This window comes from Ochotona princeps, chromosome 3, assembly GCF_030435755.1.
Source record: "Ochotona princeps isolate mOchPri1 chromosome 3, mOchPri1.hap1, whole genome shotgun sequence".
Taxonomy (NCBI): Eukaryota; Metazoa; Chordata; class Mammalia; order Lagomorpha; family Ochotonidae; genus Ochotona; species Ochotona princeps.
Window position 1 is genome coordinate 26,184,713 of NC_080834.1, and position 65,264 is coordinate 26,249,976.

Below are 65,264 nucleotides of genomic sequence, written 5' to 3' on the forward strand. Positions count from 1 at the left end.
GCCCCCAGCCCTTGCCCCGGCCCTGCACTCACATCCTTCACGTAGCTGGACGAGATGGGCTTCCCGCTGCGGTCAATGGCGCCTTCGGCAATGATGATGATGTTTAGCCGGGACCCCCGGCTCCGGGTCTGGGCCAGACATGTGAAGCTCGGTGCTGGCCTGACAGGGCCAGTGTCCCCACAGCTATCCCACCCTCATCCTACGAGAGGCAGTGGGGCTGCAGCCAGGACCCCTGCTCCCTGCTGGCTGCCCACAGTTGGGGCCCAGCGGGCGGTGTGGCTGGGATTAGGGCTCAAGTTTGCAGCTCAGGGGTGAGCTGCTTTCCCACACAGCTTGGGTGTGAACACAGCTGAGTCACACCTGGCAGGGGCCCCTGACGCTCTGACTAGGCAGGTCTCACATCCAGGCTCCATCTCTGCCCTCGGCATTGCTAGAGAAGGTTCTAGAAGCTGACTCCCAGCCCCTCCTGCTCTGCCTCCATGCGGGTCAGGGAAATGCTGCCAGCCTAGGCTGCCCGCTGCCCCCAAGACTGGTCATGCGGATCTCTCGTCAGAACACTGAACCCCAAGGCCCAAGACATTCACAGCATGGAGCCTCTGGGAGGATACTACAGTGTGCGCAGGGAGCCACTCGCTCACCAAGGGCCCAGCTGGCCCAGCCAGGGTCTGGGCACTGCAGGGCAGGCAGCAGCTCTGACCCCATCGGCCATCACCTCCACGGAAGTCAGCCTGCCCACACTGCCCACACTGACACAGAGAGCCCAGCCCAGGACACGGGTCGCGGCCACGTCCGCCAACCAGGGTCAGCCCACGAGGAAGTCAGCCCTGCAGTGCCCCAATGTGTTAACCCTGCCACCAGGGGGCGCCCAAGGTCCCCAGAGAAGCAGCCGCCCAGTGTCCCTTGGGGCCCCCATCCCAGGACGCTGCGGACCCCACACCCACCTCACCCAGACGCTCACACATGAAATTCTCCCAGCCATCCTCGGGGGGCGCCTCCGGGATGAACAGCCAGTCGGCCCCCGAGGCCAGCGCGGACACCAGCGCCAGGTACCTGGGAGGGGACGCCAGGGTCAGGAGCCCAGCCCCTCGGACAACGGAGTACCCCATGCCCTCTGCGTCCCCTCCCCCAGTCACCTCCTGTGCCGCTCACCCGCAGTGCCGCCCCATCACCTCCAGCACGAAGGTCCTCTGGTGGCTGCAGAGACAGAGACGGGCTCTCAGCACCTGTTCTGGGGACCCCAGGGACCCCAGCACAGCAGCTCCAAGGGTTGGGCGGGGGGGTGCAGAGAGACAGTGGACAGGGCATGGGTACAGAATGGCCATCCCTCCACACTCAAGCCGGGCCTGCTGAGGCTGCCCAGGAGCCCAAGGACCCCCAGCACCCATGAGCTGCAGGCTGGGCCGGCACAGGGAAGCCCCACTGACCTCTGGGCCGTGGTGGTGATGGCATCAATCACCTCCATAATGCGGTGCAGGGCCGAGTCGGTGCCAATGGTCATGTCGGTGCCACAGAAGTCGTTGTCGATGGAGCCCACCAGGCCGGCAATGTTCAGGTGCGAGTAGGTCTGGGCCGTGCTCTCCGAGATCTTCCCTGGGCGGGGAGAGGCAGGAGGGACAGGTGAGGCCGCCCCGCCCAGCCCACAGCCCCCACTTGAGGCGACAGACGTACCATCCGCCGTGTGCAGCCTAGGCAGGGACTGGGAGCCGCACACCCAGCCAGTGCGTGGAGGGTGCTGAGAACCGCCGCCCCTCAGCTACCAGTACCCCAACCCGTGGCCCAGGCCACTGCCCGACCCTGGGGCTCTGGGTGGACAGTCCCCAGACCGCAGCTCTCTGCCCAGCATGTCCAAGATCCGGCCGGGCACGCCACCACCACAAGGCCTGGATGCTGAGCCTCCTGCCAGTAGCCCGCCCGTGATAGCGTCCAGTTCCTCCACGGGCAGCGGCCACGCAACACCGGGCCACAGACGCACCTTCCTGTACCAGCTCCTCCAGCAGGCTGCCCCACTCGCTGCGGAAGATGTTGGCACCCGTGAGGCTGCCGTCGCCGCCGATGACACACAGGTTGGTGATGCCACGCTGCACCAGGTTGTAGGCCGCGGCGCGGCGGCCCTCCCGCGTGGTGAAGGCCTTGCAGCGGGCACTGCCAATGATTGTGCCACCCTGCGCAGGACACCCAGGACTTTGACACAGGGCGGCGGGGTCTCCTGGGGCACAGCAGCAAGGGGGCAGCTGGGCCAGCCCAGGCCTTCTCCTGGACCCAGGACAGAACATCCCCACACGGCCACCTCCTCGGGCTCGGGAGGCACGTGCACACACACACAGAACCCGGTCCCTGTGCAATGTGTGTCTGCGTGTCTCCCCGTCTCCGTGTGGCCCCCCGCTGCCCCCGCTGCCCCCGGCCTCACCAGCTGAATGATGTTGGAGACGCTGAGCCAGCTGGCCTGTTGAATGTTCTCGCCACCTTCCACCAGGCCCTCATAGCCCTGGAACCGGAGGGGTCAGTGTGAGACAGCGGCCACCACACCGTCCTCCAGGCCAAGTGACACACACGTGGCCTGGACCTGGCAGCAGAGCCGGGACAGGTGTCCAGAGAGCCTGGGGGCCAAGCCGAGGCGGCCACACAGGGTCAGCCCTGCATGAGCCCCACCCCAAGCCCCAGGGACCAGCCGCTCGCTGACCAGGCTGACAAAGACCAACAGGAAGGTAGTGGCCTTCCCCACAGCCCAGTCCAGCCTGCTCGGACAGGCACCACTGTCCAAATGGCCGCCGACAGCTAAGGCGGAGCAGTGGGGAGGGCGCCTAGAGGGCTTCAGGGCTGGTCAGCACTGACACAGGGCCAGCCTGAGCCTGACGTGCAGGCAGCAGGACGGGATCTGGAACCCAGGGGGATGCCCGGTAAGCAGATCCGCCTGCACACCCGAGATGGACAGACCCACTGCAGGTCTCACTGTGTGGGTGTAGAGGGGCAGCCCCTGCAGGCCTGAGCACTAGCCGGTGACAGGTGACACAGCTCACCCCACCCCACCCCAGCAGGAGCCCCCACGCCTGCAGCTGAGCTCCTGGCGGGAGCCTAGGACACACCTGGCTGCCAGGTGACGGTCCCAGGGCCAGATGGACCTGCACCTGCACCGGCCCTCAGCCAGGACTCGGCTGGGACCCCCCAGGGCAGTGCCAGAGGCGCGGGGGGCCTGTGGGGCTGCTCATCAGCCCCGAGGAGCTGAGGGCTGGCGCGTCTCTGGAATCTGAGGCCAGGAGTGGGAGGCACCTGGAAAGCCTGGTTTATTACAACGGATGAAATGACTAACTAACCAGAAAACCACAGGCAAGGAGAGACCAGGAGGGGCGACACACAGGCAGGGCTGGCCCAGGGTCACAGAAGAGACCAGGACGCAGGCGACCCCAAGGGTGGCAGCTGTCCAGCAGGACAGCCTCCGATGACCCTCCCCCAGGCCTGGGGTGGGGCAGTGACTGTCGCTGGGGATAGCAGTCCCCAAAACCCACAGGCCCCTTTCTGGGGACTCCATCAGCCCGGGACCCCACCAGCCCTAAGCTGTGGACCCCTTCTTCCCCCCAGCCCTGAAGCCAGCATGCAGCGATGGACACACTGGCACACCCTGCCCCCCTTACCTACCTCATAAATGAGGAAGACTTTGGCGCCCACATAGATGCCCATGCGTGTCACAGCCCGCACAGCTGCATTCATGCCTGCCGGTGGTCAGGGCGAGGTGGTCAGGGGGCGCCATGCCAGGGAGCGGAAGGGCTGGCTCTGGCACGTGGGAACGGGGAGCCCCCAGTCCCCTGCATGGCACAGAAATGGGGGGTATGCTCCAGAGCTTCCAGCGCTGCTCATTCCCCTCCTCCCCCACAGCAGGTCCAGTGCTGCCCCTACCTGCCCTGGACAGGGCCCTCTGCCCGCCAGGAACTCAGGCTGGGCACCCGGAGGCCCTGACTGTGACCCCTCCCTACTCCCTGCCTTCCCCGGGCAGCCACTCCAATCCGCCCTACCCACTTCCTGAACCTGACCCTGGTCCCCCTGCCCAGGCAGCCCCCTTGCCCTGCCCTGCAGCCACTCTGAAGACATCCACCCTTTCCAGCCCAGGGGCTGTGCAAGCCAAGCCCCCTCCCCTGGGGACCCCGCTGGGCTGTGCCAGGGCTCTGTCCCCAAGGGGGCAAGGTGCAGCCACCAATAGCATCCAGTGCCTTGCAAGGTGCGTGGGGGTGGGCTCTACCCCCACGTGAGCCTCCTGCCGGCAAGCCCGCTGGGGGCAGCAATGCGGCTCCCACACTGGGCCCCACCCAGGGACTGGTCTGGCTCCCATTCCTCGAGTGGGATGAGGAAGCAATCGGGGACCCCCTGGCCCTCACTCTCCCTGTCCACCTCATGAACAGAATGAAAATAAGTGTTACCCAAGTGTGCGATCTGGGGCACACAGTGACCCTGGCCCTGGTTATACAGGACTCACCCACCACCTTCATGTGGCCTGCAGCTGGGCGGGGAGCAGGCATGTCAAGGCCCCAGCAGACCCCAGCAGACCCAGCCTGGCCCCACGCCCCCTCCCAGGGCCCCACCCTGAGCGACCCCCAGGCTAGGGAGCTGGGCGGGTCCCAGCACAGGAGCCCTCGCCCACACGCGCACCAGAGCAGGCAGCGTACAGGGGCCACAGGGACCTTGAGCTGTCTGCCCTGCAGCTTGCACAAGCGCTTTCAGCGGGCAAGAGCTGGTTGCCCAAGCAACAGCAAATGTCTCACACACCCCAACTCACGAAGCCGGGTTGCTAAACTGGAGCTGGGGGAGCCCAGACAGCACCCTCACGGCCGCCCCAGGGGACGGAGGCTGTGCAGGGAGTGGGGGCTACAGGCTCCCCCTCCACTGAGGGCCGAGCAGAGCCACAGCGGGCTCAGCCTGAGCCCCCCATGCAGCAACGCATGCTGAGCCCTCCCCTCCCAGGACCAGTCATCACTGGGGAAGCAGGCCCAAGGGACGAGAGGGAGGGGTCTGTGGCAACCCTGTGTTCAATGTGGGGCTCCCAGGGGACTCTGTGCCACAGTCACCTCCCCAGCCAGCCTGGGGGTTGTCTGGAGCCCTGGCTTAGGGTCATGGTGGGTGCTGGACCTTGGCCTGCAAATGACCCCAGGACACCGCAAAACAAAACCTCTGATGCCTGGGGTGGCAGACCAAGCCCAGCTGTGCGGCCAGCCGGCCAGGAAGTGCCCATTGACCAAGGCCCCGTGTCCCAGCGAAGGGAAGCTGGGTGACCAAAGCCCCGTGCCTGGTAGAGCCGAGCTTCCACCTGCCCTTCGGTCAGCTCATCTGCCTGCCCATAAACCCCGTGCAAGGGCAGGACAGGGAGGGACCACGGCTCGGCCCCTCCCAGGGCCAAAGGCTCTGGGTTCCAGGAAACAGGCGCCGGGGACAAGCAGCCTGTCATGACACTTGGCCACCAATGACCCTTCATCACGGTTGGCTCAGGAGGCAAGAGCAGGCATCGCGGCCATGCCACAGTCAGGCCCCGATGCGGTCAGGAGCCACAGGGAGCCCGGCTCACGCAGACACACCAGTGCCCACGCCAACCGCGTGGGCACTAAGCACTAGGCCCTCCCTCAGACACAGCCATGGGCAGACCCCAGGGAAGCGGGGAAGAACCTCGGGGTGGTCCATATTACTAACCCTGGCAAAGCCCTTGGGTCACATGGGAGGCCAAGGGCAGCTGAGCAGGACGGAGTCTGGCTGACCCGCCAAGTCTCAAGCATCCCAACCCAGGCACCAGGGAGGAGAGCTCAGCTACGGCCCCACACCATCCTCCACCCCCACCTGCACCCCACAGCTGGGCAGGCATTGGCAGGGCTCCCCCGTGGGATCCTGGCTTCACCAACTACCTGGAGGACTCCATCCATAGGATGATGCCCTAGATAGGAATGGGGGTCTCCTACTGGGCCTTAGCCAAAGGGGGACCAAGCTATCACGCCGTGTCCGCCCAGGCATGCGGAGGGACGCGCAGGTCAGCCAGGGGCCTCCTGTGAGGCCACTTCCTCTTCCAGCTCCTGCGGGCCAGGAGGGAGGCGCGCCCACATTGTTATGCGGCTCCCAGTTCTGTTGAGGGGCAGGCCAGCAGAGGCTGCCCGCCGGGGGGCTGGCTCGTCCCCTCCTCGGGTTAGGGTGGGGCCCAAGGTCAGCAGTCCCCTACCACGCCGAGTGCGCACCTCCCCGCCGCAGGACGGCGGGAGGGAGGACCTACCTCTCCACCCCCACCCAAACTTGACTCCTAAAACTCCTAAAGTCCCGAGACAGCCCCCGCCCCCACGGAGGCCCCGAGAGGCGGGAGGGGAGCGCAGGAGGCCAGGGGCTGAGCCTGGCCCAGCCCGATAGGGGCCCCGAGCAGGGGGCAGCAGGCGGAGGGAAGGGGTGCGGATTGGAGCCGGCCCAGGCAGGGGACCCCAGACGGGGCAGAGCCCGGAAGGCCCGGGCTCCGGGCGCCCGTGGAGACCGGCCCTGCGCTCCCTCGGGGCTCTCCGCTGAGGGAGAAGCTTCGGGTCCTGCGCCCGCAGCGCCAGGGGCCACCGGGGCCACCGGGGCCACCGGGGCCCGCGCAGCCACACCCCCAGGGGCCGGGCTCCCCGCGCGCAGGGCGGGCGCACGGCGGGCGCAGGGAGCCCGTGGCTGGCCGCACGTACGCGGCGACCCGAGCGCGCGGGGCGGGCTCCGGGCTCCCGGAGGGGCGGCGCTCGGGGCGGGGGGATCGGCCCGAGGCCCCGTCCCCGGGGCGGACGGCGATGGTCGCGCCCACAGGGACACCTCGCCGAACCTGCGCGCACGGAACCCGGCGCCCCGGCCCACCTTGCGCATCGCCGCCGCTGGTCAGCACGCCGATGGCCTTGCCGGCCCCCGACATCCGCAGCTTCTCCAGGTCCACGGTGGCCATGGCGGCGGCGAGACCCGGGCCCGCGCTCGCCGTCGCGCCTGCTCTGCGCCGCGATCCCGGTCGCTGTCGCTGTCGCCAGCTCCGCCCCTGGCCCGCCCCGCGCGCCCGGCCCCGCCCCGGTTCCACCCCCGGCGCCACGTTTGACGGACAGGACGCGGGCCGGGCAGCGAGGTCACCCGGTAGCTGCAGGCGGGGTCCCGCAGGGCACGTAGCCGCCCGGAAATCTGGATTCCCCGACGGGGGCGTAGTTGTCGCAGGCGCATTCTCCCAGCCACCCTTCCCTGAGACTGCGCGGGCCCAAGCCGCCGCCGCCCGCGTGTTTCCGGGCCTCACAGCCTCCATGAGGGCCTTGCCCTCCCAGATGGGCAGCGGTGCCCTGGAATGAGGACTTAAAGACAGGGCCCCGGCACAGCCACACTCGGGTCTCAGGGGGTGGCACCTGAGCCTGGAGCACCCGTGCTCCGCTTAAGCAGTTCAGCCAGGGGCCTGTCTTGTGCTGACAAGCCACAGCCTCTGGCATCCCTAAGTCCCAGGTACCCACTTCCATCCAGCTCCCTTCTGATGCTTCTGGGGACGCTGCACCCTCGGGGGAGATCGGCAGGAAGCTCCTGGCTCCTGACTTCAGCTTTGCCCAGCTCTGACTGTTGGGGCTGTTTGGGGGGTGAACCAGCAGGTGGGGTTCCAGAGCCCCCAAGAAGGGCCTGCTTCTGATGGGAGGGGTGGGAGGAGGGTGTCTAGGACTGGGTTTCACTAAGCAGGACTGACTTCCCGGAGCAGACACTGTGCTGTGTCCCCCACCCCCAGGAGCAAGCACCCCAGGCCTGCAGCCGTGGTCAAGTGACTAAGGAGCTGGGCCCTCCCCCAGCCACAGCAAAGAGCCTGATGGGAAACAGAGCGCCCGCGCCCAGTTAACTCTTCAGCCCAGCCCTTCCTCTGCGGGGGTGTGGGCGGGCATTACACTGCCAACTGCCCACATTCAACGGGCCCCGGGCGGGGCAGTGTTTGGAGTGGGCAGGGCCTGAGCAGGGCAGTGGACATACGTGCTGAAGCCCTGTTCAGGGTGGTGGAAATGGACGGTCAAAGCCCAGGCAGGGTGGTGGACGAGGTGGTCAGAACCCAGGCAGGGCAGTGGAAGAGGACGGTCAGAGCCCGGGCGTGGCAGGGGGCCAGTGGACACAGGTGATCAGGCCTGGCTCAGGGTGGTGGACATGGGCGGTCAGAGCCCAGGCAGGGCAGTGGAAGGAGTGGCCAGGGTCCGGGCGGGGCAGTGGACATAGGTGGCCAGGCCCTGTGCAGGGTGGCAGACAGGCGGGGGGTGCCACCCCAGGGTCGCATCTCCAGCTCACCCCCACAATAGGATACTGAATGCCCAGGGGACCCCACGAGCGCCCACACCACTTCGGGGGCACCCTGTCCTCCACCCATGCTCAGCCACACCCTGCATCGTCCCACTTCCCTTTGTGCAGAATCCACATGATGTCCACTGGGCCCCCAGCACCTCGGTGCCCTGCACCCACGGGGCCCCCAGCACCTCGGTGCCCTTCTCGCAAGGGGCCCCCAGCACCTCGGTGCCCTGCACCCACGGGGCCCCCAGCACCTCAGTGCCCTGCACCCATGGGGCCCCCAGCACCTCGGTGCCCTTCTCCCAAGGGGCCCCCAGCGCCTCGGTGCCCTGCGCCCAGGGGCTCCCAGCGCCTCGGTGACCTTCTCCCAAGGGCCCCCCAGCGCCTCGGTGCCCTGCGCCCACGGGGCTCCCAGCGCCTCAGTGCCCTGTGCCAGGTCCTGTTGTGACAAGTCCCTGGGGATTCACTTTGGTGTAGAAACAGTTTTGAAACCCACCTGTGGTTTCTTCTTAATGTGGATTTCTCTACACTCTCCGGAGAACATGTGTAAGTATTCCGCATGTCTGAATGCATATTATTTGTTTAAAAATGTATTTGAAGCTCAGAGTTTACACAGAATCAATCTATTCAGTGGCCCACTCCGCAGATGGCTGTACTGGCCAGGGCTGGACCAGGCTGAAGCCAGGCACTCCGTCTAGGTCCCCCACATGGCTGCAGGGGAACCCGGCTGCTGCTCTCTGCTCCTCTGCTGCTCTCCCCGGCAGTCAGCAGGAGGGAGCTGGGTGGAGAGTGGGGCAGCGGGACTCAACTCCGAGCCCCAACAGGTGTGGTGGCGCCCACGTGGAGACTTCATCCAAGGATGGCGCTTGGATGGAGAGCCTGGGGCAGCCTGGGGTCCCGGGGCAGTCATCTTCACGGGGCTGTGGTGGCAGCCTGCTGCCCTGAGACCCCTCCACACACTCTGCCTCCCACACCACAGGCCAAGGCACAGGGAGCCCAGAATGCGGGCTCCGAGCTGAACGCATGTCCTCTGTGCCACCAGCTGCCCAGGGAGCCCCCGCAACCAGCGGGGCATCAGACCTATGCTGAGGCCCACTGGGGGGCCAGAGCCCACACTGAGGCCCACTGGAACCAGACTGCCCCTGCCAAGGAAGTCCAGCCCTGTGTGGGGAAGGGGCCAGACGGGCTGTGTAGACACTGAGGGGCAGGTTGTGTCGGGGGAGCCTGCCAAGGCACCCCCAGTATTTCGCCTTTCCTCATCTCAGCACCACAGCTCTGTCCGAGAACAGCCCAGGCCCCTACCCAGCTCTCCTCCCTCCCCATAGCTCCATCCTCCTCAGGGGAGGGCCTGGCCCTGACCCCAGGCTCTGTGGGAGGGCACCTGGCACCTCCATGTGCCCAACAAACACACCATTACAGTGAAAACTCCCGTAGTGGATGGACAGCTGACTGAGAGTGAATGATGACGAATGCATGACGAAGCAGTGAATGAGTGAGTGGGTCCGTGAGTGAACGGACACGTGCTGTTTGGGGCACCCAGTGAGACCTCCCTGGCGAGGAGCCCCTGGGGAGACTTTATTTCTTGCGTCCCAAGGATGAGGCTGGTTACAACACTTGGGCCTTCCAGATCCCTGTTCTAACCAGCCGGTGTCGTGTGACATGGCTCCCAGCATCCACCACCGTCCACGCTGTCCACGCCGTCCGCTGCCCCATCAGGAGGGAAAGGTGGACACCTCGGCCAGTGGGCGGGACATGCTCTGGATGGCCCACTGCAGGATGCCATCGAAGGAATGCTGCGGGCAAGACAGGGTGGGGACTGGGAGCCAGGGCGTGAGCCCACCTCCAAGGCCAGGCACCGAGTGCCCATTGGTGCCTGCCCCACCTCCCCTCCCTTAGCCACCAGCACTGTCCTCCATGTGCCATGCTGGATACAGCAAGTGTGACGGGGTCCCTTCGCTGATCCCGACACAGCTGTGGCCATGAGCCAAGGGGCACCCCTGCCCCAGGTGCCACCTACCTCACTCAGCAGTGACTCCAGGTCATCCCTGGGCGCAACAGGCTCAGGGACCCGAGACGCCTCCGTGACCTGGTGCCCAGGAGAGGCCACCTCAGCCACAAGGCCCCTGGGGATGCCAGCACTGGGCAGGGGGATGCAGAGGAAGGGGTTTGGGGGAGTGTACAGCACAGCGCGCAGTGAGGATCCCCCTGGAGAGAGGCTGCCAGAGACAGAGGTGCGTGCCCAGGCCTGACCAGGCCCCCAGGCACCATCAGGACAGGTAGGAGAGGCAGAGAGCCATCGCTTCCAGGGCAAGGGGTGCCACCGTGTGGGCCCCAGGGAGTGGACTCAGCGTGAGCAGCAACCAGGTGGGAGAGGGGGACAGGGCTGGCTTCAGGGAAAGGCAACTCCCTGTGAGGTGGGAGAGGGGCCCCCTGACACCTCAGCCTGCTCACGCTTCAGCTTGCCTGTCTAACGGTCTGAGTGACCTTAAAGGTTTCAGGAAAGTTCCCCCAAAGCAGAACAGACTCCGGCTCCTCCCTGAGCCTCCACCCACCGCACCCCCGGGTTCCACCCGCTCCGCCCCCGCCTCCCGAGAGGCACTGACCTTGGCGGCCACCGTGGTCGGGCAGGCAGAGCTCGGAGCGGGCGCGCCCTCAGTGGGGGCCGGCGGCGCGGGGTCTCGGGTGCAGGACCTGCAGCGCGGGCCAGACCTGCAGAGCGGCACAAGGCGGGGTTGGGCGTGCGCCCCGCGGGGGTGGAGCCCGCCCCGCCCCGCGCCCCCGCACGCACTCACCCCGGCCGCGGTGCGCCCCCCGGGAAGTGGCATCGCCAGTGGAAGGCGGCGGCGCAGTGCGTGCACCGCAGTGCCCCCGCGCCGTCCCCGCACACCCCGCACCGCGCCCCGGAAGTCGGGCCCTGCGGAGGGGGACAACGTAGTGTTGTGACCAGGGTGACCAAACCCTCCCCGCAGCCTCTGCCCTGCGCCCAGCCAGAGGACCAGGGTGTGGAGGAAAGCCCAGATCCTGGGAGGGCAGAGTGAGGCCTGGGGTCCCAGCACACCCTGAGCCATTGTACCCCATGGCCCTGTATGGGCGCAGGGCAGGGATAACCTGCCTGGTCTGGAATGCCGTGGGAATTTGGGGAGCCTCCCCACTCCCAGGACGCCCCACCGCCCTCCCCACCTCAGTGCCAGCCTGCCCACCCCTCACACCCTTCAGCACCAGGACTTGCAGTCCCCCAACTCACCTGCTGCCCTTCAGGGCCCACACTCAGTAGGGGGCGCAGGGCCGAGGGCTCCAGCCCGGAGAGAGGGGGTGCAGAGGGCGGGGCCAGCAGGTGGGTGTAGGTGAGAATAGTGTCAGTGCTGACCCGGGGCTCCCCCGGCAGGCCCCTTCCTTCCTGCACAGCCGGCAGCCCCGGAGGGACCTGGAACTCAAGAACTGAGGTCCAGAGGGGCCCTGCCCTGCACCCCTGGGGGCCCAAGGTGGGAGAGACAGAGCCCAGGCCCCCAGCACCAGGCTAGGAGTGGCCTAAATGCAGTAGCCTCAGAGGGAGCGCAGCTCCACAGGCAGGGCAGGGGCAAGCCTGTCCCCAGGAATGGCCGGTCCACCCCGGGAGAGGTCCACACGTACCAGGGTCTCCGTGCACAGCTCCTGGGGCTGTGGCTCCTCAGTTTGGGGCAGCTGCTGCTGGACTCTGCCCTGCAGGCAACCGGGACACCTCCAAGGGCCACTGCACCAGGAGAGGAGTGGCCCACGGGTCAGACGCGAGCAGGACAGGGCAGAGGGGCCAGGGACTCCACTCCCGCAGAGCACCTCCATCGCACTCCCCTTGCCCGGGAGCCCCAGGCCAGGCCAGAACCCCTGCCCCAAGGCCCCAGCAAGGTGGCCCTTGGTCCCTGTGTCCGCTTGCCCACTCTCAGTGCTCCCGTGGCCATTCTGGTGTCTCAGGGACCAAGCCAGCACCCTGGTTCCCCACCTCAAGGACCTGGGTGCCAGCAGGGGCTCACTACCAACAGGATTTCATGCCCTGGTGGACAACACTTTCCAGCCTTAGGAATGCAGCTCTGGGGTCCTGAGGCCTCCCAGGTGGGGCTGGGGTAGGGCTTATGGGGCTAAGGCAACTGTCCCTGGGGACTCAGACTGAGTCTGGGGCAAGATGGCTGGCGTGGCCAGCAGGGGAGGCAGACATGATGGGAGAAGCCGCCTGCCGCGCGGGCACCATTCCCTGCCAGCTCACCTGGGGACATCCCGCAGCGGCGGGCACAGGCAGCCCAGGTGGAAGGCGCGGGGGCAGCCATCACAGCAAATGAGCTCCCCGCCATCACGGCACACGGCACACTCATCCTCGTTCTGATGCGGGCAAAGGTCACCATGCCAACTCGGGTCACCATGCCCAGCTGCCCACTGCGGGGAGGCACCCCAGGTCCTGCCCCTTCCCCCCTGCCCGGTTCCAGCCACAGTCACACCCTGGCTCACACCCACCCCATGCCCCTGCTAGCCAGGACCATAAGAAGGGAGGGGCACCAAGGGCCCGGAACCACAGTGACCTGGGTGCTGGGCTGTCACCTGATGGAGCTGGGGGTCCCTGGGGAGGGCCCTTCCTTGCTGGCCTGTCCTCAGCTCACTGCCACCCTGCCAGGGGAAGAGGGTTTCTCGGGGCAGGGCCTGGGCATCGGGCTGTTACTGCCACGGGCAATCGCGCAGCCCGCTTTCCCGGACTGCCACAGGGCTCCTGGCCCACAGGGCTCCTGGCCCACAGGGAGGGATGGGGCCAGGTTGATCAGTACTCACGGGGGCCTTGGCACGAGCAGGAGACTTCAAACCACTGCCAGCACGCGTCTTATTCTTCCCGCCACTGCTGCCAGAGTCCTCCAGCTGGCTGGGGGTGTAGAACTCCCCCCCAACCTGGATGCACTTCTTGGCTCCCCCTGGGAGGAGATGCCCACTGACCAGGCCTGGAGGGCTGGGCAGGGCAGTGAGCTGGCCATCCCTGTACCCACCCCAGCCCAGCATGTGGACAGGATTCTCCTAGGCAAGATGGGGGACTAGCAGCAAGAGGTGACCGGGACCCCTGGGGCTTCAGACACTCAGAGGGACCCCCTTCCCCAAGAACAGCCCTTGTGGTCTGCTCCTCTCCTCCAGAGCTGGCCAGCATGAAGCGCCCAGGAGTGCTGGGGCAGCCCCATCTTCTTGGTCACTCCCCAGGGAGCACGGGCTGGGGCCTGGGTGCCCTGGAAGCGACACCTCTCCCCTGGGGGAGGTGTACCTGACTCCAACACCTGCCGGATGAGGATTCCCTCCAGGGCTCCGTGGGCTCCGGGGACGTCTCCCGAAGACACAGCCACTGCTCTCTGGACAGAAGCTGACACGGTCTGCATTCCTGCGAAGGGGCCGCCCGTGCGGGGGTGTGAACATATGTGTATGCGTGTGCACACATGTGCGTGTGTGTGTCTGGTCAACACTGGGGAGGAGTGACCAGGCAGGGTGGGAAGAGGGGGAGAGGGAAAGACAGGGAGGACCCTGGCTGTGACCAACTGAGGGGCCGTTCCCTGGGGGTTGGGGCTGGGAGGAGGGGCAGTGTGGGTGTGGGCTACTGGCCGGCTCCTGTTGGATCTAGGTGGGGTCACACGACTGCCCCAGCACGCCGGCCTTAGCCAGGGACCTCACTCACCGTTCCCCAGCAGGGAGCGCTGTGGCTCCACGTAGCTCTCTGGCTTCTTCGTGGTCTTGGCCCTTGGCTGGGAACCTGCAGGGAGAGCAGGAGGCAGGAGAGGGGACCCTGCACAGCCAGGTTGCGAGCGCTGCAGCCCAGAGGACAAGGAAGGAGGCAGCGGGTGGATACTGTGGCCCCAGCGGCCCTTCCTGCCGGCTACCTGGGCTGCAGGTGGCCCTTGGGGTCAGGGCGGCTGGCAGGGCGGCTGCAGGCTCCTCCAGGGCCCTCCTCTTGGTGGGCGGTCTGGGCGGCAGAGTTGGGAGCTTGGGGGCAGCAGGGGGCTTCCTGCCCTTGCGCGACTGGCTGAAGTCCACATCTGGGACAGGGTAGGAGAGCAGAGCAGGTGCCCGCCTCAGAGCCTTGAGCCACACTGGGCACCACCCTGGGGACTGTCCCCATCAGCCCCACCCACCTTTGGGGAAACTGTCCCTCACGGCCTGCAGCCGGCCGTATCTCTGCAGGTTGTAGTCCTTGAAGAGAACTCTCCAGAAGGCCAGGATGGCCGCAGCGTCCTGGGTGAGCAGCCAGGACAGCAGGGCGTGGAAGGCCTGAGGGCAGCCCTCCTCCTTGCTCAGGCCCAATGTCTCCTACACCGAGGGGGGATTGGACAAGGCAGCTGGAGACCCCAGCTCACCCCTGCACGTAATGGAAGTGGGGTGACTCTCCGGCCAGGGACCCTGCCCTGGTGGGCGGGCGGGGACAGTGGCCCTGGCTCCTGGCATGGGGGAGTCCCACCTGGAACTTGTCCTCAGGAACCACGTCGTGGTCAGCCAGCGCGTGCAGCAGTGGGAAGGCGCTGTCCACGGCCACGGAGATCTCCGTGCGGTGCAGCCTCAGGAGATGGCGCAATGCCGCGTCCCCACCAGCCACGGCCTCGCCGGCCATCGGGTCCCGCACCCTCACCCTGAGCTCGGTAGGGCCCTTCCCGCGGGGATTCTGGAAGGTGTCTGCGAAGAGTCCTGTGCGCACCTGCACCAGCAGTTATACCCGGGGCGAGCGCCAAGCAGTGGGGACGCTTGGCGGCTCCACCCCCACGAGGTGCCAGCCTGACCCTCTTCTCCCCCAGACAGAGCTGCTAGAACCAGGCCTGACGCCTGCCAGGGACCAGCCATGGGGAGACCCCTGTTAACTTCCCCTTGTGGGGTCGGGGCTTGCCTGCCAGGGGTTCGGTCCATGCCTTTTGCCTGGAATCCTTGCAGGTGTCCCAGCTTGGGGTCATGCACTCTGAGGTGGCTCCAGTGCGACTGGAGACTACCGGTGCCCCTGTGGGCCCTGCAGGGCCTCTCGACTCCCAGCTGGTGCACCTGTGTCCTCGGCTGGCAGTGACCGTGTGGGCGCGTCGGTGGCCTCTGGAGCGGCTCCGTGGAGCTCAGGACTTTCCAGCATGCCCAGGGGGTTCCCGCCACAGCCTCTCCCCAGCTGCCTGGGCTGCGTGGGGGAGCCTGGCCAGCCTTCTGCCAAGTAGGTGCTCCGGGTGGGTGCCAGGCAGCGTTTCAGAGCTGTCCCCTCAGGCTCAGCCAGCCCTGCCTGCACAGGGCCCCTACGCTGGGGCCCCGGGGGGACTCTGCAGGCTGGACCAGTGTGGCTGTCACCCACTCCACCAAAAGGCACACAAGGCACTGGAGTGGGGGCTGGGGAGAGGCAGGCAAGGTGAGTTGACAGTTTCCAGATCATGCCATCTGCCTGCAGGACACACAGCCTGGTCATGGCAGGGTTCATAGGCCTGTGAGAGGGGGAGGTGGGGCGGGGGCTGCTCCTGCCCCCCCGAAACTGGGCACCTTGCCCCCACCCTAGATACATACCCCAGGGGGTGGGCTGTGCGGTCCCCAGTGGGGTCTGGAGGGACACAGCGGCAATTGAGCCCAGCCTCTGATGCGGGGTGGGAAGGCCTGGGCCCCTGGTGGCCTGGTCGGCAGTTTGTCAGGGGTCTGCCGCTGCTCGGCCAGCAGCCAGCTGGCGGCCTGTTGGCGTGGGATGTCACCGCAATGGGCACACACTGCCCTGTCCACACGCTGTGGTGGTCCTTGGCACCAACTCCGCATGTGTCCTCTGCATGCCCTGGCCCCCGAGGGCCTAGGTGAGGGCTGGCTCCTCCTGGGGGGCTGACATCCTGCCCAAACCCAGGTGCCTGAGATGGTGGCCACGGTGGGCAAGTCCAGCTGTCCCTGGTCCCCTCAAATCCCTCCTCACCCAAGCCTCCCCTGCTCCCCAGGCGGCTCCCAGGCAGGCATGGAGTCCGCACAGGTCATACCTGCACCAAGAGCCCCTGCCATGCTGCCTCAGGTTGGACCCCTCTCACTGCCCCTCCAGGGTCGGCTGCTAGGTCCCCGGCTGGCCACAGGGCCACTGTGAACTTTGCAAGGTGGGCACACCTGTGCTGGGGCCTGGAGCCCACCCAGAGTTGCAGGGGAAGCTCTGACTCTACTGAGGCTCGGGGGGCGGGGGCTGGGGCGCCCACCCCAGGGCACTGCCCGGAGCTCAGGGCCCGGTGGGGTGAGGCTGCCAACCTGCTACGTGGGGCAGCTCTGCGGCCTCCATTCTTTCTTCATCCTGAAAGCGCAGGCTGGGGCTTACCTGCCCAGCCCGGGGGCCACCGGCCCTTGCGTGCCCCTTCTGGTGGGCGCTGGTAGCAAGGGTTCACAGACAGCGGGGAACTGGAGCCAAGCAGCATGGCCCCCCACCGTGTGCAGAGCCCACCCCACCCCACCAGCCTCCATTTTTCCTATGTGCTCAAACGGAGCGGACACCCGTGTGCAAGAACTAAAGCAGTTCTCAGGAGAAGATGGACGTTAGGACCATGATGTACCCATGACTTCTCTTTCTTAAACATTTATTTTTATTGGAAATTCAGATTTACAGGGCCCGGCGCCATGGCCTAGCAGATAAAGTTCTCGCCTTGAACGCCCTGGGATCCCATATGGACGCCGGTTCTAATCCCGGCAGCTCCACTTCCCATCCAGCTCCCTGCTTGTTGGCCTGGGAAAGCAGTCGAGGACGGCCCAAAGCTTTGGGACCCTGCACCCGCATGGGGGGCCCGAAAGAGGTTCCTGGTTCCTGGCTTCGGATCGGCACAGCACCGGCCGTTGCGGTCACTTGGGGAGTGAATCATCGGACAGAAGATCTTCCTCTCTGTCTCTCCTCCTCTGTATATCTGACTTTGTAATAAAATAAATAAATCTTTAAAAAAAAAAAAGAAATTCAGATTTACAGAGAGAAGGAGAGACAGAGATCTTGCATCCATTGGCTTACTCCTCAAGGGGCCACAATGGCCAGAGCTGAGCTGATCCAAAGCCAGGAGCCGGGAGCCTCTTCCGGGTCTCCCACATGGATGTAGGGTCCCAAGGCGTGGGGCTGTCCTTGACTGCTTTCCCAGGCCACAAGCAGGGGGCTGGATGGGAAGCAGGGTGGCTGGGATACGAACCAATGCCCATATGGGATCCTGGCACATGCAAGGTGAGGACTTTATCTGCTAGGCTACTGTGTCGGGCTCCATGTTCTTTAGTAAGTTGTATTTGCTGATTTGAGAAGCAGAGAGAGAAAGAGCAAGAGAGAGCGCTCTTCCATTTTCCACGTGGCCGGGCCAAGCTCCATCCAGGTCTCCCACACGGAGTCCCACGCACTGGGCCACCCTCTGCTGCTTCCCAGACCAGCGGGGAGCTGGTTCCTAAACTTGTGTCCGTATGGGTGCTGGTGTCTCAGTCGGAGGCTTCACCCGCTGGCCTTGTTCAGTGTCTCTCAGAGCAGCGCCAAAGGCATAAACGGCAAATTAACAAACCAGGCTTTGCAGCGTTGAAGCTGTGCTTTCCAGGCTGGGAGGCACACAGGAACCCAAGGTGTCCTGGCCTGCCCTTTATCAAAAGGAACTCACTGACTTGAGGGCGCAGCCCAGCCGGCCCTACCAGTTCTTATCGCAGGTCCCCAGTCCTTTGGGTCTCCCACAGATAAGCAGCAGGTGTGGTCTGCTGATTTGTCAGGGGAATCCCAGGTCTGGGCAGAGTCACTGCCCCTTCACAGAACCCTTGAAGGAACCCGTGCCCACCAAGCCTGCCATGGCCAGCCCCCAGGCAGGTGACACGCTCCACAAGCAATCTGATCACGCCTTGCTCGGCCGAGTCCAGCGTGTAAGAACCTTCACCCCAACTCCTCTGGGAGCCCAGCAGTGAGGCCACAGCTGCCCGGCTCCTCGCTGTGCACTTGAATAAATACCGGTTTCCTTCTGCCACCCCAGGGCAGTGATTGGCTCCCTGTGCGGGCAGGAGCGGCTGGTTTGGGGGTCCTGCGTGGTGCCCCCAGGTGACTGGGTGTGAGTCAGCAAGTTTGGTGTCTTCTTAGACACGAGGCCGGGGCACGCACAGCAGCAGAGCAAGTAACTACGCTGGGCTTCCTCCTAAACCTTTGCTTTTAGTGTACTGTTGGGGAGCACCTCCTCCCCGCCCCCCGCAGCAGCCTGCTGGGGTACGGGGACTGACAGTTCCTGCCCTGGCCAGCAGAGGGGGCACGTGGCCATGCTGGGCAAGCCGGCTTGGTGGTCGGATTTTTTTTTTTTTAAAGATTTATTTATTTTTATTACAAAGTCAGATATACAGAGGAGGAGAGACAGAGAGGAAGGTCTTCCGTCTGATGATTCACTCCCCAAGTGACCGCAACGGCCGGTGCTGTGCCGATCCGAAGCCAGGAACCAAGAACCTCTTCCGGGCCTCCCCGCGGGTGCAGGGTCCCAAAGCCTTGGGCTGTCTTCGACTGCTTTCCCAGGCCACAAGCAGGGAGCTGGATGGGAAGCAGGGCCGCCGGGATTAGAACCGGCATCCATATAGGATCCCAGGGCGTTCAAGGCGAGGACTTTATCATGGCGCCGGGCCCAAGTGGTCGGATTTCTTTTGTTCATTTCATGATGGTCAACAACCAGAACATAGCTGGACACCACACACCACAAGTCACCACGTTGGCTAAGCCCCTTCCGGCTGGGGGTAGTCTCTGAGAGGCTCCTGGCAAAAGGAAGGAGGGGCAGTGCCCAGGTGTGTGTGGGGAGGGGCAGTGCCCAGGTGTGTGTGTGGGGAGGGGCACTGCCCAGGTGTGTGGGGAGGGACAGTGCCCAGGTGTGTGGAGGGGAGGGGCAGTGCCCAGGTGTGTGGAGGGGAGGGGCAGTGCCCAGGTGTGTGTGGAGGGGAGGGGCAGTGCCCAGGTGTGTGTGGAGGGGAGGGGCAGTGCCCAGGTGTGTGTGGAGGGGAGGGGCAGTGCCCAGGTGTGTGTGGAGGGGAGGGGCACTGCCCAGGTGTGTGGGGAGGGGCAGTGCCCAGGTGTGTGGAGGGGAGGGGCAGTGCCCAGGTGTGTGTGGAGGGGAGGGGCAGTGCCCAGGTGTGTGGGGAGGGGCAGTGCCCAGGTGTGTGTGGAGGGGAGGGGCACTGCCCAGGTGTGTGGGGAGGGGCAGTGCCCAGGTGTGTGTGGAGGGGAGGGGCAGTGCCCAGGTGTGTGTGTGGGGAGGGGCAGTGCCCAGGTGTGTGGGGAGGGGCAGTGCCCAGGTGTGTGTGGAGGGGAGGGGCACTGCCCAGGTGTGTGGGGAGGGGCAGTGCCCAGGTGTGTGTGTGGGGAGGGGCAGTGCCCAGGTGTGTGCCCACAGATCATGCCAGACAAGTCTAGGGTGTGTTAAGGCGTCGACTCAGCAAGTTTGGTGGTAACAGGGCCCCCTGAAAACAGCGAGTCACAGGTCCACACGGCAGTCCGGCATCCCGACGCAGGAGAAACACGTCATTGCGCTGAAGCCCTTGTGTTACGCTGAAGACCTACGTCCCGGCTTCCCCAGCAATGTAAGCCATCCTAAGAGACATGCAACGAATAACCTGGACACACTTCCCAGCTGCGCACTCACCTTTCCCTGGCTTCTCTGCCCACACTCCGCTGCTGCCAGGCCTCCCCTCTGCTGGAACTCCTGACGGCACACATCAGCAATGCCTCTTAGCATTGCTGTCTTCACTGTCCCGCCCAAGCAGGGAACAGAGGGTGAGGAGTAGACACACAGGGCCATGCTCAGGGGACACCTGTCCTCGGAGGTCCTGGGGAGGCCAAGAGTCGGAGTGCCAGAGCAGAGGGAGCAGGACCAAGAGAGCGAGCTGCTCCCTATGGCGGGCCTTTATGGGGGCTGGTGAGGGCAGTGCAATCCCACCCCCTCACGTGCTAAGCGAGCATCACAGGGGGTAGAAGGGAACACCTAGGTGGTCGGGGAGTGACTTCCAAGCTCGCGAACCTGAACCTGCCTACCTCACCACATCCCCACAGGCGCACCCCACCAGGACAGGTCCTGGCCCAGGCGAGCAACCAGGTGATCCCCCTTTTACCAGAACTGCCCAGTGGGTTCTTTGCTCAGTTCAAAATAAAAAGTCAAAACCAGTTGCAGAGAACTTTTATTTACGCAGTGACCAGGTGGCAGGGAAGGAAGGGGGAACAGCACCTCCCAGGAGACAGCGGGGAGGCGGGGGGCCTCTCGAAAGAGGGAGGGGAAGGACGCCATAGGTTCCAGCATTGGTCTTGGGGTTTTAAGCGTTCCCTGGCCCCTCCTTTTTGGGCGGAAACCTACAGGTAAAAGGTTCCTCACTGGTGGCCTCTTAACCAGTTAGGAAAAGGCCGGGCAATGCTTGTGCCGCCCACCACAATGTGTGGCCAGGATTTCAGTGGGCTTGGAAGGTTTTACACCAAGTTCCTCCCACAGGGTCCCACCCACACCCTGACACTCCACGGGATCCTACCCACACCATGGCACCCCATGATGACCCACCCACACCCCAGAATTCCCACGGGGTCCTGCCCATGCCCCAATACCCCACAGAGTCTCATCCACACCCCAGGCCTTCCATGGGATCCCAGCCTCCACCCAAGGCAGCTCCCAGGAGTGACCTCTGCTCAGCCCAGCCTGGTGGCCTTGGGCCAGGAAACCTTGGGTGGCTCCCGCCAGTTTCACAGCCAGCAAACCCTCAGGAGTGGGGTGGGGCCCCTGACTGGAGACTGCTCCAGGCACCTCTCCAGATCCACCCACTTGCCACTAGCTGTTGAGGGCTCCTGCGCACCCTTGGGGGCTGGGGACGGGGAGTAGTGAATAAACCACCAGTCGTGCCGGATTCCATATGGGTGCTGGTTGCAGTCCTGGCTGCTCCACTTCCCTTCCAGCTCCCTGCTTGATGCACTTGGGAAAACAGCAGAGGATGGCCCAAGTACTCGGACCCCTGCACCCACGTGGGAGACCTGGGAGAAGCTCCTGGCTTTGGATTGGCTCAGCTCTGGCCACTGTGGCCATTTGTGGAGTGAACCAGCAGATGCAAGACCTCTGCTCTCTCTCTTTCTCTCTGTAATTCTGCTCTTGAAAAGCAAGCAAACCCTGCCCCTCGCCTTCCCGGCTTGGGCCACTCGGTCCCCTCAGAGGTGCCCTGCCGGACTCCCTGCTGACCACCCTCAAGTCCCGAGTCAGCTCCCTCTCACCCCAGCAAGCACCTCTGCCCCTCCTCTAAAAATGCAGCCTGTGTCCCTCCCAGTTCCTCCCCACCCCATCCCCCATCCCCATCCCAAACGCCCACATTCCTCCCCTCCTACCCCCAGCCACCCCCGCACTCCCTAAGCCCCGCCCAGCACACCTGTCCCCAATCCCATCCCCCTCCCCCCACCCCTACACGCCCCCGCCTGGTGCGTCCCCACCCACCGGGTCCTCTCCCACATTTCTTAAGGATTCCGGTAGCTTGGTCCCCTGCTCCATGGCTCTCCCCTCCCCGGAGACCCTGGACAGCCTGGATCGTGTCCCCGCCAGCCACCCAGACGAGCAGCACTGGACAGTCTGTGACAACTGTGAGTGAGCGCCCTGGTCCCAGGCTGCCCAGGGCTTCCCTTGCTGAGGTCTGGGGGACACTGTGGGAAGTGGGAGTGGGGACCCGAGGGTGCCCTCACTGTGTGCGGAGGGAGGGGACGCTGTGGGGACCCTGCCCTGTTGAGACAGTTGGATCTCACCTGGGGGACAGGGCCCGCCACGGCGCACGGCTGTGAGCTGAGCGTGACGTCTCTTCTCCCCCCAACCCCACACGGCCCCCCCCCCCCGTGACAGCTGACCCCATCCTGGAGGTGGAAGCTGAGGGCAGCATGGATGTGATCCTGGTGGACAACTCTCCAGCCCCCTCAGGCAGAGGTGAGAGCTGGCCTTCCAGAGCTCTGGCCTGCAGAGCAGCTGGCTTCTGGAATGTCCCAGAGTGGGGGGCAGGGATCCCCACGGGCCCTGCTGCTTGGGTCCCCAGGACACAAAAGGTGCTCCTGGGGGCCCACCGTGGGACAGAGAGCAGCCTCTGCTGAGGAAGCCGGGACGGGGTGTGGGCAGAATATGGGGCGGGGGAAGGTACACAGCTGCCTGGTGTAACAGACCACATGTGGCTGGTCAGGTAAGGCAGCGCCGAGCTTACCAGGCCGTGGGGTCCAGGTTGCCACATCCTGGGCAAAGGGTTTGCTGGGTGCGAATCGGTGTCACCAGGCTGGGCGGCCCGCCTGGCACCTGGCGGGGAGCAAGGCTGCCCCTGGGGGGCCTGCCTCTGGGGAGGCATTTCCGGAATGTGGGACCCTGGGAGGCCTGCAGGCGAGTGTCCCCCCGCCCCCTGCTGACTTCCTGCCTCCTCCCCGACACATCTCTTGTTTTCCAGACCGTATTGAGCTCGAGGTCAAAGTGAACCAGCGGAGTATAGAGGGTGGGTGTGCATCCGCTGGCGACCTGGGGGTGGGCCGCAGCCCAGAGCCAGCGCCCCTCCCGAAATCCCTTCCCCTTGCCCCAGGGCCCGGCAGCCTTGTCCCCAGAGAGGCTCCACGACTCTTGTATCAGAACATTAAAAATATGTGTACGTCTTCATGGAGAGATGATCTTCCATCCGCTGGTTCACTCCCTGAGTGATCACAGCAGTCAGGGTTGGGCTGGTCCAAAGCCGGGAGCTTCTTCAGGTCTCCTGTGCGGGTGCAGGGAGCTGGATGGGAAGTGGAGCAGCCGGGACCCGAACCAGGCGCTGCAGGTGGTGGTCTAACCTGTGGCAGCGTGGCGGCCAGCCCCTAGCTTCAGCCATGGTCGCCGCTGACCACTTCCTCTCTCCCTGGTCCCTCCCGCGTGTTTGGAGACTTTGAGGACCTGGCTGGAGGGTGAGCTAGGGCCCCGCGGTGCTCGGCCTGAGCCCCGTCCGCGCAGACTAAAGCTGCATTGTCCCTCGCTGCAGACTTCTGCCTGTGCTGCGGGAGCTCCCAGGTGCACAGGCAGCACCCCCTGTTCCAGGGCGGCCTGTGCGCGCCTTGCAAGGTGAGCTGGGGGCCGCGGGCGGCGGGTGGCCGGCGGCGGGCGGCGGGGCGGGGCGGGGCTTCAGGGCAGCTCTGCGCCCCCAGGACAAGTTCCTGGAAGCACTCTTCCTGTACGATGAGGACGGCTACCAGTCCTACTGCTCCATTTGCGGCCTGGGGGACACCCTGCTCGTTTGCGAGAGCCCGGACTGCACCCGGTGAGGGTCCTCGAGCCGGGCCACGCCCCTCGGCCTGGGATGAGGGGTGGGAGTTCCCCAAGAGGCCTCCAGGGGACACCACGGTGGTGGGTGCGCTGGGGTGCTGGGGCCAGCCGCTGGGCCCCTCCCCTCCCAGCAGGCCACTCCTGCAGGCTGTAAGTCGGGGAGGTTTAGGGGGGTTCTCCTAGGCTCTGAGCCTCCAGGGACGCGCAGGGGTGTCCTGCGGTCACTGTGGCCCTCTGTGTCCCCAGGGGCTATTGTTTCGCCTGTGTGGATGGCCTGGTGGGCGCTGGGAGCTCAGGGCACATGCACACCGTGAGCCCCTGGGTTTGTTTCCTGTGCGTGCCGGGCTCCCGCCATGGGCTGCTGCAGCGCCGGCGGAGGTGGCGGACCCAGCTGAAGGTCTTCCATGAGCAGGAGGCGGTAAGGCTGCGGACCAGACCCCGTCCTCGGGTGGGCTGCTCCAGGCCACAGTTGGCGCTCCGGGGGTGGAGAAAGGGGTCAGGGAAGAGAGTGTCCCAGACGTGTCCAGGACCACAGGCAGGTGCTGGGCAGGAGCTCTGAGCTCACCAGGGGTGTCGTGAGATGAAGTGTGTCGTCCCAAAGACGAGCCTGAGTCCCAGGCCTAGAGCCTGATGGTGACCAGGGTCGAGAGCCAGCAGGTGGGTCCGGTGGCAGGCCCTGGTGTCCGGGTGAGGGTGTGGCCCACAGTCCTGGGTAGGTGCTCTCCCTGCCCAGGGAGGAGGCCCCCGGCTGGTGGGTGGGGGTCAACACCCCTCCCTCTCTCCCTTTCTCTGACAAGCAGGCCCAGCCCCTTGAGATATATGAGACGGTGCCAGCGTGCAGGAGGAAGCCATTAAGGGTGCTGTCCCTTTTTGAGCACATCGAGAAAGGTGACCATGATGTGTCCAGGGGCGTCTGGGGGATGGCATTAGGGAACTGGCCTCGCTCCTACCTGCAGGGCATCTCCTGCCCTGGGCAGTCGGAGCAGAGCGCTTGGAGGAAGCAACCAGAAAAAGGCAGCAAAATGGGTCTTGGAACTGGGCCGGAGACGCACCTCCTGGGAGAGGGGCCTGGGGCTGGGGAGGGAGGGTGGACCCACAGTGCCTGCAGCAGCAAGTGCCAGATGTGGGCAGGACGGGGTGGGCTGGGGGCCCCTGAGGCACCTCCACCTGTCCCAGGCTGCCCTGCCACTTCCCCTGCCCCACTGTGCCTGGAATCCTGTCCGCTGGGCCACACTGACCCCACCCATGGGTGCCTTCAGAAATCTTCCATGCCTCCCACCCCAGTGTTCAGTCCCACGAGGCACTTCTTGGTCTCTGGATGGCTCTGCCCATGGCTAGTCCCACCTAGAGGGAGGAACCTCAGTGGTCAGTGTCAGCCCCGACATGGACAGAGTCGGGGCACTGCTCTACCTCCCAGCCCCGCAGCATGGTGAGTGACAATGGTCCAGGGTGGCTGCTTTGGCGACCCATTGCCTGACTGGCTCACGTGGGCACCAGTGGGGTTAGCCTGTCCAGCTCTCTGTGACACATGCTGGGCCCTCTGAGCTGTCAGCAGGAGAAAGAAGCAGGTTCAGGACCAGGGTCACCTCCCGGTCCCTCGCTGGCCTGGGGCTGCCTGCGGGGCACCCCCATCAGCCGCTGGGCCTGTGTCTGTACCCTGCAGAGCTGGCAAGCCTGGGCTTCCTGGAGACCGGGTCCAGCCCGGGCCAAATAAGGCATCTGGACGATGTGACGGACGTAGTGAGGAGGGACGTGAGTACCGGAGTCGGGGAGGGGAGGGCTGTGCCAGGGGAACTGTGAGCAGTGCAGCCAGGTCCCAGGCTGAGGCAGAGTGCAGGACCAACGTGCCCACCTGCTGGAGCTGGCCAGTGGTCAGTGTGTAGGAAAAACCAGGACACTTTGAGATAAAGGAGGGTCCAGCGGCTGCTCCTTTCTGAGTTCTTAACACTCAGTACTGTGGGTGATGGACACTGGGTGTGTGGGTGATGGACACTCTGTACTGTGGGTGATGGACACTGGGTGTGTGGGTGATGGACACTCTGTACTGTGGGTGATGGACACTCTGTACTGTGGGTGATGGACACTGGGTGTGTGGGTGATGGACACTCTGTACTGTGGGTGAAGCTGAGTAGGGCGTCCTGCCCCTCCTCCTGCCGCCTGGTCCTGCCTGTCCTTTCCAGCCCGGTGTGGCTGTGTGGTGGCCTCAGTGGACACAGGCTGTCCTGCAACACCCACCCCCAGTTCTCTCTTCTCCACTCCACCTACCTCTATCCTCGATGAGCCGGCAGAGCAGGACTCGGTCCCTGGGAGCAGAGCCCACAGGAGGCTCTCACAGGCCACTTTCTGGTGCCCAGTGAGGCCAACGGCTAGGGACAGCCCCCGTGGCTGCCCTGGCTGGGGTCCCACCCTGCCAGGACCCTGTGCTGTCCAGGGGAGGGCAGGTGGTCCCTGGCGCTCAGCCCCATGGTATCCTGCAGGTGGAGCAGTGGGGCCCCTTTGACCTGGTGTATGGCTCAACCCCTCCACTCGGCCACTCCAGTCCACGGTCACCAGGTAAGAGACGCTTGGAGGAAGGGGCTATGGGCAGGACCATGGCCCATTTGCCTTCAGCCCCTCAGGGGAATCGCCTACAGTTTACAAATGGCTGCGTGAGCGAATGGGTACCCCATCCCTAGAACCCAGCCCCCCACCTACTGTGCAGCCCCCTGCTCACTCATGCCATCACTCTTTTCACACTAGGCCAATGCGGCTTGGGGAGCCGGTTCAGAGCACCTTGACCCCCAGGGCTTAGGGGCCAGTAGGGGCAGAACCGTGGTGGGGGCAGGTGTGGGTCCAGACCCAGGAAAACCCCACTCCAGCAACTGCCTGAAGCCTCTGCCATAGTGGCCCTAGAGCCCCAAACTCCTCCCACAGTGGCCCTAGAGCCCCAAGCCCCTCCCACAGTGGCCCTAGCCCCTCCCACAGTGGCCCTAGCCCCTCCCACAGTGGCCCTAGTCCCTCCTACAGTGGCCCTAGAGCCCCTAGCCCCTCCCACAGTGGCCCTAGAGCCCCAAGCCCTCCCACTGTGGCCCTAGAACCCCAAGCCCCTCCCAAGTAGCCCTAGCCCCTCCCACAGTGGCCCTAGCTCCTCCCACAGTGGCCCTAGCCCCTCCCTCAGTGGCCCTAGCCCCTCCACAGTGGCCCTAGCCCCTCCCACAGTGGCCCTAGCCTCTCCACAGTGGCCCTAGCCCCTCCCACAGTGGCCCTAGCCCCTCCCACAGTGGCCCTAGCCTCTCACACAGTGCTCCCCCCAGGCTGGTACCTGTTCCAGTTCCACCGCATGCTGCAGTACACACAGCCCACTGCGAGCACACAGCGGCCCTTCTTCTGGATGTTCGTGGACAATCTGCTGCTGACCAGGGATGACCTGGTCACGGCGACCCGCTTCTTGGAGGTGCGTGCTGAGCCTGGGCCTTGGGGACTCCAGGGGGGTGGCCTTGGAGGGCCATCCCTTCACAGAGAGCCCCCACTCTTAGCCTGTCCTGTCCGTGCCCCCGGATTAGCAGGTGTGTGTGGACACACATTGTCTGTGCTCTTAGGATGCAATCCACAGCACGAAAGTTCTAAACATGGTCTTTGCAGTGTTCAGCAAAGGAACCTCAGGCCCTGTCCTCTCTTTGAGCCTGTGGCCCTGCCTCCTCATCAGAACATGGGAGGGGCAGGGCCCGGAGCAACTGGGCTGGGCCTCAGGGACAGCCCCGGAACCGGGGCAGCACCGGGCAGGCTGCAGATGGCGACACGGTGCCGGGGCCAAACAGGAAACGCCTCAAGTGTCACAGTGCCAGGGACCCACCCCCAGCCAGCGTGGCAAGGCTCCAGGCTGAGCGGCAGCACCAGCGAGTCTCCCACCCACAGGTAGAGCCGGCGACCCTGCAGGACGTTCGTGGCCGTGTCCTCCAGGGCGCCATGCGTGTCTGGAGCAACATCCCGGCCGTGAACAGGTATCCCACAGGTGTCAGGGGGTGGGCGGCCTCCGGGGCAGGAGCCAGGCACCAACATCCCCTCTCGGGCCTTCCTCCTGCGTGTCCCTGCCTCCCTGGTCCTCAGCGCCCACGCCTCTGGGCTCAGGGTCAGCCTGGGCCTCACCGTAGAGCTCCCCACGTGGCCTGCACATGCCCACACACATGGTACGCACACACACACCCAAGTGTCAAACAAATGTTGGCTGCATTTCCTGAGACAACCAAGTCCTGTCTTTTCCTGCCCGAGTGAATTTCCCGAAACTTCTTCCCACTCCACATTCCGGGTTGCAGCCTTCCGCTGGCTCAAGGCCCTGTTTTTTGTTTTTTTTTTTTTTTTAAAGATTTATTCATTTTATTACAGCCAGATATACACAGAGGAGGAGAGACAGAGAGGAAGATCTTCCGTCCGATGAGTCACTCCCCAAGTGAGCCGCAACGGGCCGATGCGCGCCGATCCAAAGCTGGGAACCAGGAACCTCTTCCAGGTCTCCCATGCGGATGCAGTGTCCCAATGCATTGGGCTGTCCTCAACTGCTTTCCCAGGCCACAAGCAGGGAGCTGGATGGGAAGTGGAGCTGCCGGGATTAGAACCGGTGCCCATATGGGATCCTGGGGCTTTCAAGGTGACAGCCTTAGCCGCTAGGCCACGCCGCCGGGCCCAAGGCCCTGTTAAAGTCCCAGGCCTGGAGCCTGTGCTGGGAGCCCCCACCTGGCCACTCCCAGGACCATGCTGAGGCAGCAAGCTGACCAGAGCCGCTGCCTTGACAGGGGCACGTCTGCAAAGCCCCAGTGGTGACTTGAAATCATCTGGCACTCACTTTGGAAGGCAGAGCAACAGAGAACTGCCACCTGCCGGGTCACCGCCTCCTGCCCAAGGGCTGGACCAAGCCGCGACCGGGGGCAGGTCCTCCATGGGAGAGGGGAGACCTAAGCACCATGAGCCCCCTCCCAGGGGCCAGGCGTCCTGGCCTGGGGGGCACTGCTGGTTGCTCTGCGGCAGGCCCATCTCCCCAGGAAGGGGCAGCGTGGGCACCTCTGGCCCCCATGGGGTGGGGAGAGCTCTTGGAGGACCCTCCCAGTGTCCCTGCCTAGCAGGTGCGTCTCCCAACCCTTGTGTCCCCTGCAGCAGGCACACGGAGCTGGCTCCGGAGGCGGAGACGGCCCTGCTGGCGCAGAGCTGTCGGCGAGCAAAGGCCTCGGGCGAGGGGCTGGCCAGGCTGCTGAAGAGCTGCTTCCTCCCGCTCAGAGAATATTTCAAGTATTTTCCCCAGAGCCCACTTCCTCTCCGCAAATGAGTCAGCGCCGCATGAGAAGACCTTTCCTAGACAAAGGACTCGGCCCCCACTCCCCTCCTCGGCCCCCCGTCCTCCCTTCCTCGGCCTCCTGTCCTCCCCTCCTCGGCCCCCACTCCCCTCGGCCCCCCGTCCTCCCTTCCTCGGCCCCCCGTCCTCCCCTCCTCGGCCCCCCGTCCTCCCCTCCTCGGCCCCCACTCCCCTCAGGCCCCCGTCCTCCCCTCCTCGGACCCCCGTCCTCCCCTCCTCGACCCCACTCCCCTCGGCCCCCCGTCCTCCCCTCCTCAGCCCCCACTCCCCTCCTCAGACCCCTGTCCTCCTGCGGCTGCCACAGATCTGTCCCAGTCGGTCCAGGGGCTGGTGGGCATGGGCTGGACCCCCAGAAGTATTGCTGCCTTTCCTTGCAAAGTTAAAAGAACCTGTGATCCAGCAGCTGCGGGTCGTGTCCTTCCTGCATGGGGTGGACGGGAGGGCTGGGCAGGACAGGTGTGTACTGTTGCAGGCACCCCAAGCACAGCCAGCAGGGGGGTGCAGACCAGCACATGGGGTTGGGGAGGACAGGCACATCGGCCCAGGAGGGGGCAGCCCTCTGCTGTCTGGGTTCCTGGAATGCAGGGCACTGACAGTCCATCAGTCACACCTGGAAACAAGAAAGCACAACTGCTGGATGCCTGCCCAGACGGCAGTTCAGGCCCTCCCCCTTGGCACTGGGCAGCGGGCAGGGCAGGATGGGCCTCCGCGTCCCTCAGGCTGGAGGACAGGGTTGGGCTCCTGCAGCACGAGGCTCGTGTCGGGGTGAATGTGCCTACTTCTGTAGTGACACTGGGGTTCTAGAAGCATTGGGACCCTGCCAGCGAGACCACTGACGCCCAGAGGGGCTGTGGCCATCTGACTGCACAATGAACTGTCCATGCCACCGGCGTGCCTGCCCTCAGACCCCCACGTGCCGTCTGTGAAGGTCCCACTCCCCACAGTGAGCAAAGCTGCCCCTGGGGGTGACCTGGGAGCTGAGAATGGCCCCCGAGCCGCCGCCAGGCCCCACTAGAGGGAGGCAGAGCGCTGGCCACGCCAGAGGACGGACCACGTGGTCCCAGCCTGGGCACACGGTGGCTGGGTCGCAAGCCAGAGGACACTGCCAACAGGGGTGCCCAAAGCAAAGTGAAGAGGGCGTCTGCCCCACAATCTGGTAAGCACTGGCCCAGACTACTGAGACGGCAATTCGAGCTACCCAGTGTGGGGTACTGGGTGGCAGCACCCACAGGAGGTGGTGTGGGGTACCGGGTGGCAGCACCCACAGGAGGTGGTGTGGGGTACGTGGTTACAGCACCCACAGGAGGTGGTGTGGGGTACCGGGTGGCAGCACCCACAGGAGGTGGTGTGGGGTACCGGGTGGCAGCACCCACAGGCTGCTGCAGGGTACCCAGATTCAATGCTCACAGGGTGACATTCCCCCTGCAGCATTTGGGTCCAGGCCCCAGGGCAGCAGGACGCCAGTCCCACCCGTGGGGCTCCCCACTTACTGCCCCACTGGGATCTTATTGTGGGCTTGGGGGCGGAGAGCGCGGCACCAGCCAATCAGCGCAGAGCCAGGGGTGGGTGGTCGTGATAACCTCAGAGGCGGGTACTGCCCCTGGGCCTGTCAATCAGAGCGCGCCTTGGGAGCTGCCCTCTGCCCTCCTCTAGCACAGTTCACCTGTTTTGTAGTTTGTGGAGTTTGGTGCTGGGCGTGTAGAAGCCAAGAGGTGGGAGTCGGGGGGATAGCTGTGGGGTCCGGGGCCAGGTATTGAGCTGTACCTGCGCCTTACGGGCTGAGCACCCGATGAGCGCACAGGGGCCTGGCCAGTGCCTGATGCTGACCATTGCTGTGTTAGTGCCACCTGCAGAGGCGCCAGTGCCCAGCTTCCCGGGCCACAGGCCAGTGGGGCGGTGCTGGCAGGGATTGTGAATGCGCTCAGTCTGCAGACTGGGGGGTTCCTCATGAGCTCCAGCCCAGCTCCCACAGGTGCCACCTCTGAGGGTAGAGGCCCTGCCCTTCCCAACCCCTCACCTCGGTGACACCCGCCTGGCAGAAGTGCCAGAGCGGAGGCCAAGGGAGGGGACTGGTGGGGAGGGACTCCGTGGGATGCTGGGTCAGAAATGGAAGAGCGAGGTAAGCCTGCAGGAGCAGGTGGAGCCACTGGACAGGTGACCCTGTCCAGGCTGTCGGCTTTTACAAAGGTGACACACAGCTTAGGCAGCTGGTCCAGTCACCTGGGCAAGCAGAGCATTAGGAGGACCACCCAGTAACTGATCTCCCACCTGCCTGGGACACCCGGATGGCGCCCCTGCTCCCAGCGTCAGCCTGGCCCAGTCCAGCCATTGCCTCCATCTCTGTCTGAGCCTGAATCTTTCCTTCTTGAAGAGGCTTGTGCTGTGGATGGTCCACCCCCAAAGGCCAGGGCAGTAGAGCGGCCTCCCCGCCCCAGGGCCTGGGATCCTGAGCCCACAGCCCCGGCTTGGACCCGTGAATCATCCTCAGGGAGCGGCGGCTGGTCGGGGCGAGGGGCATTCCGAGCGAATGGGGACGTAGACGGGGCTCGCCGCGCCCTCCTTCCCGCGGCGCCCCCCTGCAGCCCACGATGCCCAGCTGGGGCTCCGCGGCTGGGCGCGCGCCGGGGACCCGGCCAGCCTTCGGCAGAGCCCGCCTCCGGCCCGGGACGGTCACGGTCAGGAGAGGGGCGTGACCGGCGTCACGTGGACTGGAGAGGCGGGCACCGACGAGTTCTCCCTGGCTCAGTCGCTGCGCTGCCCGGACGCGTCTCGGCGGCCACGGCTCTGCGCGCTCGCAGGACCCTCGCGCCGAGCTCCCGGAGCCCCGCGGACGGAGGTCTTGGCCGTCACCATGGGTCTGCGAAGGTGAGACGCGCGTGCCTGATGCGGATTCGTGGGCAGGACGCGAGCGCGGCTGGCCGGAGCGGGGTCCGAGGGAGGCACCCGCCTTCCCTCCGCTCACCTGGCGATGAGGCGGCGGCGGGAGGCGCGCGGAGGATCTGGCGCGGTCGCCTGTCGGCCTGGGCGCGCGGGGTCGAGGCTGGAACTTTGGCGCGTGGGCGTGCCTGGGGTGAGGTCGGGCGCAAGCTGGCGGCAGGGGCCGTGGACACCCACGCCCTGGGGCCGGCGCTCTGCGTCCCGTTCTGGGATGGGCTGATACCCAGAGTGTGGGGGGCAGAGACACTTCCAGGGACCCCCCCACACACAGGCACATGCACGGGCACCCGGCCTGGCCGCCCCGGGGCTTGGGGCGATGACAGCCTTATGCCTTCGGGTCTCTCAGTGTCCACACTCCCGCGCTGTCACTGCGTCGCTCGCGGCCCAGTAGAAATGTGTGCGAGGTTAGGCGCTCACCTGGCGCACTCCTTAACGTCCCCACAGTCCCCGTCAGCCGCCTGCCCCAAAGGCCAGGGAGGGGTTGGAGTCGGGTGGGCTGCGTTGGAACGCGGATGGTGGACGACATGAGAAGGCCATCCGGTTGGCACGGGCAGGCAGGCTGGGCTCCTGAGCGCATCTCCCCACCTCTAGGAAAGCCCCCAGGTGTCTCTAAGGGGCCCCACAAACGGAAGGGGTAGGGGAGGTGGGTGTGGGGGAAGCCTGGGCTCGGGTTCACCACACCCTTGTCCCTCATCAGTCCACAGCACCCAGAGGTGCTGCCACCAGAGACGAGTAAGAAGAGGCACGGATTGCCACAGGGGCTGGGGGTCTGGTGGCTCCTGAGGTTGCCCAAGCAGGTGCTGGAAGACAGGAGGGGGGAGCAGTGGCGCCAGGAGCCCTGCGCAGCTGGGGGTGCAGCAGACGCCCCCACTTGAGGGAGCGAGGCCGGGCACCCGGCAGTGGCCAGGCCCGGTGGGCGGTGCTGAGGGTCCCAGACAGAAGGGGCCTGCGCCACGGGGTCACGGAGGGGCCGAGCAGAGGGAGGATCTGAAAGGCCAGGAGCCACCAGACAGTTTCGGGTCGGCGGCGGCCGCCAGGGGGGCCAGCCCCGGCTCAGCGCGCACAGCTGGGCCTCTGATTCACATGCTACCGCCAGTCGCGCCCCAGGCCCTCCACTCCTCCCCTTCCATCTCCCGGCCCCTCAGGGCTTGCCCTGTGTGGGGGACAAGGGGGTGTCCTGGTTTCTCTCCCCGTGGTGGGTGCTGCTGGCTCCTGTCTGGGGAACCAGCCTACCACTTGGAAGAAGCAGCTAAATTACCTGGGCCACCTCACCTGGGCCACCTCATGGTCCAGCTCACCTGGTCTGCCTCACCTGGGCCACCACATGGTCCAGCTCACCTGGTCTGCCTCACCTGGGCCACCACATGGTCCAGCTCACCTGGTCTGCCTCACCTGGGCCACCACATGGTCCAGCTCACCTGGTCTGCCTCACCTGGGCCACCACATGGTCCAGCTCACCTGGTCTGCCTCACCTGGGCCACCACATGGTCCAGCTCACCTGGTCTGCCTCACCTGGGCCCAGCTCACTGGCCTTTCTGGTATTTGCTTTGCAGTACTGGAATGTTCTTGCTGCTGCTCAGCGTCCTGCGGGCTGGTAAGTACGGACACTGGGGAGTGGGTACCACTTACACCTGCACATCCCATCCTGCCATAGGGGCCTGAGGTTTAAAAGCTGCCAGCTTCTGGCAGAGCTGGGTCCAGGCCATGGCCCTCCTACAGCCGTGAAGTGGTCCCAGGCCATTCCCGTGGCCTTTTCTGAGTCCAGACAGCTAAAGGTCCTGTACCACACACTGGTTTTCACTTTCATGTGCATTAGGCCAGCCTCTCCCCGCCAGCCTGGCAGTGCCGCCGGCTCCGCCCTGCCCTCGCTGTGCCCTGAGCGGCTCCCTCAGCCAGAGCGGGAGGACGAGCCGCCTGCACGTGGCCCTTGCAGGTGTCCAGGAAAAGAAAGTGCGCGCCATGGTGGGCAGCAAGGTGGAGCTGGGCTGCCTGGGCCCCGAGGGCAGCAGCTTCAACCTGAGTGACCTCATGGTATACTGGCAAGTCAGCGGCTCCAAGACGGTGGTCGCGTACTACTTCCCGGAGAACAGCTCGGCCGTGCACCAGGACAGCCGCTACCGCAACCGGGCCCACCTCTCGCCCGCCGCCATGAGGCAGGGCGACTTCTCCCTGCACCTGTTCAACGTCACGCCCCAGGACGCACAGACATTCCACTGCCTGGTGTTCTGCAAGGCCACACTGGAGGAGGTTCTGAAGGTGGTGGTGACGTTGCACGTGGCCGGTGAGGTGCCCCGGAGGCCCCCGCCACCCGCTGCCCTCTGTTCTCTGGGGAAGGGTCCTTGCCTGAGCAGTAGGCCTCTATGTGCCCTGGAACCTGAAGGAAGGATTTGGGGCAAAACTGAGATTCAGGGAGGGAGCGGGAGGTGCCAGGGAGCGGAAGGCATGCCTCACGGGGTATCAGCTTATGCCCACCGCTGGGGCCGGCCACGTTGGTTCTCAGTGGGGGACTGGCACTGCCCGGCTGGATCAGCCCCATCCTGTCCCTCCCGCCCGGATACCAACACCAGCGTCAGAGGCTGGACACCCCCCTCCACGGCAGCCAAGTCCCCCAGGCCTTGCTGACCGCCCGCTTCCCTCCACCCAGCCAACTACAGCATGCCCGTGGTCAGCTCGCCCGCGGTCAGCTCGCCCGGCGCCGTGTCCCAGGGCTCAGAGCTCACCTTCACCTGCACGTCCACCAACGGCTACCCCGCACCCAGAGTGTACTGGATCAACAGGACGGACGGCAGCCTGCTGGACAAGGCCCTGCAGAACAGCACTGTGTCCCTGAACGCACGCGGCCTGTATGACGTGGTCAGCGTGCTGACGGTGCCCCACAGCCCGCACGTGGATGTTGGCTGCTGCATCGAGAACACGCTCCTGCATCAGACCCTCACGGTCGGCAGCCAGCCAGGTGGGAGTCCCCCAGGCACCTGCTGGGCCACGGGGCAGGTGCCCACCCCCTGGACATGGGGTCCAGTCTGTGATCAATGTGGCCTCTGCCCTGCTGACTGCATTCCCAGCCTAAAGGTGTTCCCCGGGCCGCCACCTCGGCCCACCATACGGTGGGGTCTCCCAGAGGCCTTCAGTGTCCCACACCCAGGAACCAGGACCGGGAGTGGGCCCAGGAAGCTGTCCTCCAAGGCCCTTGCTGGGTGTGGCCAGCAGCCCCTCCCCGGCATCTGTGGGAAGCCCTGGGATTGCTGTTGCTTGTGTGCGTGAGCCCCGCACCCTGACCGCTCTGGGTGCTGGACACACTGTGACCGTGTCCTCCGCAGGGGATCCCCCAGAAGGGCCCAAAGGCAGGGCCCACATACTTGTGAGAGCCTACATGTGGGAAGCAGACACGGTGGGGCCAGGGTTGGCTGCTGTGGGCGTGGAGAGGAGCTAAGGCCACATGCCTGGGCCACACCATGCTCGGAAACTCAAGGTGGCACCGTGAGGAGGGACCAGCAAGTGCCAAGGGGCATGGCGGTGAGAAATTTCTGGAACAAGACCATGGGTGTGGATATTCATGTCAGGCTGTGGGAGTGCTGGGCCTCTCTGGGGGTGCTCAGGGCTGGGGCACATAGCCAGCTGGTAGCGCAATGGCATCAGGGACCCTGGAGCTGCCCGGGCAGTGCCCAGCCTGGAGTGAGGCAGGGCAGTGTGTGCCTGAGGCCCCCTGAGCCCCAGGCTGTCCTCGCTTCTTACAGAATCTGTCGTGGGAGTTACAGACAGGATCACGGAGCACCCAGCCAGCCCCGCAGAGGAAAGGGGTGCCAGCGTGCTTGTCATCCTTGCCGTGCTGTGCGTGGTTGTGGCCGTGGCCGTGGGCTGGGTGTGCAGGAGCCGGTGTCCCCGCGGCTACACAGGTAGGATGGCCCACGTGGGGCTCATCTGCTGGGACTTCCCCCACTCTGCACCTGTGACTTCTGTGGGAGCCACCACGCTGTGTGGGCATGAGCAGCCCCAGCGCCTCCTGGGTGCCAGGTCTGGGGGCAGCCAGGCCAGCAGAGAGCTGGGAGAAGCCGAGTCCAGCTCCATGGGCATGCCTGGGTCTGAGAGGCCAGGCTGGCTGGCCGGCCAAGATGTCAGCTCTCTGTCCTCTCTGACTGGTCTGCGAGGCCAGATTCATGTTCCTACTGTGTGAGGTGGAGCAGCCCAGTCCACCGCCTGTGTCCCCGTGTGGATGCCTGGGAGGGCGCCCTTTGTGGGCCCCGTGGGAGGGCAGAGGTGGGGCTGGGGCGCCAGAGCCCCGGCTGCAGGAGCCAGTCCCTGTGTCCCAGCACTGCCTGCCCTGCTGGGGCCCTGGGTCCAGGACATGGGATGCTGGGAGGCCTGCAGGCAGTGTGGCTGCCCTGAGCTCAGAACAGCTGGGGTCTTCAGAGCTTCCCAACCCCTTGAACCCACTGGTTTGTCCTGCAGGTGCCCAGGTCATGACAGTTCTGCATCAGCTTCCAGGTGAGTCTAAAGTTACTGCCCCTGCCAACCCAGGACAGCCCCATAGCCTCTCTGACACGCCGGGGGGAGGGGGCCAGTGACCCCAACCTGCCCCTGCCTGGCTGCAGCTCTCCTGAGAAGGGGCTTCCCGCCCTGGCAGCCCCGCCTGCTTGCTGGCAGAGCCCCAGCCCCGAGGTTCCCCAGCGGCTCAGCTCACCGGGCCACACCTTGTTAGGCCTGACACCCCTCCCGCTCCTCTCACCCCCTTCTCTCCCCTTTCCTCTCAAGACCGCACTTGACTGGACACCACCCAGGGCCCGGACAGCGCTGGTCAGATGTTCTGGTCCAACAGTGACGGCTGCTTTACAAGGGACTGGCACGGGACAGGTGGCAGAGAGGACCCCAGACGCTTACTCCCTGTGAGCTGTGAGCAGCACCAGAAGCTCATGGTGCCCCCTGGTGAGGGTACCCCACTGCCAGCTGAAGGCGCCCTGCAGCGTGCTCACCTGCACTGAGCCGTGCCCCTTCTCGGCCCCGTTGGCCTCCAAAAGGCACCAGGTTCCGGACTGTCCCAAGATGCTTTGTGCACGGACCGCGTGGGGTCGCCGCGGTCCCTAGGACCGGTCCGTACCGCCCTGAGGGCGCCTGGCTGTCCTGCTGGCTGCCCCTTGTCCACGCGTGCACAAGCACACATGTGTGAAAGCAGGAGGCACTCAACACGGACGGCATAGCTCCCCCACGTGGGTCCATGGGAGACCCATGCGCGGTCCCCCACGAGCAGATGGCATTAGAAAGTCAAGCTACAGCCACCCTGGGACAGAGGCCGAGGTCCCCATGCCTCCCTCCCCCGCGTGGAGGCACACTCCCTTGGGCGCACGCTTCCTTCGGCTTGGAGGCCTGCCCCCGTCCAGTCCCTGGTGGATGCTTCCTGGCCCCTGGAGAGGCAGGCTCTGGCGTTCTCAGGGTGAGGACAGTGGCAGGAGCTGTGGCTCAGGCCTGGCCCCCAGGGTGTCCCCCTGGGCTGTGGCTGTCAGGGACAGCCATGTGCAGACATATGCCGCATTGGCCATGGTGGCCAGAGCTCATGGCCTCAGTGCTGTCCTGCGGGTCCCTGGGGGTCCTGGCTAGGGGACTGGTGACTGTGGCTGCCCCACCGGGGCCCAGGTCCTGCCCGCTTCCTCCCTTGGCGTCTCCCTCAGCACCTGGGAGGGTCTGCCACCCACAGCTGTCTGTCGCCCCTCACCCACCCCATAGGCGTCCCAGGCCCCTGGTGTCCCCCGTCTCAGCCAATAAGACGGCTGTGGCGCTGGCACCATGCTGAACACAGGCCATGGGCAGTGAGCATGCTGGGGACAGAAGATGTGGCCCTGGCAATGTGGCCTGGAGAAGCACCACTGGCCAGGCCGGGGCGCCTTGAGGGAAGCTGACCCCTGCCCTGCGTCAGTGACCTCCTCCCTCCTGCCCTGGCTCTCTGGTCTTGGTGAATGCCCAGCACCAAGGAGCCTGTGCCAGGTCGCACTGCCCCAGGCCAGCAAGGACGCTTGGGGTTGCAGCTGTGGCCCACACGCTGGGGAAGAGGTGTCCCAGTGGCTCCCTGCACTGGCACAGGCCTGGCCCCTCCCTCACTGGCCGTGTCCGACCAGGTGCTGCTCCCCCGTGGCTCTGCAACAGCTGGATCCGGAGGTCTGGACACACAACCTTGGTCTTGGGGCTGTGAAGTGTCCAGGCCAGTTCCTGGCCATGTCCTGCCTCCAGCCCGCCCCTGCCGTGTCTGGTCACTTTGTCCCACAGGGCCCGAGTGGGTCAGATGAGGCCCCTGGCATTCCATCCGACACAGCCAAGGCAGCTGGGAATCCTTACATCTGTAGCAGGCTGGTTTTTGTTGTTTTGGTTTTTTTTTTGAACAATGTTTTTGTTAAAAAAAAAAAAAAAAAAAAGATTGATTGATTTGGAAGAGCCACCTGGAGGGATTGCGTCTTCCAGCTCACTCCCCAGATGGCCAAGCCAGAGCCGGTTCACTTGGAGCTTCATCTAGGCCTCCGAGGTGGGTGCAAGCGCCCAGGCACATTGGCAGGGAGAGGAGGTGGAACAGCTGGGACTCGAATCAGCACCCAGTGTCACTAGCAGTGGCTTTACCTGCTATGTCATGATGCTGGTCCCAGTAGGCTAGCTTTAACGTGGTGATTTTGTGTGGCCCTCGACTGATGGCGAGCGCCAGTGGCCATGGCAGAACAAAGGTCGTCGCCCTTGTGACAAGAGCTAGAGCCTGCTTGTCCCCACACCTGCCATCAGGTGGACCTTCAGTCCTCCCACCCCACGGCCATTGGAGAGTGTGTCCATGCTCTGAGCTTGGGTATCCTGATGCGTCGTTACTGCCCACCATCACTCCTCCTAACCAAGCACTACCACTAGGCCTGGTGGTGGCTGGGAGCCGGGGCTGCCCCTCCAAGGCTTGCGGCAGCTCTGGCCTCCCCCACCTCCGAGCCTCCCCCACCTCTAGCCTCCGAGCTTCCCCCACCTCCGAGCCTCCCCTCCCCCGAGCCTCCCCCACCTCCGAGCTTCCCCCACCTCCGAGCCTCCCCCACCTCCGAGCTTCCCCCACCTCCGAGCCTCCCCAACCTCCAGCCTCCCCTTCCCCACCCCCAGGCTCCCCTCCCCTGAGCCTCCCCCACCTCCAGCCTTCCCCACCTCCGAGCCTCCCCCACCTCCAGCCTCCCCTTCCCCACCCCCAGCCTCCCCTCCCCTGAGTCTCCCCCACCTCCGAGCCTCCCCTCCCCTGAGCCTCCCCCACCTCCAGCCTCCCCCACCTCCAGCCTCCCCTCCCCTGAGCCTTCACCTCCAGCCTCCCCTTCCCCACCCCCAGCCTCCCCTCCCCTGAATCTCCCCCACCTCCGAGCCTCCCCCACCTCCGAGCCTCCCCACCCCCAGCCTTCCCCACCTCCAAGCTTCCCCCACCTCCAGCCTCCCCCACCTCCAGCCTCCCCCACCTCCATCCTTCCCCACCTCCAGCCTCCCCCACCTCCAGCCTCCCCCACCTCCAGCCTCCCCTCCCTGCTCCATGGCCAACTGGATGGATGTGAGGTGGGAGGGGAGGCCATGGGGGGCAGCATGGAGCTGCGCGTGAGACTCAGAGGACCAAGAATGACAGGTCACCTCAGAAGGCCACAGGCTGCCGGAGCCACACTGCCCTCAGAGGAGCAGCCTGGGCCCTCCTGGGAGTGCCTCATAGATGGAGATGGGCCAGACCTTCATTAAATCATTTTCTGAACTCTCGCAGTTGGCTCCTTCGTGGAGCCCAGATGGACCCGGACTCGTGTTTCTCAGGAGTGAGGTATGGCTGCGTCTGCTGGTCCACACCCACAGTGTGTAGGAAAGGTGTTTCCCACGGCGCCATGCAGGGGGGCGGACGCAGTGCCGGGCGGGCATCTAGCACACCGTGGTGGCACGCGGAGGGCCACTGTTGTCTTGTGAACCTGGTCTGGATGGATTGTAGTCGCCATGGCAGCTCTGAGGGCACGGAAGCCAGGTCAGGGGGCCCTGGCGCGGCCCCCACCAGGAGTGTGGAGTGGAGTTGCATAAGGCCCCAGGAACAACATGTCACCTCAGAAGTGCATGATGGGAGAGCATACTCCCGAGGGTTGTAGCCATGTGGTTCCTGGGGCCTCAGCATGGCCAGGAGGAGGTGGCCACCCGCCTGCCAGGGTGTTTGACCTCAGCCCCCGCCTCAGCTGCCCCAGGATCCCTTGTCTGCCTCCTGCCTCAGGGAGCCATTGTGGCTGCCCAGGACATGGCCCCTCCGCCCCAAATCCAGCTTCCCACCCAAGGGCACTTTGGGAGGCAGCAGGAGATGGTGCCGGTACTGAGCTCCCTGGCACTCACGTGGGGGACCCCAGTGAAGCTGCCAGCATCCACGTGGCCCAGCCATGGCCACCGTGGGCATCCAGGGAGTGAGCCAGGGAGAAGAGACCACTGGGTTGGCAGTCTATCTATCCGCCTTTCATAAGAGAATGAGAATAATGTGAAACTACATCCCTCAGTGATGGAACAAATCCAGTAATTCTCTGGCCTCCATTTGACAATGAGGACCTGAACAAGAGTGTGCCACAGATGGCTGGGTGCAGAGCACGGACAGGGCTGGGCAGGGCTGGGCAGGGCTGGGCAGGGCTAGGCAGGGCTGAGCTGGGCTGGGCAGGGCTGGGCTGGGCTGGGCTGGGCTGGCTGGGCTGGGCTGGCTGTGGCGGCTGGGCTGGGCTGGGCAGGGCTGGGCTGGGCTGGGCTGGACTGGCTGTGGCGGCTGGGCTGGGCTGGCTGTGGCGGCTGGGCTGGGCTGGGCTGGGCTGGACTGGCTGTGGCGGCTGGGCTGGGCAGGGCTGGGCTGGGCTGGGCAGAGTTGGCATGGCTGGGCAGGGCTGGGCTGGACTGGGCTGGGCAGGGCTGGGCTGGACTGGGCAGGGCTGGGCTGGGATGGGCTGGCTGGACTGGGCAGGGCTGGGCTGGGCTGGGCAGAGTTGGCAGGGCTGGGCAGGGCTGGGCAGGGCTGGACTGGGCTGGGCTGGGCTGGGCTGGGCTGGGCTGGGCAGGGCTGGGCTGGGCTGGCTGGACTGGGCAGGGCTGGGCTGGGCTGGGCAGAGTTGGCATGGCTGGGCATGGCTGGGCAGGGCTGGGCTGGGCTGGCTGGACTGGGCAGGGCTGGGCTGGGCTGGGCAGAGTTGGCATGGCTGGGCATGGCTGGGCAGGGCTGGGCCATGCCCCAGCTGTGCTCAGCAGAAGGCCTCCAGGCCCCTGTGGTGTAGGTTTCTTTTATACCCCAGAGACTGCTGATGAAAGCTTGCCAGGCGTGGCTGAAGGAGGGTGGCCTGAAGCCAGGGGACAGCAGCTGGCCAGGCCAGAGGTCTCATAGTCCTTGCTGCATGAAACCCAGTTTCTGAGCAGGTTCTGGGCTTTGGGGGCAGGGCACAGTGGCTATTCCCCAATGGGTGCCAACCCCCAGGATGGTCCTCCACAGAGAAATCCCCCAACCGCATCAGCTAGAAACGAAGGAAGGCAAGGAGCTTGTCGGTTACAAGCAAGTCCCCCAGCTTCCTGTCTGTTGCCAGGGCCTGAAGGAGGAAGTGCCCATCTTCCCCAGACCCACCTGCACCCCTTCCCCTCCTCATCTGCCCACAGGGTCTCGGGGAAGCGTGGCAACCATGGTGAGGGCTGGGCCTCGGCTTCTCGGCGGCCCGAGCGGCAGGGGCTTGGGACAGGGTGGGCCAGTGCCATGGGAAAGTGACGGAATGTGAGGAGAATGTTAGGTCGACACGTCCACTCTGCAGCGGGGAGGGGACGGTCTTCCCCCGCCCCCGGGAACTTGCTCCCCACGCAGGCTGCAGCTGCTGCTCCATCCTGGGCGGCTGGGGGAGGCGTGTGTGGACCTCACGCTGTGTTCCCAGCATCCTCTCGGTCCAGCACCGTGAAGTCAAGGCTGGGGGTCTGGACAGAGTGCAACAACCCTACTGGACCCTCGCCAGGGTCCTGTTGACCCCAGGCTGGGGTCTGTCTGCAGTGTGGCCATGAGCCTTACAAGCGTGCCAGCCGCCAGGACAGGAGCAGGGGCAGGCACGGTGCAGCCTCCCCGCGAATGTGCCCGCAGCTGAGCCACGGAGCCTGGGGTAGCAGGGGGTGGGGGTGTCTTGCATTTGGCCCGTTCTGCAGCCATCTTGCACCCCGACTTCTGTCTCTGCAGTGCAGAACAGGGAGGGGGGAGGGGATGCCGGGAGCCAGGGTCCTTGTGCAGAGAGGGCCAGGTGCGGCCTCTCTCCCCTGGGCCTGGGGCTGCTCTGCTCTGCTGCCCTGGGCTGCCCAATTTAGCTGCACGTGCATGGGGAGGCAGGGCTCAGCGGACACTCGGCGCAGCTGCCTCATGCCCTTCTGCTCCCTGCGCACGCCTTCTGCATGCAGGAGGCCAGGCCAGCCTCTCGCTGCCGGCTCCACACGGGGCCTCCCAGGGCTGCCTGGGAGCCTCAGGACCACGCTCTCGGGCTGGAATCCATAGCACGCTGGTCCGTCCCAATGTGGGCCACAGGAGAACAGGCTGCTGGACCCAGCAGAGCGCCTGAGAACCACATGCCCCAGGGCTCCCCGAACCCGAGTGCACCTGCCAAGAAGCCCGGGCCCTCAGAGCCCGCAGTCCAGCCGTTGCTGTGGGTGAAGGGGGTTTCCGTCACCCTAACGGTTTCTGTGTCCAACAGTGTCAGGTATGTCTGTGAGGCCCAAGGCCAGTGCCTGTGGCCATTCCCCACCTCCCTCTGTGCCGTCCACTCCCACTGTTGCCTGCCCCCACCCCAGGAATGTCCAGCAGGAACAGGAACAGGTGGGGTGCAGTGTCCAGAGGAGAAAGGCAATGTGGCAGAGACCAAGCCTCTGGAAAACAGGCAGAGGGGAGCTTGCTGGCCACAGAGGTATCGAGAAGGTGGTCTTGTCCACACCATGGCCCCAACCCTGCCCTTCCTCCCTCCCTCCCTCCCTCATTGACTGATCTGCCCATTCATTCATTCATTCATTCACTGAGTGACACCCTCACGCATGAGCGTCCAAACTGCTGGAGACCCTACCCATGTCCAGTGTGGGCCCTGTCTACCATGTCTGAGCCCCACAGCCCAGTGCGGGCACTCTCTGTTTATCACATCCGACCCCTACAGCCAGTGTGGGGTGTTATTTGTCATGCCAAGGTGGTATTCTGTATGGTGCTCATGCAGGGCTGTGTGTGGGTGAGCGTGCAGGGCTGTGTGTGCAGGTGAGCGTGCAGGGCTGTGTGTGTAGGCGAGTGTGCAGGGCTGTGTATGTAGGTGAGCGTGCAGGGCTGTGTGTGTAGGTGAGCGTGGAGGGCTGTGTGTAGGTGAGCGTGCAGGGCTGTGTGTAGACGAGTGTGCAGGGCTGTGTGTAGGTGAGCGTGCAGGGCTGTGTGTGTAGGTGAGTGTGCAGGGCTGTGTGTAGGTGAGTGTGCAAGGCTGTGTGTGTAGGCGAGCGTGCAGGGCTGTGTGTAGGGTAGTGTGCAGGGCTGTGTGTGTAGGTGAGCGTGCAGGGCTGTGTGTGTAGGTGAGCGTGCAGGGCTGTGTGTGTAGGTAGCGTGCAGGGCTGTGTGTAGGCGAGTGTGCAGGGCTGTGTGTAGGTGAGCGTGCAGGGCTGTGTGTGTAGGTAAGCGTGCAGGGCTGTGTGTAGGTGAGTGTGCAGGGCTGTGTGTGTAGGTGAGTGTGCAGGGCTGTGTGTGTAGGTGAGCGTGCAGGGCTGTGTGTGTAGGTAAGCGTGCCGGGCTTGTGTAGGCGAGTGTGCAGGGCTGTGTGTGTAGGTGAGCGTGCAGGGCTGTGTGTGTAGGCGAGTGTGCAGGGCTGTGTGTAGGTGAGCGTGCAGGGCTGTGTGTAGGTGAGCGTGCAGGGCTGTGTGTGTAGGTGAGTGTGCAGGGCTGTGTGTGCAGGTGAGCGTGCAGGGCTGTGTGTGTAGGTAAGCGTGCAGGGCTGTGTGTAGGTGAGTGTGCAGGGCTGTGTGTGTAGGTGAGCGTGCAGGGCTGTGTGTAGGCGAGTGTGCAGGGCTGTGTGTAGGTGAGCGTGCAGGGCTGTGTGTAGGTGAGCGTGCAGGGCTGTGTGTGTAGGTGAGTGTGCAGGGCTGTGTGTGCAGGTGAGCGTGCAGGGCTGTGTGTGTAGGTAAGCGTGCAGGGCTGTGTGTAGGTGAGTGTGCAGGGCTGTGTGTGTAGGTGAGCGTGCAGGGCTGTGTGTAGGCGAGCGTGCAGGGCTGTGTGTGTAGGCGAGTGTGCAGGGCTGTGTGTAGGTGAGCGTGCAGGGCTGTGTGTAGGTGAGTGTGCAAGGCTGTGTGTGTAGGTAAGCGTGCAGGGCTGTGTGTAGACGAGTGTGCAGGGCTGTGTGTAGGTGAGCGTGCAGGGCTGTGTGTGTAGGTGAGTGTGCAGGGCTGTGTGTGCAGGTGAGCGTGCAGGGCTGTGTGTGTAGGTAAGCGTGCAGGGCTGTGTGTAGGTGAGTGTGCAGGGCTGTGCGTGTAGGTGAGCGTGCAGGGCTGTGTGTAGGCGAGCGTGCAGGGCTGTGTGTGTAGGTGAGCGTGCAGGGCTGTGTGTGTAGGTGAGCATGCAGGGCTGTGTGTAGGCAAGTGTGCATGGCTGTGTGTAGGTGAGTGTGCAGGGCTGTGTGTAGGTGAGTAAGCAGGCCTGTGTGTGTAAGTGAGCGTGCAGGACTGTGTGTAGATGAGTGTGCAGGGCTGTGTGTGAAGGTGAGTGTGCAGGGCTGCCTGTAGGTGTCTCTTAGGTGAACCAGGCGTTCTGGTCCCTGTCCCTGCATGTGTGACCCCTTCCTGAGACCACAGGGCCCTTCCCCATCTGCCCCCTCCTGCCGTAAGCATGCGGTTCTCTTCTCCAAATTGGCCACAAGTCAGGCTCTCACAGCTGTCCCTTTTCGGCCCCAGCACTCGGCAGTGTCCTAGGCTGCATCTCAGCCCAATGCCCACAGCACCTGCAGCACCCACAGCACCCACTACATGGCCAGCTTAGCAGCCAGGTACCCAGGCGGTGCCTGTTACTCCTGCCAAGCCTTTGCTTCCTTGGGCCTCCCTGGTTGTCTAGCTGCCCATTCACCCAATCTCCTCCCCTCTCCCAGCCCTCTGGCCCCACGGGGCGGCAGGAAGGGTCCCAGTGCAGGTGGCTCAGTCCTCCCAGCCCTAGACCTGACGTGTGGCCAGGCCTGATCACCTCTGTGGGCTTGGAGGTCAGAGGCCAGTAGGTGCCAAGTGAAGCCAGGGGAGCACCGTGGTCATCCTGGTGCCCGGCTCCCAGCAGCCCTGCCAGCGCTCAGGGCAGAAGATGGTGGCAGGCGGGAAGGGGCACAGAGAGTGGCCAGATGGATGTTACAGTGGGCAGCATCCCCCGAGGCCTGGGTTGCAATGTGACAACTTGAGACCTCCTCAGACTTTTCCACATGGTTTCTGGGCTGACTCCCTGGTCTCAGCAGTGACATGTCAAAGCCATCTGTCCCAGGCATGGACAGTGGTGGACATCAGCAAACAGGGGCATACAGGACCCGGCTCGGGGTCCCCCGCAAACTGAGGCCATGTCTCCTCCGCCCCAGGGCCTGGAAAGCCACCCCCCCATCCAGGAAAGCTGGTGTGGAGCAGGTGTGCAGATCCCCAGGGGGCAGCTGGAAGTAGCTGGGCCTTGTTGTCCCCAGGACCCGGGCAGCCAGGGGTGAAGAGTGACCTGCCCCACTCCGGCCTCAAGTGTGCTGTGTCCTTAGGGAGTCCAAAGCACAGCCTGGCCTGCCGCCCCAGAGGATAGGCCAGGAGCAGGGCTAGCCTGGGCAGGAAGCCAGACCTGCCAGCCACGGGGAGGCAAGTCCAGGCCCAGCCCCCCGGCCCCTGCCCACCACGGCCTCGCTGGCCCAGTTCCTGCCGGTACTGACTCCTGGGCCTAGCGCTGGGGTGGGCAGGTTGGAGCAGCTGAGGCTGGCCAGCTGGTCTCTACTGGGGGTGCCTGCGTGGGGGTGACCCCAGTCCCTGCACAGGAGCCGGATGTGGCCGTCCCCAGCACTTCCTGGGCTCGCCCACGTGTGTCTCCTCTGGGGACCGCACATCCGGGGGCCTTCAGCAGACCTGAACAGCCTTGCTCACGGGAGCGTCTCCCTTCCCGGCTGGCACCCGAGGCTGGTCTCGGGACCATGAGCTCCAAACAGCTGGCCGGCACACATCCAGGCTCACAGAGCCAGGAGCCTGGCTGCCTACAGACACACTATATACCTCGGTGGATCCCATCCAGCTCCTGGCTGGCAAGGAAGCGGCTGAGCCAGCCCAGCTGCTCAAAGGAGAAGTGAAAACGGCCGTGGAGTGCAGGGTGCTCCTCCCAGCCTGGGGATCACGTGCCTCCCCCATCACCCCAGCCACACGGGGGAGGGGACACCTCTGTCTCCCCTCAAGGCCAGCCGCTCCTCTACTGGGACAGGTGGGCAGAGTCTGGGGCCCCAGGACAGGTGCATAGGGATGCGGTTTTGCAGGGGCATCCCAGGCAGAGGCAGCACTGGAGAGGGGTGGGGATGGGAACCCCAGTGCCAGTTGGCAAGTAAGCCCATCCTGTCCCTGGGGCTGGGCACCCTGTCCTGGCCACACAACCCTGCTGGGCCCGGAAGTGCCCCAGTCCTGAGATGGGCAGCAGCCATGCCACTGGGGCCTGGCCTCAGGCCTGCCAGGTGCCCATGAGCCGTCTTCTGGGCATTGAGCCACCCTAGATGCCATGGGCACAGGCGAACTAGAGTTCTTGGGAAAGCCCAGCCATTTTCTGTCCAGTAACCTGGACGAAGGGCAGGCAGACACAGGGAGGAGGGAGATGGGCCAGGGAAGGGCAGTGGCCTCGGGGCAGTGGTGGGCTCTCACGACCCTCAACCAGGAAGCGCGATCCTAGCGGATGCTGGGCTGGATGCTGACTGGCATGTGGGCTTTTTGTGGGGTAGTGGGCAATCCCGGCCTGCAGAGGGCCGCGCCCCTTCTCGGGGCCTTCTGGCGGACAGAGAGCAGCTGGGGCCCTCTGAAGGGCCTGACCCCAGTCCCAAGGTCTTGTTCTGGGACCCTGGAGGCTCAGCCTGCACGGAGGGAGCCTGCAGCTTCGTGGCCCTGGACGCAGGCACATGTGTCCATGTTTCTGCTTTGTGTGTGGGACTAAGCATGCAACACAGCCCCTCAGCACGCCCACCTGCACTGCTGTGCTATAAATGCAGGGTCTTCCCTGCTCCGTTTTAAACATTTGTCAGATCAACGAAAGGGATTTTACGCGCTGCAGCGTGAATTACTTCGTGACTATTTTTACAATTTATTTCCTTTTTTTCTTGTTAAACTGTAAGCTTTCCAAGTACCTTAAAGGTCAAGAGTGAGTGAGCGCTCTTCTATCTGCTGGCTCACTCCCCAGATGGCCACAATGGCTGAAGCTGAGCTGATCTGAATCCAGCAGCTTCCCCCAGGCCTCCCACATGGGCACAGGTACCCAGGCACTTGGGCCGTCCTCTGCTGCTTGCCCAGGCCATTAGCACGGAGCTGGATCAGAAATGAGAGGCCGGGACTTGAACCAGCGCCCATATGGAATGCTGCTGCTAGCAGGTGGAGGATTAGCCTGTTGAGCCACAGCCCCTGCCCCGTTATTGAGCTGTGAGTTCAGCCGAGTGTCTTTCTGTCGGCCGCCCCTTTGCCCTTGCCCACCTTCCCGCTGGACTCGGCTCGCTTCTCTTTCTCATCCACGGAGCTGCTCAACGACTGTCACAAGAAGTATAAACATTATTGCAAAAGTCACTTTTAAAAATCAGGTGCAGATCACGGAGCTGAATGACCGGCAGGTGACCAGTGGCGGAGGCAGCCTCGGAAGGAACGTCCCGCCCACCAGCATGAGGCTCGCTGGCCACGGTCACCCCTGCCAGGCCTCCTGGCCTTGGCGGCAGGTGTATCCCAGGGTCCCACAAAGCCTGTCCCACCTCCCATCGAGGCTGGGTTCTGGGGATGAGCAAGGACCAGGGGCCCCAGCAGCTCCACATCACACTGAGGAAAGCCCTCTGCCAGGTCCCACAGGTGCCCGCGGGCCTCCCACCAGCCCCAGCTGCCAGTCCCGGGGTTCCATCGCCCTTCTCTCCTGGGGCCGCCTCTGAAACCAGGACGCCACCCCTGCCCCTCCCACTTAGCGGCCGGGACACCCAGCTGCACAGCCAGAGCTGACGGCCAGGGGAAACGAGGAACTTGAACGAGGGGACTGAAGCTGAACACTAAGAAACAGAATGCCCTGATCATGTGTCCTTGGGGCTGATGGCGCGCCCCCTCAGGGAAGCAGAAGTTTCCAGCCATTGGTGGCACCAGGCACAGCCCGAGCCCTGCTCATCCCAGGCCTCCTGATGCGACAGGGCCTCTTGTTCTTTGCTTATTGTCTGTTTTCAGTTTATCTGAAAGATAGAGCCATTCCCACCCCACTCTGGCAGCAGCCGCTGGTGCTGGGCCAGGCCAGAGCCCCGGCTGCAGGCCTGCGGGCACTTGGGCCACCTCCTGCCGTGGCCTGCCATAATAGGACGCAGGCTCTGAAATCTTCTCTCGGGATTCCATCTCCTCTTGTAGTTTTTTTGGGAAATGTGTTCTTTGGGTTCTTTTTGGCAAAGATGTGAGCTGTGCGGATCTGCGCCACCCAGGGTGGACGCCACGCCCCCAGCTGGGCTGCTGTGGCAACGGGCCCGTCACGATGGTTCCTGACAGAAACATTCACAGAGAACAAGCTAAGCTGCTGCACGCTCACAGCTAGGCTCTGGGCCACCGTCAGCACCCAAGCTGCGGGAGCCGCTGGGGGACCCGCAGAGTCCACGCTGAGGGCTCTAAGCCTTACTCACAGTGACGGCATGGCACGGGCGGCGCCCAGAGACAACTTCAGGGCCTCCCGTCTGGCTGCTGGTTTAAAGCCACCGCATGCTAATGTTGCAAGAGGCCCCAGGAATGGGAACAATTAACACAGAGCTGGTGGCCAAGCCCAGAGCTGCATTCCAGGCGGAGGTCTTTGCTTCCTGCACCCGTGGCCATGACCCCCTCCCGTAGCCGTGACCCCCCTCCCGTGGCCATGATCCCCTCCCGTGGCCATGACCGCCCGCGTGGCCATGACCTCCTCCCGTAGCCGTGACCCCCTCCCGTGGCAATGACCCCCTCCCGTGGCCGTGACCCCCTCCCATGGCTATGACCCCCCTCCCGTGGCCATGATCCCCTCCCGTGGCCATGATCCCCTCCTGTGGCCATGACCCCCTCCCATGGCTATGACCCCCCTCCCGTGGCCATGATCCCCTCCCGTGGCCATGACCGCCCTCGGGGCCATGGAGCCCTCCCATGGCAAGTGGCTGGCAAGTCCCGTGGGTTGAGGGGCCCAACCTCCTGGGCAGCGACTCAGAGAAGAGAAGGGACTGTGGAGATGCTAGGACCCCTTGGTGGGTTAGGGCAACACACAGCCCTGCCCACTTTCCCGGGGACCCTGAGCCTAGCACTGGCCTCCACAGGTACGGGGACAGGGGGTCTGGCTGTGGCAAGCCCTTGGCTGCCCCGCCTGGACAATGTCCTCACCAGCTGCTCCATCTGATACTTAATGATTATTTATTTATTTATTTACTTAAGATTTATTTTACTTTTATTACAAAGTCAGATATACAGAGAGGAGGAGAGAGAGAGAGAGGAAGTGGAGCTGCCGGGATCAGAACCGGCGACCATATGGGATCCTGGCACATTCAAGGCGAGGGCCTTAGCCATTAGGCCACACTGCCAGGCTCTTAATGACTTTTTAAAAAGAAAGGCAGACGGAGACCTCTATGCCTAGGCTTTGCCTGGTGGGAGCTGGGCACCACATCCGGGTGTCCCCGGAGGGGGGCCACAGGGGACCAGCACAAGATCACTGTCCCAGAGCTGGGTTGGAAGTGGGCATCTGGAAGATGCCAGGACACAGGTCAGGAACCAGGCCAACATTTGGACCCCACCACGTCCCAGGCTAGAGATCCTCCCTCGCCCTCAGAGCCCCGGGCAGCCTACCGCCCTGCCCTCCCCTCTGACCCTGCCACCTCCCTCTGACTGTTGGGGCCTCTAGACGGCCCAGCTGCACCTCCATCCTCCCGCAAGTCCCCTTTTGCTAAGAGCAGTCCCAGACAGGCAGGTCCCATGGACATGGGCCTCAGTCCATGACAGGGACGGCTGTGCGAGTGCCCAGCACGGTCTTCCCATGCCACACCAAGGAACCCAAGAGTGGAAGGGACGTGGTGACAGCAAGGCACTCTCAGGGCCTCAGGAAGGCAGGGAGCGCAGGCTCACGCGGCTGGCACATAGCTGCCTTTGCATGCTCTGGTAAGACCTCTTCACTGACCAGCGCTGGCTAGCCTCCTGGCCCCTAGGGAGGGCTTCCGCAGCTCTGAGCTGGTGCCAGAGTCTCCCCAGGGACAGCATGAGTCGGCTGGATGGACCCATCCCTTGGGGCCACCCAACTGCGGTCGGGGCTGGAGCCGCAGAATACAGAGTGGGTGTGACCGCCCACACGCAGCAGTGGCAAACCACAGCTCTCACGCTCCCGTAGAGGATGGCCCGGGGCTGGGGGCAGTTCCTGCAGGCGCCCGGCCCTCCCTGGCCTGCTCCTCTTGTCCCTGCCTGCCTGTGGGCTCCACTGGGTGCTGGTCCACCTGAGCCACGACTGGAACTGCCCTGCACAGCCAACTCTGCTTAGATCCTTACGGAGTAACTTCATGGAGAGTGAGAGGTTGCAAGGTCACCACGCAGTCACATGCCACACTCTGCACACGCACACACACACCTGTGCACACACACAGAACTCACCAGGCCTTCCCTGGCCCTGTTCCACCCCTGCTTCCTCAAGAGTCCATGTGCTGCACATGGCACTGCACTGTGGTGCCAGGAGGGCGGGCACAGATGCCTGCAGCCCGGCCACAGGATGCCACACGCCGTCGGGAACACGCATGACTCCTGCCCCTGTTCCCACAACCCGAGCTCCTGGACTTGTATCCTGGCGGCTCTGGGGACGCTCCTACACGCTTGTGTCAGCCTGTAGCACACATGGGCCAAGGGTCTGGCAGAGTCCCACCTGCCAATGGTGTTCCGGGTGGGACCACGGCATGAGCAGGGCAGCGGGCATGCAGTGGGCAGCTCCTTGGCCTCCAACAAAACGTGGGGGCCCCTGGAAAGTCGGCGTTTCACCGAGGCAGTGGGCAGGGAAAGGACCCCGGCACGGAGGTGCAAGGTCAGGCGGGCTGCACTGGGTACACGAGCTGCAGCTGCTTATGCTGGCTATACTGGCAGTACTGGTATTGGCTGCGCTAGTTATGCTCATTGCACCGGTTAGACTCTTTGTACTAGCCATTCTGCTTATACTAGCTGAGTGATACTGGTTGTACTAGTTGCAAACTGCTTGTTATACTCATTTTACAGGTTATACTAGTTATACTGGTTGTACTAGTTATGCTGTTTGTACTAGTGCTGGTGCAAGCAGCCCAGGCAGCCAGCAAACACAAGGGCTCCCATGGCAGCCCCTGGGTCGGGCTTTCTGGAGCTTACCAGGGCAGCTAGGCCTCAATGGCCTCTGCTGTGGCTAACAGGGGCAGAGCAGGGGCCACGCTTGGCCCTTCCGGGCCATGGGGTCCTGTGAGCCCTGGCCCACGCCCAGTTGGCATGGTGTGGCCCTGAGCACGCTTCTCCCAGATGCCCACGGTCCTCCCTGTGAGCTTAGCTTCCCGTGGACCTCATCCAGCCTGGAAGTTGTTGCGGCACCCACAGCCCCAAGTCGCACGCCCGGGGGGCTCGGGCATAGCACACCCAGAGGCTCGCATCTGTGGGGGCGATGCAGGAGGCAGCCAGAAGGGACAGGTACTGAGGGGGGACAAGGACAGGGGCATGGAGACTGCCAGGGGAGGGGAAGGCACAGGTGGTGGAGACCAGGAGAGACAGGGACCAAGGGGGGACAAGGACAGAGGGTGGGGCTGCCAGGTGGGGTAGACATGGGTGGCACAGGGATGGGGGATGGGAGCGGGCACAGGGGACAAGCACTGAGGGTGGCCGGGCATGGTGGAGGGCACAGGGGCTCAGAGGGACTGCCCTGGAAGAAAGCTCTTAGGGAGGGACTATAGGGGGCCTGGTGCAGGTTGGGGGCAGAGCCACGCTCCCACTCCCACTTAGTCCCTGTACCCAGTTTTTCCTCACGACCCCCGGCAGGCATGAGGAGGGTCAGGTTCTTCAGATGCTAACCAGCGTCCCACTGCTGCCCCACTTGGGTCTCCAGGATGATTCCCAGGGGCCTCAGCCCGGACACCCTGTCACAGCGGCCTTGGTCCCCACACCCTGTGATGCCCTGCACAGAGTCCGCATGCCCATCCGGCCCCACGAGGCAGGTGGGCGCAAGGCACGTGGCAGGAGCATGTCCATGGGCCCTGGGGAGGGGCGAGGGGTGGAGGGCACTTCCACAGGTCCGGCTTTGTCAGCAGCTTCCTCCCCTTACACCGCCATCAGCCTGGTCCTTGCGTGGAAGGCTGGCTACCCTGCTTGTCCATCAGCATGTGGGTGCCCGGTAGGGGCGGGGCTCAGCTCCAGCTGGTCTCAGGTCCCCCAGCTCAGCCCCCGGAAAGCAGCCACGAGTCACAGGGGACACAGGTTATCCCATGCCTGCAGGGCCACCTGGTCTGGGGGCCGGAAGTCCACGCCATGCCTACGGACACAGACGCCTCTCCTGGGCCAGGACCTGAGTTAATGTGGGGCAAAGTGGGAGGCTGGGAGCAGCCTCTCAGCGAACACGGACTCCAGGGATGATGCCAGGGACCCACATGTAGAGTATAGGATGGCCAGGGCTGGAGAGAGACCCGCAGAGGTACCGACCAGGCAGCCTTGGACCCCAAGGACGGGATGGTCCCACTGGCAGTCCCACAGCTGGGATGCGTGTGGCGGCCACCCAGCAGCCGGCTAGCCAGGAGGACACAGCTGTAGCCGAGGCGGCCGGGCAGGCATGGGCCGTGGCTAACTGTGGCCTGGATGCCTGGGCTGTTTTCCAGTGTGTTTACTTGCAAAGTCACATCGGGGTGTAGCATGTGGCCTAAACCAAACATTTCCCAGGCTTTGCCTCCACAGCCTGCCAGAGCCGCTGGCCAGGGGCCACACGCCAGCAGCAACGCGTGTCCCTGGGGAGGGCCCTGGCTGACTGTCCCTGGGAACATCCATGACATCACCTCGTGGGGGACAGGGTGCAGCCAGGCCACAGCCTCACACTGCATCCCAGAGAGGGGAAGACAAATAAACCAGCCACCCTGTAGCAAGGGGCCGCGTGCCCGGACACCCTGGCACAGGGCCGGGGAGGGGCTGCCACCGCGTGCCAACTCACTCCTGGCAGAACAACCAGACAGCACTTCCTCACACAGTCACAACCAAAGTGGAAGGCCAGTGAACACTTCCAGCTCTGTCCCCGGGAACTAAAAGTGAGACCCACGGCCACGGGGAAGCCACCTTCGCCCACGGGACAGGACTGAGTGTCAGCCATGCACCATGGGCAGCAGAATGTGACTCAGTTGTGGAAGGGAAGGAAGTGTTGGTGCGGGTGCCCGCAGGGGCTGCGGTGGGCACGAGGCAGGGCTGCCAGGAGCGGGGGAGGGCGCGCCCACAAGGGCCGTGCTGGGCGTAAGGTGAGGGAGGGAGGGGGCAACGGGTTTTGGCTTTCCTCCCCCTTGGAAGATGTGTGGTGGGCCGGCTCTGGGTTAGAGAGGGTGCCAGGGTGCAGCCCCATGGGAGAGAGGGGCCCCAGGACACACACGGCCTCCAGGGCGCCCTGTCCGCAGGTGTCACCGCTGGCCTGGGCCTCAGCCTGGGGCCCTGGCCGCTGCCCAAGAGATCATCTGTGGCCCAGCAGCTAAGCCTCCCATGATGCTGGCATCCCATGTGCTGCCAGTTCCCGTCCTGGCTGCTGCATGCCCCGCCCAGCTCCCTGATACCATGGCAGAAGACGATGGCCAAGTCCTTGGTGCCTGTGCCCGCATGAGAGCCCCGGACAGAGCTCAGCTCCTGGTGGTGACCTGGTCCAGCCCTGGCCTTCTGACCACAGGGGAGGAAGCCAGCAGATGGAAGGTATCTGTCTCCCTCTTTCCAACAAATGCATACATCTTCATAGGTAACTAGATGCGGATCCACAGCCTCTGTGCCTTGGCACCGCGAGCACCCAGCACACGGGCACATGAATACCTTGGCTTTTTTACTGACCCACCCAACGCTGACTGTGACAGGACGGTCAGAACTGTGGGAACACGGTTCTCTCTGTTGTCCTGGGGACCATGCTGACCGAGCCTGCCACATCTCCGCAGCTTGCGAAGCCGCCTTAGGACCCTCCCGTGGACATGTTAGAGCTCGGTTGAGTGGACAAATGAGAATTATTTGGGGAACCATGACCTAAGTGTTCTGTAAAGGTTCCAGGCATGTCGGATGTTCACAAGAGTGAACATGATGAGAAGAACTGTGTGTGCAAACTTGAGGGAATCCACGGCCCGGATGTTCTGTGAAGATCCCAGGCATGTCAGCTGCTCCCGAGAGAGCAAATGTGGCTTGTGCCCAGTGCCAGCCCTTGGGCGGCCACTGCTTCTCCTTGGGAGGGGTGTGGGGTCAGGGCTGTGACGAAGATGGTGGCACGCACCCAGCCCTACCGGGAGCATGCGGGGCTGACAGCGGCAGCACCAAAGTGGCCGAGACCCACCCAGACCTGGACATTCCCCAGAAGGTACCAGAAAACAGGCTGGAGACTCCATGTCTGGAGATGAAGTTTCTGGAACTTTCCCATGGTTAACATCAACCACGTTTCAACTTCTCCAAGCCCTGACGGAACAACGGAAAGCAATCTCCAGCTGCGTGCAGGTCCCACAGACATGCGTGGTGTGAAAGCCACGTCCCTCAAGCCAATGCCGAGACACAACCCCAGTCGAGGGGTCGCTGAAGACGCCTGGAGGCCATCGCGCAGGACCTCAAGATTGCAGACAGCTCGAGAGCTGGACTGCAACTGCTGGGTGCCAGAGCCAGTGGGAGGGGGACAGGGAGCCCGGCAGGGCGGCAGGACATAGGCCACCTTCCTCTGTGGCTCAGGTCAGCCCTCAGGCCTGCGAGAGGGGCCTGGCTGGGCGCAGGGGCCAGGAGCAAGTCCCCCAGGAAGGGCCTGCCTGCTGGTGTCTCTCAGGGCCAGTGGCCTCCCCCAGCCAGCCCAGGATCTGATGTGGAGCCAGGGCTTCAAGGAGGCGGAGAGGGACGGGCTCCAGGTTACGCAGGGACACTCACAGACATACACACACACAGAGAGGGTATATTCCAGGAAGAGCAAGTGTACTGTGTGAAATACATGCATTTATTTGAAAGAATTACAGAGGACAGGCGGGAGGGAGGAGCTTGCAGATGGGCATGACGGCCAGGGCTGGGTCAGCAGGAGCCAGGCGCTTCCTCCGGGTCTCCCACTTGGGTGCAGACCCAGCACTTGGCCCATGCTCCGCTGCTTTCCCAGGTGCGTCAGCAGGGAGCTGGATGGGAAGTGGAGCAGCCAGGGCTTGGATGCCAGCATCACAGGCAGTGGTTTCACCCAGGGTGAGGGCGTGGTGTGACCCCTCTGCCCTGGCCTTAGCTCTGCCTCAGGGTCTGGGTGAGGGATACAGGCACACCACCTAGGTGAGCTCAGAGCTGGCTGCTGCCGGGCAGGGGGAGATGGGAGGGCAGCAGGAGCAGGAGGCCCCTACTAGGCCCAGGTCAGCACTCCATCACCGCCAGCACCCTCCATCACAGCGTGGACTCACATCCCCTGCCCACATGGACACCGCAGTGGGAGGCTCAGTGAGACAGGGAGGTGGAGGCCGTGGGCAGCCCAGGAGGACATAGCCAGGGTCTGGTCGCCACGTGCCCTGGCATCCCAAGCCAGGGCCAGCCTCCCCCCATTCCCAACCGTTACTGCTGCCCCCCGAGACAGCCCATACCACACCACCTCCACCCCAGCCTCCCATAGCTGCCTGGCCGAAGGGGGCCCTGGGCAGGGAAGGCCAGCGGTAGTGTCTGAGGCCAACCCTGCACTGGAGTGGGCCTTCCTGCAGGATCAGGGCAGCTGGACCAAAGCTGGTGCAAGGGGCCCCAAGACGAGGCTGGGGAAAGAAGCCCCACCCTGGGCCCCCGCTGGGCCGCCGTTGTCTATCATCTCCCAGTGCCGGAGGCTGGCTCTAAGAGCACCCCGTCATGCCCCTGTGCGCAGAGGCACTGGGCCATGGAGCCAGCAGCTGGGTGGGTACAGGTGGTTCCAGTCTGACCTATCCACCAGGTCTGGGTGAGCCCTGGGTGTCCCCCATCTTAGTGCATGCCAGTTTGTGTGCCACTGTGTCACAGCAGCGAGACATATACAATCCCAGGCTCCCCAAGCAGCCCACATGGGACAGCAAGGGCCACCATGGGCAGGTTCTAAGTGGTCACCACAGCCTCTGCCCAGGTCAGCCCTGGGGCTGGATTGATGGTGGCAGGGCCTCCCGTCCACCAAGCTCCCAGCCCCTCACCTGGCAGGTGCAGGAGGTGTGAACGGACTCAGCTCAGGGCAGGACATGGGCCTGCAGGTGAGCCCTGCCTGCCCTCATCCCCTGGCCACAAGCTCCAGGCACTGTCTGGAGGGTTTGGTGAGCCTGACGAAGTTCACAGAGGCATGCTACCAGGGTAGCCCCAGCAAGGGTCCACCCCGCAAGGCCCAGACTGCAGCACTATGCCCCCCACCCCCGGGTCCCTCTTGGGGGACCAGGTTCTTCCCGGCAGTCCTCTGTGGTTTCCTGCAGCCAGGCTGGGCCCGGTTCACTTTCTCCATGCAAGGGAAAATCCACGATGAGGCCGTCTGCTTTCTCCTGGGGACATCCCAGCCACCGCGGCCTGGCACGGGGAGGAAGTGGCCCGACCTCTCCCGGGCACAAAGGTCTGTGTCTGTGTGTCTGTGTGTCTCTGCATGTGTGTCGGTGTCTGTCTCTCTGTGTGTGTCTGTTTATGTGTGTCTGCGTGTGTCTGTGTGTACTGTGTATATCTGTGTGTGTGTCTGTTTATGTGTGTCTGTGTATATCTGTGTATGTGTCTGTGTGTGGTGTGAATGTGTCTCTGTGCAGCACGGGCGGGGCTCAGCTCCTGGCCTCTCAGGGCTGGGGTCCCCCCCAGCTACAATTCCTGTCCTGTGCTGGGGGGCACAGATGAGTTCCCTCTGGCCTGCGGGCCCCAAGGACACAGGGACGGACTTGGGGTCACCCTTGAAACCACAGCAGTGAGTCGCCCTCATGCTCAGCTTTCTCCCAGCCTGCAAATCCAGGGGGGCGGCTGGGGGGCTCCCTCCCCTCCTGTCCTCGCCAGGGAAGCCTCTGGCCCCGGGGCTGCAGCTGGCTGTGCCCACAGGACAGCCCTGGCCATAGTCCCGCCTCGTGCCAAGCTTCTGCAGATGGACCTGGGGCCCTGTGAGGACAGGACACAGCGGCAAGGGCCAGGAAGTCTCACTTGCAGCACCCGCTGGCTCCTGCAGCTGCCAGCCCAGGAGCATGGGGTGCATGCTGAGGTCCCACCTGGGGGGTCTGTGACCCATGGCCTCCAGACCCCTCCCCAGGATGGGCCCTCGGTCCCTGTAAGAGTTGGGGGTGCCTAGGAAGGACCCAAGAACGAAGACCCCACTAATGGACGTCTCCCGCAACCAGGATGGCTCCTGCTGGCCAGGTGGGCCTGCAGCACCAGTCATGGGCTGTGAGGGTTCCAGATGTGCAGGCCCCAGGCCAGCGGTGGGGGCAGCCTGCATTCACCGAGTGTGGGGAAGACAGGACCATGGGCGGTGACTCCAGGGTTGTTGTGGCCATGTCCTGTTGAGGTCCTTTGCTTGCTCTGCCCTTATCCAGCGCCTGTGGTGGCCTCCTCACCCCGGGACCCAGCCCCTGCCTGCTAGCCTCTGGAACACCCTAACCTCCAAAGACGTCCTGAGGCTGAGTGGGCTTTCTCACCCCTCCCTGACATACACCTCTCAGCCCAGTCCCAGCTCTGGCCCCACTGCGGTCACCCAGAGGACACATGACAGGGAGCAAGAAGTGGGCAGGAAGGTGACTTCTGCCTGAACAGGTTTATTCTCGGGCTCCTGTCTCTCCGGGGGTGTTGTCACAGGGCTGAAGTCAGCCCCTCCCACTGACCCTCACCAATAACAGCACGTCTGTGTGTGCAGAACCACCTCACCGGGGGAGGGCCCCACCAGACAAGCTCCAGGTCTCCGTGATATTGGGACGGCCTGGTGTGCCCACTGCAACATCTGGTCAGGGCCTGGCTGCATCTGGGTCGTATGTGCCTCTGTATGTGCGAGAGCCCACAGAGGAGCTGTCTCAGGAGGCACTGGGGGCTTCTTGTCCAGGAGAGAAGGATGAGTGGGCAGCTCACACCTGCGTCACTCACACCTGCCCAGTTCACACCTGCGTCACTCACACCTGCCCAGCTCACACCTGCGTCATTCACACCTGCCCAGCTCACACCTGCCCAAGGAGAGGGTCATGCGCTGCCATTACTGAGAAGCCCCTTTGGCCCTGCTAGGATCTGGCAGTTCCTGTCAACTAGTTTGCAGGAGCTCCCTCAACATCCTTTCAGAATGGTGAGGTAAGCTCAGGTGACTGACACTTGTGAGGGCTGTGAGGGGCTGTGCAGGGGACAGAGACACCTGTGAGGGGCCGTGCAGGGGACAGACGCCTGTGAGGGGCCGTGCAGGGGACAGACGCCTGTGAGGGACTATGCAGGGGACAGACGCCTGTGAGGGGCTGTGAGGGGCCGTGCAGGGGACAGACGCATGTCAGGGGCTGTGCAGGGGACAGACGCCTGTGAGGGACTATGCAGGGGACAGACGCCTGTGAGGGACTATGCAGGGGACAGACACCTGTGAGGGGCTGATCTCGCCTGTTGGAAATACCAGGCACTGGCTCCCCTGACCCTCCCCTGCTTGAGCACAGGGTCTTGCCCCTCGGAGTCATCCTGGACCCAGAGTAGGAACAGGGTAAGGGGCGTTGGGCTTCAACTCAGGCTGGGGTTGGGGTACAGGCGTGGCCCTGCTCCAGCCTCCCTCGGGAGCCCCCTGGGATGAGGGTGTTCTCCAAGCCCAGCCAGCCCCCAGGCTCAGCGATGCCCGCCTGCCCTGAGCAGCTGGCTGGCATCCTTGCCCACGGTGTTTCCCAGGACAGGGACGATGGCTGTGCCCACAGAAAGGTCTGGAAGGCCCTGTGAGTGCATGTACTTCCTGCCAGAGGCAGCCAAAGGCCTGGCTCCAACCTGGAGAAAGGAGAAGTGGGGGCGAGTCCCGGCTGCTTCCCAGGGAAGTCCCCTCAGAGGCCCCACTCTGGGGCTGCCGTGTGTCCCACGCCAGCCGGGGCGGGGTGGGAGATGGGGTGCGGAGGGTGTTTCTGGATCCTTTAGTGCCCCAAGTCCACAGCCATGCTGGGACAGGACCCCTCCACCACCCAGCACGACGCCCCCGCTCTGGCTGGCCCCTCTGGGCTTGGGTCTGTCCAGGCCCTCAGTGTCTGGGGACACCCGAGCAGGTGCACACACCTGCGCACAGCACCCACTACAGGAAACCATGGGAGCAGCCTGGCGGCAGTGGAGTGAGGGCAAGGCCTGGCTCCTGAGGGTCCTGTGACCCTGGATGGGGACAGAGGCACGGAGGAGCCTGGGAACCACAGACCACTGCACTCCCCAGGCAGCCCCTCCCTGTTGCGCACCCCAGGTCCCTATCTCTCACAGTGGCCTCTCCCCTCTGACCCCGTGCCCTTTGACACTTACAGCTCATTCTGTGGTCTGCAGTGATGTTCAATACCTCTCCCCACCCTGGAAAGATGGAGGAGGGGGAGACAGACAGAGGGAGAGAGGAAAAGAGACAGACGAGACAGGGAGGGAGGGAGGGAGACCCAGTGTGAGCGGGGCAGCCGCGGAGGGACGGTCTGCTGGCAGGACAGCAGCCGCCAAGAGCCCAGCAGGGCAGCCGGCAGCAGGGCCCGCACCAGCACTGTCCACTCCCCTGCTCCCTGCCTGGGCCTCCACTTCCTCCCACGGGGTTTCCCCAGGCGCGGCTGTGTAGCCAGGGGCCTATCCAGGAAAGTCCCAGAGCACAGCATGAGGAAACGGGCCCCAGGCCATGGCTGGGCCAGCTGGGATGTCCTCCAAGCCCGGCCCAGGCGCACCTGGAGTTGGGAGCATGTGGCGGGGTGGGCCAGGCACAGGTGGGGGTGCCCCTGCAGAAGGGGTCCCTGAAGAGTGGACAGACCCTGCAGCATCTGACTCAGGCAGGCCAGCGAGGGGGACCAGCAGGGCAGGGGGTGGTGCAGGGTCAGCTGGAGGCACAGGTGGGGCCCAGCTCATGGACACTGTGTGGCCTCAAGGAGGTGTGAGTGGACGCGCAGAGCCAAGGTAGCCTGGAGAAGCAGCAGCTGGGAGCTCCTAAATGCCCCCAAATTCCAGGCCACCTCAAAAGCCAGGCGGCCATGTCCAGGACGGAGGTGTGGCCTGCTCGGTCCTCACCTGTGCTGTAGTCAGTGTTGGGGCGGGGGTCCTCAAATAGCCCTCCTGGGGCACCTCCCAGATCTGGAGCTTGCAGCCCCTGGCCCAGCCTCCCCGCTCCCACCTGAGCCGTCACTCCTGCCTGCACCAGGGTTGGGCTCCATTCCCTTGGCCACGCCCTTCCCTGGGGTGTGCCAGGCTGGCCCCCCACAGGTGCCTGGCAGTGACAGTCAGGATGGGCATGTGGGCAGGGGTCTTGCATCTTGGGCCCCCTCCCACCCTGAAGTGACACAGAAATCTCAGACAGTGAAGGACAGCAGGTGCTATTCGAGGGCCCCTCCTCCTAGTCGGGGTGTGGAAGCTCCAGTTCCCATGTTCAGTGGTGTCCATGTGGGTGGATTGGGGTCGGGGCCCAGCAGGGTTCATCAGCTCCTAGGCTGCTGTCTGGGGGAGGCTCGTTCCAACTCAGCAGGCGGCTGTGTCTCTGGGCCTTCAGAGGGCTGTGGACAAGGCTGGGCCTGGACAAGCCTGCACCTGCCACCGCCACTCCACATTTCCAGTCTCCCCAGCCCTGGGACCCTCCCATCTCCTGCTCTTGGGTCAGGTGTAGCCCCGCTCCCGCAGCCTGGGGTGCACCTGCTGTGGGGAGTCTGGCCCTGGCCCTCTGTGGGGATGGTCGGACGGACCCAGGGGCACTGAGTTAGGACTGTGGGTTCCTGGCCTGGGCACAAAGAGGCCCCCAGGGTGCTGCGCTTCCTCCTGCTGTCCAGGACCTACTAGGGGTGCAGCTCAGCACGGAGGTTCCCAGGGGGATGGCCTCGGATGCAGGCAAGACCATGAACACCCAGCTCCCGGAGGCCACTGGAGGTAAGCCCTGGGCCTGGAGGGTGGTAGCTTGCACAGCCCTTGATCTCCTGCACCCACGGCCACAGTCTACCCTGCTTGCGGGAAAGGACATGGTCAGGGGTGAGGATGGCCAGAGGTCTGGATGTTGGGCCCCAACAGGCGACCAGCTCCAGTCAGATCCCAAGAGGTGCTCCCCCCGGGTGCCAGCTGAGCCCTCTAAAGACGCCGCCCAGTCCCCTGCCTGGTGGGGACCTTTTGCCACCTTCAGTCAGACCTGGCCAAGCAGAGCCAAATGCTGCCGTGTCCCACAGCAGTCTCCTCCAGGCCAGCCTGGGAAGTGGGAAGGCTGGGGCACCCACCCCTGATCACACACACTGAGGGCATTGGCGTGGCCCCTGGGGTGTTGGTCTGGAGCCACATTCACAGCCAACCCTCACAGCCTTGCTTCTGACAGCACTGAGGGCAGCAGTCCAGCATGCATGCGTCAGGAAACACTGTGAGCCCCAGGCTGCCCAAACGCCGGGAACAGCGTACAGCCGCAGGTATAAGGTGGCCGAGGCACGACGCAGCTGCAGTGACAAGGTTGGGCCATCTCTGCGCATCTCACAGGGAGGGGGCTGGGTGCTGAAACACACCCCCAACACTCACACAGAGCCATGCACACACACATATACCCTCAAGGGCCCACACACCCACAGTAGTGCTGAGCCATGCACACACACACACAGGGCAGTGCTGAGCTGTGCACACACACACACACACAGCGCAGTGCTGAGCTGTGCACACACACACAGAGGGCAGTGCTGAGCCATGTACACACACACAGAGGGCAGTGCTGAGCCATGTACACACACACACACACAGGGCAGTGCTGAGCTGTGCGCACACACACACACACACACAGAGCAGTGCTGAGCCGTACACGCACACACACAGGGCAGTGCTGAGCCGTGCACACACACACACACACACAGCGCAGTGCTGAGCCGTACACACACACACACAGGGCAGTGCTGAGCCGTGCACACACACACACATACACAGGGCAGTGCTGAGCTGTGCACACACACACACATACACAGGCAGTGCTGAGCTGTGCACACACACACACAGGGCAGTGCTGAGCCGTACACACACACACACATACACAGGCAGTGCTGAGCTGTGCACACACACACACACACACACACAGGGCAGTGCTGAGCCGTACACACACACACACAGGGCAGTGCTGAGCTGTGCGCACACACACACACACACACAGAGCAGTGCTGAGCCGTACACGCACACACACAGGGCAGTGCTGAGCCGTGCACACACACACACACACACAGCGCAGTGCTGAGCCGTACACACACACACACAGGGCAGTGCTGAGCCGTGCACACACACACACATACACAGGGCAGTGCTGAGCTGTGCACACACACACACATACACAGGCAGTGCTGAGCTGTGCACACACACACACACACACACACACAGGGCAGTGCTGAGCCGTACACACACACACACAGGGCAGTGCTGAGCTGTGCACACACACACACACACACACAGAGGGCAGTGCTGAGCTGTGCACACACACACACACACACACACAGGGCAGTGCTGAGCCGTACACACACACAGGGCAGTGCTGAGCTGTGCACACACACACACAGGGCAGTGCTGAGCCGTACACACACACACACAGGGCAGTGCTGAGCTGTGCACACACACACACACACACACACACACAGAGGGCAGTACTGAGTCGTGCACGTCCACTCACTTCCCCTCACAGGCACTACATCAGGTACTGAGGCTGTTGAGTGGCAATGACGCAGCTGATGACCACACCTGGCAGCCTCACAGCCCTGACCTTCTTCTTCTGCCCCTGTGGGCCTGGAACAGCCTCCCGGGCTGGCAGCCCACCCACACCAACCCCTGCACGCACAGTCCCTGGGGGAGCTTGGATGAATCAGCTGGCAAGGAGGGACAGCTGGCAGCCTTCAGTCTTGGGGTCTCCTCCCTGAGCGAGGGGTGAAGCTGCAGGTTCCTGCCCTGTGCACTGGGGAGCAGGCCTTCCCCCCAGCCACCCTGGGGAGCCTGGCACTGTCCCCCACTGGCCCTGCAGGCGCCGGGCTGCGGATGTCTGCGGCTCCTGGGGGACAGTTTCTGTCTCACACGCTGCCCTCCATGTGGCTATTCCGGCTGGAAACCCCCTGTAAAGGCCAACTTCCTCTTCCGAGGGCGTGGGCCCCCCCCGCACCTGCTCTGAGCACACCACCCCTCCTCTAGGGGAGGCCCGGGGTCCCCTGTGTCCCTGTGCTTCCCGAGAAAGCTGCCTCCTGCATCCACGGCCCTCAATGAGCAGCCTCCGCTGCAGCCCCTGGGGGTCCCAGGATGGGGAGGGAGCTGTTAGCAGGGAGCCAATCAGGGCTGGGGGAGCTGCTGTGCTCACCAGGGGACTCCTACTCCAGGGGCCCTGGTGGGAGCTCAGCTCAGTGACAAAGTGGCTGCCCCACTCAGACTGCTCAGCTCTGGAATGGGCGGGACCATGACTTGGAGCAACCCCCAGGGATGAGAGGCTAGGCAGGATAGGTGCCCCACACTGCGCAGCACACGCCCACGCACCCAGGGAAGCCCAGGCGGACAGGAGTCTTGGCGTTCTCACCTGCTGCCCCTCCAACACCGTCTGCTCACCTGCCCTCGCAGTGCAGCTCCTGGTGAGCCTCTAGCTGGCGTGTGCCAAGGTGTCTGGCCAGCCAGCAGTGGACTTAGCAGGATCAGGTGCAGGCCAGCTGGCCCATGCTGAGCCTCCTTGCCCAGGACAGGACCCCAGGGTGTGTCCCCCTTGCCCAGTCCACACCTGTGATTGGGGGTCACAGTGGTGGCTGTTCCCGCTCACCTCCCCACTCAGCAGACGGCCCTTGTGACAGCGATGGGTGGGGCTTGGCCAGCGTGGCTGTGGGTGCTGGGGGCAGGTGGGAGGGCAATAGGAGGCTAGGCAGGAAGTCTTGGTGTCTTTACTCCACCACCGTTTGGCTATGAACCTGAACCTGCCCTGGGAGAGATTTGCCTCTGACCAACGAGGCACATGGCCCGATGCCACGCCCCAAGAACCCCAGGGTGCACAATGGGGTCGGCGCCAGCTCCCCAGGAGCTCCTAGTCCTAGTGGACAGAGGAAGAGCTAGGGACCTCAGCCCCTGGACCCCAGCTCTGGCAAACTGCATTCATCTTGCACTCATGTGTGTAACATGCGCTGTTTGTGTGTGTGCACGTGTTGGATTTGCCAGGTAGCCTGACGTGGGGCTAGAGGGGGCTGCAGGACAGCTGAGGGGCCGGAGAGGGGCAAAGGGGCCAAGCTCAGCGTGGTTAGTGGGCAGCTGACTGGGCAGCAGCCAGAACTGCAGCCAGGACAAGCATACACAGAACCAGGCCTCAATCACTTCAGACTAAGTTTCTTTCAAGATCCCTCCAACTGAACTGCTGGACTCAGAACTCCAACCATGGAGAGAAGTGCAGGTTCCACGGTCTGACCATGGAGTGCATGTCAGAGCCGGGCCTCCTCAGGGGCTCAGAGCAGTGGGCAGCATACCCAGGTGCACAGGGAGGGTATGGCTGTCCATCGGAACCTGCAGAGGACACCTGGTACCACAAGAGAGGACGGAGGACAGAACAAATCAGTAATCTACCCTAGCCATGTGTGGGCAGTGAAAATCTGGACAAAGGTGGACTGTGTCAGCCAGTGGATTCACACTTGGAGTGGCGAGATTGGCAGCAATTCAGAACTGTTGGACTATCCAAACCACCTGAGCAGGAGCCTCGGAGCGTGCCCCACGCTGGGGACCTGGGGTGGGTGGGAGGCTGCGTGGGGCTTCTCGCTTTATCTCACCCTTTATCCCAGAAAAAAAAAGAGTAATAAATTGGAAACAATGGCCTTTCCCACTTTGCTGTAGCCCTTGACCCTTTGTGCCCTAATCAACTACGTAAAGATGATCAAAATAAAATAATTATCAAAGGAAAAAAAACGAATTACAACCAGGGGAGAGACAGGTGGACAAGCAGGCCTCCTGAGGCCTGCCCAAGGGCAGCGGTGCAGGTAGCCAGAGTGGTACCCCCGCTGGCCGCCCTGAGCATGGATCCACTCCGCCCCCTGGTGGGGTCTCAGACCACAGCCCTGCAGCAT

The 65,264-nt window shown here is 64.1% G+C and overlaps 4 protein-coding genes across 4 annotated transcripts in view; 2 read left to right on the forward strand and 2 right to left on the reverse strand.

Moving 5' to 3' along the window:
• PFKL (phosphofructokinase, liver type) overlaps nt 1-6,995 on the reverse strand; it is a 15,481-nt gene extending 8,486 nt beyond the window's left edge. Inside the window, exons 1-8 of the mRNA XM_004594085.4 lie at nt 6,838-6,995; nt 3,634-3,707; nt 2,408-2,485; nt 1,973-2,162; nt 1,425-1,590; nt 1,150-1,194; nt 942-1,050; nt 33-128 (exon numbers count right to left, since the gene is read on the reverse strand). Of these exons, the coding sequence (XP_004594142.2) occupies nt 33-128; nt 942-1,050; nt 1,150-1,194; nt 1,425-1,590; nt 1,973-2,162; nt 2,408-2,485; nt 3,634-3,707; nt 6,838-6,922 (843 nt within the window). The 5' untranslated portion in view covers nt 6,923-6,995. The remainder of the gene's footprint in view (nt 1-32; nt 129-941; nt 1,051-1,149; nt 1,195-1,424; nt 1,591-1,972; nt 2,163-2,407; nt 2,486-3,633; nt 3,708-6,837) is intronic.
• A 2,982-nt stretch (nt 6,996-9,977) lies between these two features.
• Nucleotides 9,978-14,863, reverse strand: AIRE (autoimmune regulator). The gene is made up of 14 exons (XM_058661233.1): nt 14,714-14,863; nt 14,391-14,565; nt 14,139-14,294; nt 13,937-14,011; nt 13,532-13,645; nt 13,057-13,193; nt 12,832-12,897; nt 12,503-12,615; nt 11,896-11,995; nt 11,510-11,689; nt 11,058-11,179; nt 10,881-10,974; nt 10,283-10,351; nt 9,978-10,058 (listed from the first exon to the last, which is right to left on the reverse strand). The coding sequence occupies exons 1-14, from the start codon at nt 14,861-14,863 to the stop codon at nt 9,978-9,980; spliced, it is 1,632 nt and encodes a 543-aa protein (XP_058517216.1).
• Nucleotides 14,864-21,714: 6,851 nt separating this feature from the next.
• On the forward strand, nt 21,715-28,814 carry DNMT3L (DNA methyltransferase 3 like). The gene is made up of 12 exons (XM_004594150.2): nt 21,715-21,805; nt 22,059-22,139; nt 22,642-22,686; nt 23,200-23,279; nt 23,363-23,475; nt 23,727-23,898; nt 24,281-24,368; nt 25,144-25,232; nt 25,958-26,033; nt 26,774-26,913; nt 27,375-27,460; nt 28,608-28,814. Exons 1-12 carry the CDS (start codon nt 21,715-21,717, stop codon nt 28,774-28,776), a joined length of 1,230 nt encoding a protein of 409 aa, XP_004594207.2. The 3' UTR covers nt 28,777-28,814.
• A 2,702-nt stretch (nt 28,815-31,516) lies between these two features.
• ICOSLG (inducible T cell costimulator ligand) lies at nt 31,517-36,784 on the forward strand. Its single transcript, XM_012929482.3, has 7 exons — nt 31,517-31,668; nt 33,294-33,334; nt 33,674-34,021; nt 34,385-34,693; nt 35,475-35,633; nt 36,187-36,222; nt 36,490-36,784. The coding sequence occupies exons 1-7, from the start codon at nt 31,655-31,657 to the stop codon at nt 36,498-36,500; spliced, it is 918 nt and encodes a 305-aa protein (XP_012784936.2). The 5' UTR covers nt 31,517-31,654; the 3' UTR covers nt 36,501-36,784.
• The last annotated feature ends 28,480 nt before the right edge of the window (nt 36,785-65,264 follow it).

What these genes read in the sequence shown, in the direction of transcription:
- AIRE (XM_058661233.1), bottom strand. Translation starts at nt 14,863, where the DNA reads ATGGCCGGCGAGGCCGTGGCTGGTGGGGACGCGGCATTGCGCCATCTC. An exon ending in GAGGGACAGTTTCCCCAAAG is followed by an intron (nt 14,295 to 14,390) that starts GTGGGTGGGGCT and finishes ACCCTGTCCCAG; the next exon opens with ATGTGGACTTCAGCCAGTCG. An exon ending in TGGGCCCTGAAGGGCAGCAG is followed by an intron (nt 11,180 to 11,509) that starts GTGAGTTGGGGG and finishes CCCCCTCCGCAG; the next exon opens with GGCCCGACTTCCGGGGCGCG.
- DNMT3L (XM_004594150.2), top strand. Translation starts at nt 21,715, where the DNA reads ATGGCTCTCCCCTCCCCGGAGACCCTGGACAGCCTGGATCGTGTCCCC. An exon ending in TTTTGAGCACATCGAGAAAG is followed by an intron (nt 24,369 to 25,143) that starts GTGACCATGATG and finishes TGTACCCTGCAG; the next exon opens with AGCTGGCAAGCCTGGGCTTC. An exon ending in CGGACGTAGTGAGGAGGGAC is followed by an intron (nt 25,233 to 25,957) that starts GTGAGTACCGGA and finishes GGTATCCTGCAG; the next exon opens with GTGGAGCAGTGGGGCCCCTT.
- ICOSLG (XM_012929482.3), top strand. An exon ending in GCTCAGCGTCCTGCGGGCTG is followed by an intron (nt 33,335 to 33,673) that starts GTAAGTACGGAC and finishes TGGCCCTTGCAG; the next exon opens with GTGTCCAGGAAAAGAAAGTG. An exon ending in CACGGTCGGCAGCCAGCCAG is followed by an intron (nt 34,694 to 35,474) that starts GTGGGAGTCCCC and finishes CGCTTCTTACAG; the next exon opens with AATCTGTCGTGGGAGTTACA.